This window comes from Podarcis vaucheri, assembly GCF_965113315.1.
Source record: "Podarcis vaucheri genome assembly, chromosome: 13".
NCBI lineage: Eukaryota > Metazoa > Chordata > Lepidosauria > Squamata > Lacertidae > Podarcis > Podarcis vaucheri.
The window spans coordinates 24020554-24089849 of NC_138751.1; the positions used below are offsets into that span (position 1 = coordinate 24020554).

Consider the following 69296-nt stretch of genomic DNA (forward strand, 5'->3'; position numbering starts at 1 on the left):
GAAAGCAACAGCAAAACATAAACATCCTGTGAACAGGACACGCGCAGACTCTGTGACTCACAAAGCCTGCTCCCTTTTAAGGTGGAACGGAAATATCCTAACAGTATTATCACATTATACTATGTGTTGTGCGGTAACTTCTAGGTTAGATTACTGCAACACGTTATACATGGGGCTGCCTCTGAAGATGATTCAGAAACTAGTTCAGAATTCAGTGACTTGGTTGCTCAGAGGGACAAGAGTACATAACGCCAATCCTGGCCTGACTGCACTGGCTGCCAGTTATTTCCCAGGCCCAACTCCAAGTTCTGGTTTTGTCCTATAAAGCCTTAAATGGCTCAGGACCACAATAACTCAAGAAGCAACTCTTCCCCATCTTCCTGTGCCAACTCTGTGAGGTGTCTGGAGGGTGGCAACATGAGAATGGGTCTTTTCTGTGGTGCCTCCCCATTTGTGGAATGCTCCCGCTAAGGAGGCTTGCCTGGTGCCTTCGTTACATATCCTTAGGCACCAGGCAAAAACATTCCTCTTATTCCAGAACTTTAGCTTGTTAAACAATCTATGGCCTTTTAAACAGTGTTTGTGTGTGGTTATTGTTTTTGTAGTTGTTGTTGTTATTGTGGTATGTATTCTTGAAGGGCAGTATAAAAATGTAATAATTTATTTTTTATGTATCTGATGCTCAGCTCACTATTTGGAGGCCTAACATCCTCAAAACAAACCCCCCTTCCTGATTTCTGATCATGCTTCATGTTTCTGTGCAGGTGCTGCCAGTTTCTGTGTGCAATGACAACTGCTATCCTGGCTACAGCAGAAAAAAGAAAGAGGGAGAAAAATTCTGCTGCTATGATTGTGCTCTGTGTCCAAAGGGGATGGTCTCTTGCCAAAACGGTAGGAGGCATAATGTACAGAGATAGCACACAATTACCATATTGTTTGATACTGTTTGTTTGTTTGTTCTGAGAATGATAATATATATATAATCAAGGATATAATGGTGGTTCATATTAGAAACTAATAAATATTTTTTGAAGAACATCCACAGATAATTTTTTAATCCGTTTAAAAGGCAGGCTAAGTAACTTTTAACAGACAGATAAAAAAAACTTACAAAAGTTCCAAAGGATGCAGTTTCACTAGCTTTTAGAACTGATTTCTTTAGATTGTTCTTCTACATTTGGAAATGTTTAAACTTCTCTTCTTCTTTTTCTTAAGACATGGATGCCTGTGACAAATGTCCAGAAGACCAGTATCCCAACAGGGACCAAACCCAGTGTATTCCAAGAGCTATAAGCTACCTTTCTTACAAAGAGTATTTAGGGATCATCTTAGTTATCCTGGCTATTTCTTTCTTTTTTGCCACAACTTTAGTACTTGGAATTTTTATGAAGCACAAGGACACTCCCATAGTGAAAGCAAACAACCGGACCCTCACCTACATCCTCCTCATCTCCCTCCTCCTTTGCTTCCTTTCATCCTTGCTCTTCATTGGACTTCCTGGAAAGGCAACCTGCCTTCTGCGGCAGACAGGTTTCAGCACCATCTTCTCTTTGGCCCTTTCCTCTGTATTGGCGAAGACCGTCACTGTGGTTCTGGCCTTCATGGCAACCAAACCAGGAGCCAGGATGAGAAAATGGGTTGGCAAAAAACCAGCAAGTTGCATTGTAGTTTCCTGTACCTTAATCCAAGCTGGTGTTTGTATTCTGTGGTTAAGTACTTTCCCACCCTTTCCAGATGCAGACATGCACTCATTGGATGGGAAAATCATACTTCAATGTAACGAGAATTCAGCCACCATGTTTTACTGTGTCCTGGGCTACATGGGTTCCTTAGCCACTCTCAGTTTCATTGTGGCTTTTCTAGCCAGGAAGTTACCTGACAGTTTCAATGAAGCCAAGTTCGTCACTTTCAGCATGCTGGTGTTTTTCAGTGTTTGGCTGTCCTTTGTACCAAGTTATATGAGCACCAAAGGAAAATACATGGTAGCTGTGGAGGTTTTCTCCATCCTGTCCTCTAGTGCTGGACTACTGGGTTGCATCTTTTTCCCTAAATGCTATATCATTGTGCTGAGGCCTGAACTAAACAGCAGGGAACAACTAATAAGGAAAACTAAATAAAATATGTGTGTGTCCATCTTTTCTTTGTGCATGCTTCGGCAAACGTAATTAGTCATTCCCACCCCCCACCCCCCCTGTAGCCTTGAAGCAGGCACAACAGTCAATGTGTCACAAATAGCACCCTTCCTGCGCCTATTTTGGCTGGTTCCAGAGAGATTTAAATGAGACCTATAGCTGATTCATTTATTAATGTTTTTCCTCATCCTTATACTGTCGTACCTCGGAAGTCGAACAGAATCCATTCCAGAAGTCCATCCGACTTCCGAAACAATAGAAAACTAAAGTGCAGCTTCTGATTGGCTGCAGGAAGCTCCTGCAGCCAATCGGAAGCCACAGAAGCCCTGTTGGATGTTTCCTTCCAAAAGAATGTTTAAAAACTGGAACACTCAATTCCAGTTTTCAGTCTTTTGGGAGCCGGAACATTCGACTCCCAAGGCGTTCAGGAGCCGACGTATGACTGTGTAGCTCAATTCATTTTAGGAATCAGTTGGAAATTAAAGATATCTCAAATCCTGAGGGCTGTGACAGAGGCCAGACCTACATTCTGTTCCACAAGCTTTCTGATTTCAAACCAACCATGTATCTTGTCATAAAACCATTAACATTTCAAGTTTATCCTAAAGATGTAAATCTTTGGTTTCACAAACATCAGTTACAAACAAAAAAGTCACAGTTATAGTAAAGTCATTTACTATACATGTACTCTACTATTAATTGAAGTCAATTAGCTGGATGAGTTACTTTCAAAATGAAAGTGGATACCTACATGTCCCTGAGGCTGACCCCATGGCCAGCACCCCATGTCCAAAAAGCATAGAGGCAAAGTGCATAGCGCAGCTCCAGTGGCCAGTTCCTTCTCTCTTTCCTCCTGCCGATGTCTTGATGTTGTGCACACAACGTTGCCCCCCCCATCACCCTCACAAGCTGGCCCCACTGTACCCCAGTATACTTTTATTTCTTAGTCTTAATGTAAACTAATGAATGCAAATATATCTACTGGTAGGAGTAGGCAATGCTTTGGTACATAATAAAGGGTTTCTAAATAAGTTCTTGAGTTCTCACATTTTTATATATATATGGAGCAAGAATCACTCTGATGGATCCGTGTAAAATGAGGTCAGTTAGTAGATAATACAACTTTCCTCCACTAGAGTCCAGAGTTCTCACAGTTCAATACTGGACAAAATGGAGATTTAGAATCAACTTGCTAGAGATACACTCCAAAGGGCAGATGGGCTAAACTCATTAACAAACAATATATTGTTGCATTTTTAACTCATTTCAATCTTCTCTCGTTTTCCTGCTGTCTCCTCCTTTCCCTGCACTCCCAAAGACTGCAGAAAAGGGATTGTAGATTGTAGCCCCCACCACTGACAGGGCCCTTTGCCTGCCCATTGAGGCCCTTCCAGCTCCGGTCAGAAGGATTAAGCAGAAGGGCCTTGACCTGAAAATTTAGTAGCCCTGCTGTCAGTCTCAATACTGAGCTATATAAGCTTATTTCTCATGTCATGCATATGGTTTTTACTGCTTAAATAATCTGTAAGAATAATGTTAAATATAAACAGGACAAACAAGAATTGGAAGTGATTCAAGGAGGTGTACTCATCAGCATAAAGATGAACCTCAAATACCTCCAGGCATTTGACTCTGCATTTAAACCCAGTTATGTCAAGTATGAGTTTTGTGGCTGACCTTTAAGTCTCGGTAGAAGCATACTGGACATAGGAGGATACTGGACTTCTAATTATCCCTCAAAAAATAAAATAATAGATTTAAGATGTTAATAGTTTTAAGATCCTGGTGGGGGATGGAGGAGTGGAGAAGCTAGCAGTTTTGCCACACATTATGCAGTTTCAAAGGCAAACAGCACACTGGGGGAATGATAATCATCCCTATCATTATCAGAATCACAAGTTTCCATATTTGGACACAATGGGCATTCAGATCCTGTTAGCAAGATCAACAATCAGCATCTTTAAGAAGCTACAAAACACTCAGGTTGTTCAAAACTGGACCTAAGCATATGCAGGGTTCTATCAGTCTTTTGAATGGTCATCCCCTCCAAAGGACATGTTTCTTCACTGATTTTTAGCCCAAATATTATGAATATCTCTGTTCCTCATCATTTCTCCTTCACCAATTAATTTTCAACTGCCCATTTTCCCCCTGTAACAATTGGATCTCATTAACAAAGTTTTAATTAACACCCTGCATGTTTCCTTACCATAATTTATATTTCATTCATTTGGAGAAATATTTTGTACCACTTTCCATAGAGGTCATTGCTGTATTGTTTTTCATCATCACTGCTTTTTATTTTTTCCAGTACTAAATTATGTCAATTTACTTAACCGAGAGTTGTTGATGTTTCTTTTCTTCGCACACCACATTAAATTTATTCATACTTGTTCCTGAAAGGCATATATGAGGATTCTAAGAGGAAATGTCTAGTTCTCACTTAATTCTAGAGGATAAATTGAGAATATAAAAAGAATATGTTGTTCAGGGGTGCTGATGGACAAGGAGCAATATGAGATATAATATCAGGGCACAGGTACACAGCTTCCCCAAGTTGTCAAGTTGTAAATAAGTATAATGATATAATTTACCATCAGAAAAACAGATAATAGCCACATCTAATGCTGAGGTGAAACATGGGGATTTATATATGGAGGAGGAAATTTGTCAACCGGACCATGCTGTTGTTGGTGATACTGCTGGTGCTGCTGTGTCATACTGTGTGCAAGACACATATTAACTGCAGCATATTTGATGATCCCCAACCTATACCTCATAATTTTTATCAACCAGGAGACCTTCTCATCGGTGGAATTGTTTCTCAAGTCCTTTATCTCTATAATAATCTCTCTTTCACTGAACAACCTGGACAGGTCTTGATTAATGAACCCATGTGAGGCATTATTTCTCTCTCTCTCCCTCTTTCATATTTTCAGGCTAAAGTAACTGACAACACACAACTATGCAACACGGGGCTTACATAATTCTTTATTTTGGGGAGAGGTGAGAAAAAGATGGCATCCCAGCAACATTTGATTAATCTTTATTTTAATCCTCCTTATTTTGTTGCATAGAAACCACTAGTAAATCCCACCTTACAGGGGGGTTCTGTGTATTGCAATAGAGTTTCCGTAGAAAGCTACTTGCTGGATGATGCCCTTGGGGTCTGAGTGGTTTTCTGCTTGACTCCTACACTGCTGAATCCTAACCAGGAAAAGGCAGAAGTGGAGCCTCCTGAGAAGGGAGCTATATATCCAAATGTAGAGTAGAATGTTTGTGAAGAGATTTAGGACATATTGAAGGGAGCCCACTGAGAACTTTTTCAGATTAAGACATTTCCTTTGGAGCAACAAACAATCCTCAATATATTAAGTGTCCGTTTCTCATGCTAACCAAGTGTTGTATGCAATGTTAGTCATCCTCAGAAAGGAGCCATTTAAATCAATGGACACGACTAACTTAGGACCAGTAATTTCAATGGGTATACTCTGAGTAAAGTTTAGCTGCAATAACAATTGAAGCAAGATGCTTATGATGTGCCCCTCCCAGTAGACCCTGCAACAATTTCACTCTGTTATGGTCTTGAAAGAACATAGATGAGTGATAAAGAAGAAGACCACAAATGTGTTTGTTTTTGCATGATGAAACTACTGTAACTCTTTCTGCAGCTCAGTGCCTAAAAACTACCAGCACATCCTGGCCTTAGCATTTGCTGTCAAAGAGATCAATGAAACTCCTACAATTTTATCAAATGTTTCTCTGGGATTCCACATCCTCAATAGCTACTACACTGCAAGAATGACTTATAAGGCCACTCTGAGCCTACTTTCTTCACAACATAGTTTTGCCCCCAACTTCAAGTGTCATAAACAGAATAATCTGAAAGCTGTCATTGGAGGATGTATTTCTGAAATCTCTGCCAATATAGCCATTGTTTCAGGAAGCCTGAAGATTCCACAGGTGGGCTATGTGCATAGGGATGTGAAGATTTCACAACGTTGGCATACCATTTTATTTTATTTTATTATTATATTTTATTACCACATCTCTTGTTGCATTTGGGTTAGCAAATTGATTAAATCAGAGCTCAAATATAATATAATCTGATAAATTCACATCTCAGTGGAAAACAGTACTCTAAAAGTACTTACCAAGAGTTCCACATTAAACAAGTTTCAAGGAGAGTGGCACAGGGATCTGTTGTGGGCCTGATAAGCTTATAAATCTCAGTGATGTAGATGGCAGGGGAAAGGGAACACATCAAATTTTTAGATGATGGAACACTGGGAAGGGTAGCTGATACCTCAGGAGGCAGGAATGAAATTCAAAATTATCTTACTAGATTAAAATTTAGTAGAATTATAATTTCCAAATCACAAGCAGTGTTGGTTTTACTTTATTTCTACTAGTCAGAACATTTGCAATTCTTGGTACAACACTGTAAGAGGGATATGTAGACAAATTGGAACAGATTCAGTAGTGGACTGTGAAAATGATCAGGGAAATGGAACAACATTCTTTGAAAAATGTTGAAGGAATTGGGTATATTTGGCTTGAAGAGAAGAGAGTTAAGGGGAGCCAATATAAAAAGGTTCAGATACTTGAATTGCCAAGCCATAGAAGAGGTAAAAGCTTTTTTTTCTACAAATGCAGAAGATAAATATAGATTTTGATTCAACATGAGGAAAAATATCTAGTAAGACAGTCAACCAATTGACAGGAGGTAGGTGGGTTCCATCTTGCTAGAGGACTGTTGCAGAGATTATTCAGGCAGGTCCTGGGTATGGTTTAATTGTGGAAAGCTCTGCATAATACAGGGATTTTAATGAGCTGTAGGAGCTAGTGCAATTCTATGAATGAATGATAAAGCACTCTTGTAACTTGGAATGTTTTATTTTAGCTCACTTATGGATCATTCTTACCAGTCCAGGATGAAAAACTGCTATTCTCTTTTTTGTACCAGATGGTCCCAAATGAAGCCCAACAAAACATAGGTGTTGTGCAGTTATTTCAGCATTTCAGATGGACATGGATTGGACTCTTTGCTGTGGATGATGACAAAGGGGACAGGTTTTTACAGACTATGGTGCCAATCCTTTCCCAGAATAGCATCTGTTACGCCTTTATAGTAAGAATACCAAAATGGAATTATGTGGATGAGCTAGTAGATTTGCTTATACAGCAGTGGAAAAACTATGAAATGGTCATTCAGAGAAAAGCCAATGTGTTTTTTGTATATGGAGAACCTCCATCCTTTCAAATGTTGAGAACATTGCTGTTTCTAGCACCTTTCTTGTCTTTTCCATCTCTGGGTAAAGTGTGGGTTATTACATCCCACTGGGATTTTGCATCTATTTCTTTTCAAAAGATTTGGGATATACAGTCATTCCATGGCTCCATATCATTGACAGTTCATTCAAATCAGCCATTAGGATTCCAAAGGTTCATTCAGATGGTAAGACCTGCCTGGGCCAAAGGAGATGGCTTTATTCAGGACTTCTGGGAACAGGCATTTGGCTGCTCATTAAAGGAGAACAAAACCTGCACTGGGGAGGAGAAGCTGGACAGCATTTCAGGGGTTTTGTTTGAAATGAAGATGACTGGCCATAGCTACAATGTCTACAATGCTGTCTATGTTGTGGCACATACTTTGCATGCCATAAATAAATTCAGATCCAAGCATAGAAGATTGGAAGGGCAGAAACTGACATTTCAGAATGTGCAACCATGGCAGGTAATTATAATGCAATGTATTTTTAAAAAAGAAAATAAGAGACTAGCTTATGATGCAGAAGTAGAACTCTACAGCTTCCTAAACTAATTCAACTACATTCTGGGAGTTTGGAAATCAATTTGGATAAGTAGTTCCAGCCACATTACAAAATGTTGTCTTAATATAATTATTACTGTTGTTGCTGCTGTACATAATTGGTCACCCACAATGTGCCTTGTGGAGAAATACAAGGAAATTTTATCTTGATATATGAAGTTACCACATATACTGTTCAAAAAGAATAATCCAGTGGTTCGTTAAGACATGGTTTCATGAATCTCATTCAGAGTCTTCTGTCTGTTTGCATTTTCTTCCTATCTAGTTCCATCAGTTTCTTAAAGGTATTTCATTCAATAACAGTGCTGGGGATACTGTAAGCTTCAATAAAAATGGAGAATTGGTTACAGGATTTGATATTACAAACTGGGTAATGTTCCCCAATGGCTCGGTGGTTAGAGTCAAAATTGGAAGGTTGGAACCTCAGGCTCCTCCAGGCAAACAGTTAACCATTAATGATGGCCAAATTGTCTGGCATCAAGTATTTAATCAGGTAGGATATCATTGTGGATCCTTGCCTTAATTATTTGTTAAATCAAAGCAATAAAATGATTAAATCAAAGCAATAACATGAATAACATGAACATCAGCAAAAAAAAATGTTTATACAGTTTCATACATTAAAAAGACTGTAAAAAATGTCTAAATAAAAAAAGAGACTTTCATGTGTACAAACAATTAGTAACAGTTTTGTATGTAAAACTAATGTCAAATTCAATACAAAGAAATATATAGGCTGGGCTAAATATTTCCACTTATAAGGCATGTTGAAAAAAATAACATCTTAAATAGGCAAAAGATATTCCAAAGGGTGGGTGCCAAAAGGGGCATTGTTCCATGGCAGTAATCCTATAGGGGTTCTCCTGAGCTCAGTTTTGTCATGTATTCTATGCTCCTCATGGAAGACCCATCAAATTAATGAGGACTAATAAAATGGAACTTCAACCAGGGAAGATGGAATACAATTTATATGTAGTTTGTCTACCCAGTTAGGAGGGACAGGGTTGCACGCCTCCTAGAAGAGCACATTCATAATTTGGGGGTGTTCTTTGATCCCACCTTTTCACTTCAGGCATAGGTGCACACAGTGGCACAGCCCATCTTTTATTACACTAACTATAACCCTGTTTGGACAGAGATAGCCTTGCAACACTTGTTTATGTTCTGGTAACATCCTACTTGTATCACTGCAATGGATTATTTGCAGGAGGACTATATTTAAAGACAGTGTAGAAACTATAGGTGGCCTAAAATAGAGCAGCCAAGAGTGCTGGTGGGGATTGGCAAATACAGAAATATATAAGTAAAACAAAGAAAACCTTCTGGCAAGCTTTAAAGATTCCTGAAGGTCGCATATCAACTTAGGGAGCAATTGCATATAAAAGAAGCTGGCATAAAGCACACTGGTGTATTTTAAACTGTATTTTAAATATCCCAGATTCAAGTCCTGATTTAAAGCAGGTCTGCTGCTGCTGCTCTGTGCATACCCTCCAACATTTATCCAATGAAAATAGGGACGTCCCATTCCATAATTTTACTGTTTATACCCCACACATCTTACTGGGTTGCCCCAGCCACTCTGAGCAGCTTTCAACATATATAAAATAATAAGAAAACATTAAACATTAAGAAAACTTCCCTATACAGGATTGCCTTTAGACGGCTTGGGGGTCATACCCTCCAACATTTCTCCAATGAAAATAGGGACATTCTTATGAAAAGCAGGACATTCTGGGATCAAATCAGAAACCGGGATGGCTTCTCTAAATCAGGGGTGTCCTGGAAAATAGGGACACTTGGAGGGTCTGCTCTAAGCCCAGCAAAGGGGAAAGAAGACTTTAAAATAGTGTTCTGTGCTGATTGCCAGGTCATATGACTAAAATGAATGAACTTAAGATCCAGCCTAAGTTCTGCCTATCTAGTCTTGCCCCCCACTACACCTCCCAAAATGCTCCTTTGGAGGGACTTACATATGGATTGGCTCTGTCAGCTGCAGCTCACTGAACCTTGGCTGAGAAAGTTACTTGTATATGTGACTGAGCAGGTATTGGGGTCATAACACCACCTGAGCCCAAGATCTGATTCTTCCTATGCTCCACTTCCTGGCAGATCTTGCCTTGGTTTAGGAGAAATTTCACAGCATCTTTCTTGTCAAAACATGCTCTTATTTTCTCATGGCTAGTCTCTCTTTTATGATTTCATGAAGGTGCTGCCTCTTTCTGTGTGCAATGACAACTGCTACCCAGGCTTCAGCAGGAAAAAAAAGGAGGGAGAGAAATTTTGCTGCTATGATTGCGCTCCGTGTCCAGAAGGGATGATCTCTGACAAGAAGGGTAGGGGACATAATGTTGAAGACATAAGATTGATATGCATGAAATGTAATGTTTGTATGCATTGAAGTTTAAAGCCAGTGTAATGATTTCCATTTTGCAAAGAGAATTTTGCAGTAGGCAAGAGCTGTATCTCTAGGCGAATGTGGCAAGAAGAGTCCAGAGTTTTCTTTTTGAGTGTTTAAGGCTAATGGGACTTGCAAGTGGTCTACATTCCAATAACTATTGAAATATGGACTTCTGCAGCTTCAACAAGATGGCAGTGCTATTTTTATTTATTTTATTTAACAAAAATAAGTGTTTTAAGACAGGCCTGAACCAAGGACTGTAATTTATCTAAATAATCCATGTCATGCAAGTATGCTTGGAGCTGCTTTATGTACATTCAAACGAAAGTTCTTCAAAAATCAAACAGAAACAGCTTGCAATATAATAATATTCACCACATTTCATATAATAAAATTACTATCTATGTAGAAAGCACAAACTATTATTTAATGAGAGATTTCCTAGTCTACAGAAAATCACTCAATCACTGCAATCCACCAGCTCAAGTTAAAAAACGTCAAGAATGTGGAAAAGAGACTCTTTCATTGGCTGCTACTACAGATTCCATTTGATGGATGTTTGTCAATATATTGAAATATTTAAATAGTTCTTCCTCTTTTTCAGATATGGATGCTTGTGTGAATTGTCCTGATGATAAGTATGCAAACAAGGTCCAAACTCGGTGTCTCCATAGGGTGCCAAGCTACCTCTCTTACAAAGAAACTTTGGGGTTCATTTTATCGATCTTTGCCATTTCTTTCTCTTTAATCACTACTTTAGTATTTGGAACTTTTGTGAAGCACAAGGACACTCCCATAGTCAAAGCCAACAACCGGACCCTCACCTACACCCTCCTCATCTCCCTCCTGCTTTGCTTCCTCTGCTCCTTCCTCTTCATTGGACAACCTGGAAAGGTCATCTGTCTTCTCCGACAATCAGCCTTTGGCATCATCTTCTCTGTGGCCCTTTCCAGCATTTTGGCCAAAACCATAACAGTGGTTCTAGCATTCATGGCGACGAAACCAGGATCCAGGATGAGAAGATGGGTGGGGAAAGGAATGGCAAATTCTATTGTCCTTTCTTGCTCCTCCTTTCAAACAGGCATTTGTACTCTTTGGTTAAGTACTTCCCCTCCATTCCCAGATAGGGACATGCACTCAATAAATGGCAAAATTGTATGGGAATGTAATGAGGGTTCAGTTACCATGTTTTACTGTGTCTTGGGCTATATGAGCTCACTGGCCATTGTCAGTTTCTTTGTGGCTTTCCTAGCCAGGCGGTTGCCAGATAGTTTCAATGAAGCAAAGTTCATCACCTTCAGCATGTTGGTCTTTTGCAGTGTTTGGTTATCATTTGTTCCGACTTACCTAAGTACCAAAGGAAAATACATGGTGGCTGTGGAGATCTTCTCCATCTTATGCTCCAGTGCTGGCTTACTGGTTTGTATCTTTGCTCCTAAGTGCTACATCATTATGCTGAGGCCAGAGCTGAACAACAAGGAGCAGCTAATAAGAAAAGCAAAATGAAAGAATACGTCCACCTCTTCATTGTGCATATATGGAAATGCTGATGCTACAGATCTTGTGAGAATTTGAGTATGTGTACTTGCTGAGGCAAAAATCTCTGTTCTTGTTGGTAGGCTTGTACCAGGCACAGCCCACTCTTATAGGTTGCCCTTTTTGATTCTGCTGTCATTTTCTGCTTCCCTATCCTGAAGGTGAGAAATGCAAGCCAGAACAGGCTTGCCTCAATCAATCAGTTCCTCTCAAAATGGCACAGGTCCACTGTGTCAGTCCCCTTTCCCTTGGCACTGCTTTTCATTCTGCATGTAGAACCTTTTAATTTAGAAATATTAGAGGGCACCTTTAGCGGCCCCCCAATCCGCTAAGGAACCCACCAACGGGCTCCGAAGTGAGGAGGGGGAAGTGGCGCGGTGCTGTGAGTCAGTCGCTATTTCCGTGGAGCGAAGCCGCACAGCTGTCGCCGGAGAGCGCTGCCTTTTTTCCTGGGACAATTTGGACTCTAAAAATAAGCACCCGTGAGTACTTAGAATTTGAACAATTGGATATTAAACAAAGATTTTATGAGAAGGACAGAATCGGACTATTAAAAAAAAATCTATCGAATTGGGTACGAAGCGGGAAGGGCTAAACAGGAAGTCATCCTTCCGTTCTTTTGTAAACAGAAAAAAGCAAAGGCAATTTATACTAGAGCTCAGAAAATCGTCTTTAAAAGATTGGATTTCAACATTTTAAATTATGAACCTTTTTTTTTTTGGACTGTTTGAAGTGATTTTAAAGGGAAGTAACTCTCCTCCGTCCTGATCTTGGAGCGGGGTGTCAGAACTGACGTGGAAGTTTACTAAGACAATTGCTTTTTGACAGATAGCTAAAAGAAGAGAAACTTTGCGATTCCACTGTTCCCTTTCGCATTTTAAAGGAATATATATGGACAAAGTATCTAAAGCATCAAAAAAAAAAAAAGGAAACTCCGTAGCAAGAATAAACAGAAGTCTTCCCCCTAGGGGGAGCTTGTGAAACTGTAACTAACTGACAGCTGTTACAGAATAATCGTGGGAAAGTATTTGACCTTGTAGAACAATGTATCCAGAAGCCTTGGTGTGTGCTTTCTACAAAACAAATGCTCTACTGGAAGAATTATATGAAAAGGTGAATTGGATGGTCATTTCGACTAGAAATCTTAAACAGGCAGTGGAATGTTTTGACCAGACAGCGGGAAAATATGTGGAGCATACTCAGGATTCAAACAAGGAGTGTGTTTTGACAGAACAGGAGTTTGTGGCATTTAATCAGGAGTGTGTTTTGACAGAACAGACCCAACAGGAGTATGATCTTTTGGATTGGACAAATGAATTTGGAAAAAGCCAGATTTGGAAAGGAAAAGTTTGGTGTGGTTTGGAGATGGGGGGCTGGATTGACCCCCCTATTTTGGGATGTCTGGACTCTTCAAATATGGTAATGGGCCGCGAAATGCTTGGGACTGTCGGGGCTCTCAACTTTGGAGGGCCCTTGAAATATGCTTTTAATTTCCACATGGAGTGCAGCGATGAAAAGGGTCTGATCTGTCGAGAAGAGTTAAAAACATTGTTAAGTTGGAGCTACCACGAGCAAGAGATATTGTTAAGCTGGAGTTACCACGAGCAGGAGATAAGGGAAATTACAACTACAAATATGAAGAAGAGCCACGGAAGGGCCATGGAAGTGACTTGAGGGCCTCGGACATAAGGTTACCGGGCTAGACTGATGGGAATAAGGACTGACAAATCCCGGAACCAGGAGGAAGGGGTGTTGGATAAAGATTGGACTTGTTTATATCTTTCTCTTTTTTTCTTTATCATTATTAGAATGTTTTATAAAGTTGATGAATGATAGAAAAATGTTGGAAGAAATCACCTGGCTTTAGTAAAGATGTTCAAAGAATTATGAAAGAATATTATGATTATAAGAAGAGGGCAAGGTTAAGACTTAAGTTTTAAATTTTTAAGGTTTATTTAATTATAGAAAGATAGGATTAAAATAGTCTAGGGTAATGATAGAATTTTATGAAACATGCGAAGGAAAGGATTTGCTGGGATAATTAACAACTAGGATACAAAGGAAGGGAGGAGGAGGAGGTCTAAGAAAGAAGGTGATGACAGTTAAGGGTCTGAAAATAATGAACTTGTTTTTAAATGTTGTTTTTTCTAAAAGTTTGGGATTTTTGCAATTTTGTCACCTTTTTGTTTTTTTATTTGGAATTTTCTTCTTTCTTTTTTTACATGGTGGGAAGGGGATTCTTTGTATTTTCTTTCGTTGCTATTTTCTCTGTTTTCTCTCTTTGTAATATTTTGAAAATTTTAATAAATATTTTATAAAAAGAAAAAAATAGAAATATTAGAGCAGGAATACTTGCCTATGCAGACAAATCATTGAGCTCAGATTACCTATAGTGACCCCATCTTGATTCTGTGCACAAATTATCTACATATGCCGTTCCAGAGAGATTGAAACAGGACCCACAGCTGATTCGTCTTGTAATGTTTTTCCTCATCCTTATATAGCTCAATTCATGATGGGAATAAATTGGGAATGAAAGGTATCTCAAATCCTGAGGGCAGTGACAGAGGCCAGACCTGCCTTCTGTTACACAGGCTTCCTCTTCTTAAACCAACCATGCATCCAGCCACAAAACCATAAAAATTTAAGTTTATCCTAAATACATAAATCCCTGGTTTCACAAACATCAGTTATAAACAATAAAGTCACAGTCACAGTAAAGTCATTTACTACACATGTGCTGTATTATTAATTGAAGTCAATTAGTTGGATGAGTTACTTTCAAAATGAAAATGTCTCTGAGGCTGACCCCATTTGTGAAACGTATGTGAAACTGATTTGTATTAGTGGAGGCTGGTGGAACGTAGACCTGGTGGGGCACCTAGGAGGTGAACTGAGTGATACCAGGAGGTCAAGTAGGCAGTGCTTAGGAGGCTAAGGCGGCCCCTTGGATGGCATCTGGGTCCCCATCCACCCCCCTTTTGAGTAATTTTGTTACATACCTACATACAAATATATATATATATATATTTGTATGCCACCTTTCCACAGTTCGAACCATGCTCAAGGCGACTTAGAATATGAAAAATGCATAACTACAACACAACAAAAGCGAAAATAAACATGTTAGCATATGTTGCAATTATATCATCTGCAAATCATTTATAATAACAAAGTATTGTGAATTAAACAATGGGACATGATCTGCAGAAAGAGATGCACCTATCATAAAGCTTCAACTTCCCCAGGCTATGACTGAATTTAAATCTGGGCTTTCATCTTATTCCCAATAGTGTGGTAATGTGTATTTATTGTTACTCTGGACAGTGCATTGTTAATCATTGTAAGAGGGTCCATCTGCTTCCCAGGCGTAGCACAGGAAGAAGAACCTCTTTCTTGGTTTTGATGTTGTTGTTGATGATGATGATGATGATACTGACTGTAGTTAGAGGGTCTAGGCCACTCTGGGCTCTGTGACAGCCAAGCTTCATTAGTATACAGCAGTGCCTGTTCTTAGTGAAATCCTGAGAGACTATCTCTAATTCTCTTCTGTATCAAATATGGGTGAGGTGTGGTTGAATTTAACTCTTGCTCTAGAAAGAAGTAGCCTGGGCTTACTCAGCCTTGTGTCACTTTCTATTTTATTTCGCAAAGAAAAATAATAGTTGTATGATTTAAAGGCGGGGTGACTCCTGGCAATTTTGTCATGCATCATACAACTGCAAAGGACAAGTAGGGAAGTGATAATTATCCCAACTATGCCAAAATTACAGTTTTCCATCCTCTTTCACTATGGACATCTGGAGCCCATTAACATGATCAACAATCAGTATGGGGGGCATGGTTATAAAACCTTCATCCGAAATGAATCTAGGAGTAGGCTGAGCTGTGTCACTCTTTCCTTTGAACATTCCCAGTTTATATATTAGGATATGCTTCCACCTCCTGAATCCATCATATTTTTTCATTCCTCAGATCATACTATGAATATCCATTTTACTTGATCCTTTCTGCTTTCCACTTGACATTGCACTTTCCAGTGTCTTACCATGAAAATTAGGACCTCATTAGGGTGGTTCTAATTCACTCACGAACACCCATGTACAATAATAATTTAATAATAATAATAATTTATTATTTATACCCCGCCCATCTGGCTGGGCTTCCCCAGCCACTCTGGGCGGCTTCCAAAAGAATATTAAAATACTATAATACATCAAACATTAAAAGCTTCCCGAAACAGGGCTGCCTTCAGATGTTTTCTAAAAGCCTGGTAGTTGTTGTTCTCTTTGACATCTTCATAGCATTCTTATTGGCCAGTATCTTGTCTATTTTATCATAACTGATTTTAAAATTCTAATTTACATAATTTAAAGATTGATTGAAAATATTTGGGGTGGGGGGTTTCCTTTGCAAACAAACCAAAACCATTGTTACCTATAGCTGAAGAGCTATATACATACGGATTTCAAAAGAGGGGAGTGGGAAGCTTACTGTCCTCACTCACCTTTAAAGAGAGAAGATAAAGGTAATTCACTGTTTAGGGATACTGATGGACAAGGTGTTATTATTAACAATAAGAACAAGTGCACAGTTTTTGTTACACACCAAGCTGAAAACCACAGTAGCTACAGTCTCATCCGCCATTCAAGAAAGGCTGCAGCAAAGTTGGGAATACCCACATATACTGCTATAGTGGGAAGTATGGCAATCTATGTTGGGAAAGGACATTTTGTCATCAGAATCATGCTAGTGGTTGTGTTGCTGCTCGTACTGTTATGTCATTCTGTATGCAAGACACATTCTATTAACTGCAGCATATATGATGATCCTCTCCCTATTCCTCATGAATTTTACCAGCCAGGAGACCTTATCATTGGTGGGATTGTTTCTCAAGTTATCTTTCTCTATGATGACCTCCTTTTCACTGAACAGCCTGCACAAATCTTGATCAATGAACCTATGTAAGTCGTTTCTCTGTTTCTCATTCTGTAATATGTTTAGACATAAGTAGCTGAGAACACATGTTATGAAACACCAGACTTAAGAATCAGCCTTCCTTTTTAGTCTGCTAAAAATTCAGTCGCAGATACATCTAGACATTAACCATATAACTATGAAGATAGCTAAGACAGTCAGACAGATATAGCTAAACATGTCTTCTATATTATACTGATAAGCACAAATGACTAGAATGTTTTCCACCACCAGCACCCTTGAAATGAATGGACCTTTTTGCATTTCTATAGGATATGGAAGATTATGTTCTTGTTTAGTTACGGTAGTTTGACAACCATTTCTGTTCTTTCCACAATTTGTTTCCTTTCGTTATTTCCTTTCATCTGCAAGCTCTCACATGCATTCCCAATCTTCTTCCTTTCTATATTATATTTTATAAGTATTGCCATGTTTAATTTCTCCTGTAATGTTCACTATTACAGTTTCTCAGCCTGTTCCCATCTCACAATGGGACAAGTGCTGAAATTTGAAGTGCACTTCAGAGGTACCCTGAGTCAAACATGATTCCTTTAGTCATGTGGGAATCACAGAAATAGGCAATAACATGTATAATTCAGGGTGTAACTGATTTTACCTTACTGTATATTTCTTCCTTTGTTGGATCTGTGGTTAAAGGGATTCTGAATGGTAGGAATGTATTAATTGAAAAAAATATGAACATCACTGAAGAGAACGCTGGAGAGTGGGGAACCTGTGGCTTTTTGGATGTTGTTGAACACCCATCAACTACAAGCATCCTAGTTACATGTCAGGGATGATGGGAGCAAGATATGACAGACATAGGTCCCACAGACCGATTGTAGGCAGAGGGAGTGACACTAGTAACTAAAAGTAACAGCTGATTTAGCACCAGAATAATCCTAAAACATTCTGACATTTTGCTTTACAATTCATTGGGAAAATACCTATTTTTGATGTCTTACCTTTTTTTCCACTTCACTGTATTAAGCTATCTTAAAAGCATTTAGATGAATTATGACTTAGATGAATTATGAAGAGTTTAAAATCATTTTGCGGTTGTTATTTCTGTTGCTGTTGTATTACTAAACAGCTGCAATGCTTTTTATAGCTCAGTGCCAAAGAACTACCAGCACATCCTGGCCTTAGCATTTGCTGTCAAAGAGATCAATGAGAATCCCAAAATCTTGCCAAATATCTCTCTGGGATTCCACATCCTCAATAGCTACTACACTGCAAGGATGACCTATAAGGCCACCCTCAACCTGTTTTCTGCACAACATAGATTTGTCCCCAATTTCAAAGGTCACAACAACAAGAATCTAATAGCTCTCATTGGAGGAAGTATATCTGAAATCTCTGCTAATGTGGCCATTGTTTCAGCAATTCAAAAGACTCCACAGGTAAGCTATGTGTATGCAGATTTCAGAACTTTTGCATACCATATTGATTTCTGCCTAGCAATTTAAAAAAGTTTCCATGATATTTTGGTTAACAGAGTGGTTAAATATGAGCTAAACAATATTAAGTGGTAAATAACTTGTTTTTAAAAAGGTTAGTCAAAGAGTACTCATCAAAGAGTACTCAAAATGCTCTAAAACTGGATTTCCTGCATTATCTGGGAACACTGGGTGAAATGACCTACAAAAGCCTTTGAATCTCTAGAATTCCAACATAATCCATCTTAGAATCATAGAATCATAGAGTTGGAAGAGACCACAAGGGCCATCGAGTCCAACCCCCTGCCAAGCAGGAAACACCATCAGAGCACTCCTGACATATGGTTGTCAAGCCTCTGCTTAAAGACCTCCAAAGTAGGAGACTCCACCACACTCCTTGGCAGCAAATTCCACTGTCGAACAGCTCTTACTGTCAGGAAGTTCTTCCTAATGTTTAGGTGGAATCTTCTTTCTTGTAGTTTGGATCCATTGCTCCATGTCCGCTTCTCTGGAGCAGCAGAAAACAACCTTTCTCCCTCCTCTATGTGACATCCTTTTATATATTTGAACATGGCTATCATATCACCCCTTAACCTCCTCTTCTCCAGGCTAAACATGCCCAGCTCCCTTAGCCGTTCCTCATAAGGCATCGTTTCCAGGCCTTTGACCATTTTGGTTGCCCTCCTCTGGACACGTTCCAGTTTGTCAGTGTCCTTCTTGAATTGTGGTGCCCAGAACCGGACACAGTACTCCAGGTGAGGTCTGACCAGAGCAGAATACAGTGGCACTATTACTTCCCTTGATCTAGATGCTATACTCCTATTGATGCAGCCCAGAATTGCATTGGCTTTTTTAGCTGCCGCGTCACACTGTTGGCTCATGTCAAGTTTGTGGTCAACCAAGACTCCTAGATCCTTTTCACATGTACTGCTCTCAAGCCAAGTGTCACCCATCTTGTATTTGTGCCTCTCATTTTTTTTGCCCAAGTGCAATACTTTACATTTCTCCCTATTAAAATTCATCTTGTTTGTTTTGGCCCAGTTCTCTAATCTGTCAAGGTCGTTTTGAAGTGTGATCCTGTCCTCTGGGGTGTTAGCCACCCCTCCCAGTTTGGTGTCATCTGCAAATTTGATCAGGATGCCCTTGAGTCCATCATCCAAGTCATTGATAAAGATGTTGAATAAGACTGGGCCCAAGACAGAACCCTATGGCACCCCACTAGTCACTCTTCTAAATGGTTCATTTGATTTTTTAATTATTATTTCAGCTCACTTATGGGTCATTTTTACCACCACAAGGATCCAAAATGCAATTCCCATTTTTGTACCAGATGGTCCCAAATGAAGTCCACCAGCAAATGGGAGTCGTGAAGTTACTTCAGCATTTCAAATGGACATGGATTGGGCTCTTGGCTGTGGATGATGACAGAGGGGATAGGTTTTTGCAGACAGTTGTACCAATGCTTTCCCAGAACGGCATCTGTTATGACTTCATAGTAAGACTACCAAAATGGAATTATGTGGATGAGTTGATAGAGTTGCTTATACAGCAGTGGCAAAGCTATGCAATGGTCATTCAAAGAAAAGCCAATGTGTTTTTTGTATATGGAGAACCTCCATCCTTTCAGGTTGTGAGAACATTGCTGTTTCTAACACCCTTCTTGGCATGGCCACCTCTGGGAAAAGTGTGGGTTATTACATCCCACTGGGATTTTGCATCACTCTCTGTTCAGAAGATCTGGGATATTAGAACCTTCCATGGTTCCATATCATTGACAGTTCATTCAAATCAGCCATTAGGATTCCAAAGGTTCATTCAGATCATAAGACCTGCCTGGGCCAAAGGAGATGGTTTCATCCAGGACTTCTGGGAACAGACATTCAGCTGTTCATTAAGAATGTCTAAGGGGCTGGAGGAAAAGAAGAACAAGTCCTGCACTGGGGAGGAAAAGCTGGACAGCATTTCAGGGGTTTTGTTTGAAATGAAGATGACTGGCCACAGCTACAATGTCTACAATGCTGTCTATGCTGTGGCACATGCTTTACACGCAATATACAAATATAGCTCCAAACACATAAGAATGATAAAAGGAGACAGACTGGCAGTGCAAGATGTACAACCATGGCAGGTAATTTCATCTCAACAATTAAAAAAAGCAAAAAATAATAATAATGGGCTAGTTTATTATTCAGAAGTAAAGATAAATCTTAAGTCAGCCTTTAAAGAATCCATTGGTGGTTTTCTTCTTTTCTTCTTTGTTTTTCAATACAATTTGATACGAAGTGTTTCTTTAGCCACTCACTTGGAGGCAAATGTAGATGAATATCCATTAGAATTGTAAAGTCGCCACCTGCCCCCAACCTCCCAAAATATATTTCAATGGGATGTCCATTGAAATACATCCAAGACTTAGCCGTCTCTTTGTTCATATTCTTTTTTAACCTAGGTCCATCACTTTCTAAGGAGCATCACATTCAATAACAGTGCTGGAGATTCTGTGTGTTTTGATGAAAATGGAGAGCTCATTGTAGGTTTTGATGTTACAAACTGGGTGGTGTTCCCCAATGGCTCAATAACCAGAGTAAAAGTTGGAAGACTAGAACCTCAGGCTCCTCCAGACAAAACGTTAACAATTAATGATGACCAAATTGTTTGGCATCAAAGCTTTAACCAGGTTAGACATAAAAGCCTGCTTTTCATGTGATGAATTGTGCAGGGTAGCAGTTTTTAAATGAATAAATTACAACACCCCCCCTTTCTTGGTAAAGATGAAAAATGTGAATAGCTCAAACTTGTTTATTTCACCTGCATTATCCTACTTCTTGAGTGCGCTCATGATATATTTTTGACCACATGTGTTCATTCCTTTCTTTTCTTCTCTTTAAAGAAGACTTTCTCCCCAACAATGCCACTTGTTTTGTGATCAAATTATGTTAAATAAGGTTGTTGATAAAATAAAATAAAACACCTGGTTGTGTTCCCCTTTTAACGCTATTAAAATGCGTTCAGATCATGAAATCTCTGGCAGCCCAAGCAGATCAGCTTTGCAGAGCTCTTCCATGACTTGATAAAACTCAACTGGATGAGATTGTCCCAGGCTGGAAAATACCTTGGATGGCTAAGAGAGATCTTATTTTTTGCCCCTGCAAAACTTATGTCAGCCAGAGAAACTGAATTTCTTGTCTGTCTTTCATTTCAAGCTGAAAGAGAATTCTGGTTGAGGCAGGTATAAATAAGTGCTTGAAGTTTGGGGAAAATTCATTGGCATCTCTTCTGCCCTCAGTCAATGTCAACAGCCTACTATATGGAGGTTTCAAGAAACACTAATCATCCTTCATACATCCTTCGTACAGGTACTGCCACTTTCAGTCTGCAATGACTACTGCTATCCTGGATACAGCAGGAAAAAGAAGGAGGGGCAAAAATTTTGCTGCTATGATTGTGCTTTATGTCCAGAAGGGATGGTCTCAGGCCAGAAGGGTAGGAGACATAACATATAGTGATATCAAGGAATGTTGATAATGCAACATACTTATCATGCACTCATTTGAAGAATGTGCAACCTTTGCATGTGTATATAGGGTGGCTCCCATATGTTTATCTCTTGAATAATCTAGGGCTCACTGGTTTTAAAAAGCAGCAAGCAACTAAGCAAAAAGAGACAATTCATTAAAGATACAGGAAATATAAAAACTGTCAGCACCATGACAGACCAAATGCGTCTTAAAAATAAAAGGAGAAGATGGGGCGAAGCAGGCCTCCCTCTGCCGCTTAAATATGGCTACTGAGATGGCAATCCTTTGTCCCACCCAATCATATCTCAAACACAATGAGAAACTCTCCAGGAGCTTGTAAAGCATGGAATTACATTTATCTGAGCTTTTTAAAAATAAAATTAACAACAACAACAACAACAACAACCACTTAAAGCTCTTCCTTTTTTCCCCAGACATGGACGCCTGTGTCAATTGCCCAGAAGATCAGTATCACAACAAGGACCAAACTCAATGCATTCCCAAAGTTCTAAGCTACCTGTCTTACAAAGATGAATTGGGGATTGTCTTGGCTATCTTAAACATTTCTTTCTCTTTCATCACAATAACAATACTTCAAACTTTTATGAAACACAAGGACACTCCCATAGTCAAAGCCAACAATTGGACTCTCACTTACACCCTCCTCATCTCCCTCCTCCTCTGTTTCCTCTGCTCTTTGCTCTTCATTGGCAAGCCTGGAAAGGTGGCCTGTTTTCTCCGACAAATCATTTTTGGCATGGTGTTCACTGTGGCCCTTTCTACCATTTTGGCAAAGACTATCACTGTGGTTCTGGCATTTATGGCAACCAAACCAGGATCTAAAACAAGAAAATGGGTGGGGAAAGGACTGACAAATTCGATTGTTCTTTCCTGCACCTTTATTCAAACTAATATATGTACTATTTGGTTAAGTATTTACCCTCCATTCCCAGATGTGGACATGAACTCATTGAAGTGGGAAATCATACTGGAATGTAATGAGGGTTCGGCTACCATGTTTTACTGTGTCCTTAGTTATCTTGGCTTCCTGGCCATTGTCACCTTCATTGTGGCTTTCCTAGCCAGGAAATTGCCTGACAGTTTCAATGAGGCCAAATTTATAACTTTCAGCATGTTGGTGTTTTGTAGTGTGTGGTTATCATTTGTACCAACCTACCTAAGCACCAAAGGAAAATACATGGTGGCTGTGGAGATCTTCTCCATCCTGTCCTCTAGTGCTGGATTACTGGGTTGCATATTTTTCCCTAAATGCTACATAATTGTTTTGAGGCCTGAGTTAAATAGTAGAGAACGTATAATGCAAAGAAAAGTATGAAAAAAATATAACTTCATCTTTTAATGAAGATGCATTTTATTGTTTTATACTGTCACTATGTCCCCTGAATTATGCTCATGCACATCTTGACCTCTTATGCTTGTTATCTTGCTTAGTCCCTAAGAGGGAAAATGACCTTAAGGGTCAGGATAGGTTAGCATGCAACAGCTGCAGCTCCAATGAGAATGGAAAATGTCCATGAGATCTCTCCTCCTTCCTCCATGACTATATGTAAAGTAAATAACATGCTGCCAATATAGTGATGCCATGCTGTTTTCCTCCAGGGTTCATGGGGGCTAGACGGTACAACTCATCTCTGTCATTCCTGGCTGAATAGACATAATGCAGAAAACATTTTGTTCTATTTACAGATATTTGAAGACTTCTACTGGGAAAATAAAGCATTTAAATTGACTTGGAGCTGGCTGGAAATGTGTTTCCTTACTGTATGAAATATCTTTCCCGCCCTCCTGTCCTTTTCTCACACCTGACTAGTTAAGGTCCTCAATATGTGTCTGCATAAAATGATGCTTCCAACAAGTCCAATGGCAGCATAGAAAAACACTATTAGGGGAATGTGTATGCCCATCTAAATAGGCATTCATGTAGCAATCAGAATGGGAAGGGCTCCCCATCTCCCTCCAATATTATATATAAAGTGAAGACTCTGCCAGTATAGTGATTGTGTCTTATTCAATAAGGAATCATGGGAGTTTTCATTCAACTCTGTCTGTTTTTCTAAGGATGGTAAAAGTTGAATTACAATCCTGATGATCCCTGGAAGAATCAGCATTATGCTGACAGCATTTTGGTTCCTTTACAAAGGAAATAGGAGAGGTCTGTTGGCACTATTTGCAATGCATCTTGGGGTATCAAGAAAGAATAGAAGGCAATAGAAGGAATCAGGACCTTCAAGAGTTCAAATAAAATGAGGCTACTATTCATAAGACATACCAATTGGTTTAGGGCATGTTGAAAATGTATTTCATTTGTTTCCTTTGTGCATGTAATGTAGCTTTTCTTCTTTGTACATTTTCTCACATAACTAGCTAAGGCCTGTAAAAGGGATCAGCACCAAATTCTGCTTCCAGCCAGATCAATGGCAATGTTAATGAATGTTGACATGGAAATGTGTAAGTCCATCTAAATGTGCTTCCATACTATCTCCTTTGCGGCTTTGGCCCCCAAAACGCTGCTGGTTATTATTGAAATGGTGCTGTCTTTTCTAAGATCAATTAAAAGAGACTTCACACATGCCATTGATGTTGTTGTTGTTGTTGTTTATACCTTGCCACTCTGGGTGGTTTCCTCATGGGCCATGGGCCCCTGACCCACTCCTGCATAGTCTGCTTGGGGACTCAAAAGGGTTTGTGCTGCTAGAATTGTGATTATCGCTCAGGGAAGGTGTATGTTTCAAAGGTGTAAAATATTTCTAGCAGCTTCCTAATACATGATGCAACTTTTAAGGGCAATGGCACTCTCAGGAAGTGATCAATATCCCTATCATTATCAAAATTACTGGTTTCCAGCCTCTTACACAAAGGACATTAAGAGCCCATTAATATGACAAACAATCACCATCGATTGGGGTGCAGGGGAGTTATGAAATCCTCATATTGTTCAGAGCTGGGCATAAGCATAGTCAGGGCTCTGTATCCTTTTGCATAATCATTTTGCCATAATATGCTAGGCTATGATTCCACCAGCTGATTTTCCCATGTTTTTAGCCTAAATAATATACCATGAGTACTGCCAATTATCATCCTTTGTCCTTGTTCATTTGATCTTCCACTGTAAAGTTTTTGAATATGAAAAATAAACCTCATTAAGTAAGCATTAATTACCTAAGTCTTACCGCACATATTCCTTTACTGTAATATAGCTTATATTCCATTGGACAAAATGTTTTCCGGTTCTCTTGATAAATGACATTATCTTCCCTCTTCAAACTCAAATATATATAGTTTGTACAAGGATTTTAAACAGAAAAATCTTACTGTCCTCACTCCTCCTTAAAGTGAGGCAATACTATTTATGGACACTGGTGGACAAGGACCCATTATTAGCTACAAGACCAGGATACTGGCATTCAGATTTCCTACAAGGCCAAACTGTGAATCAGTGTAGCAAAGAACTGTCCACCATTTAAGGAAGGCTGGAGTAAAACTGGTAATAGCTACATATGATGTTGTAGTTGGAAACATGGGGAACTTCTACATGTGTAGGAAAGGTTTTCTCAACAGGATCATGCTGGTAGTTGTGTTGCTGCTTGTACTGCTGTGTCATACTGTATGCAAGACAAATTCAATTAATTGCAGCATATATGATGATCCTCTCCCTATTGTTCATGAATTTTACCAGCCAGGAGACCTTCTCATTGGGGAGATTGTTTCTCAAGCCTTCTTCCTCTATAATAATCTCTCTTTCATGGAACAGCCTACCCAGGTTGCAATTAATGAACCCATGTAAGTCATTATTTCTTTTCTCTCACTCTTTCTTGTTCTGTAAAATGCTCAGTCCAGTAAAACTGGGGGGAAACCCAGTCAATATGCAGCACTGTGCTTCAGTTGTTTTTAGTTTCTGGCATGAGAAAAGTGACATTCAGGAATATTTGAGCTTGGCTTTTAAAAATATTTAGTTTAATTTTCATTGATTTGTTTTGGGGGGGAAATGATTTAGAAAAATATTTTATTTTTCCTTGAGTTTTCACCCCTGCAGTTTGCCCACTCTATTTCCATATTACACACAGACAACATCAGGGATGGTGCTGAAACTTACAACATACTGGAAAGGGTCTCACAACTAAATATTATACCATAAGAAGGTTATGTGTATGAGTCACACGTTTGCAAACACTATCTGGTCCCCCTTGTCCATGATTTTATGTGCAAATGTGCACTAATAACACAGCATGTGGATGTGTGTGTGTGTGTGCTGCAATCATATGAGTTTCTTTAACTTTAACCAATTATAGTAATAAATGCATCAAAATACAGGTGCCCAAATGTGTTCATGAAATGCTTGCATAGTATTGTATATATCTCATTTGACTGAATCTTGGTACAGAGTTCCCAGTGATAGGAATGTATTGATTGAAACAACATGAATGTTACTAGGGAAAATATAGTATTTTGGGGGCAGTGGCATTGAAAGATATTCCCCACAATGTTCTTGAATGGTAGATTTATTTTGATAGTAGGAAACAAAATTAAGTTTTGGTAGGTGAAAAACAACTTAAGCTTCCTATGAATAGGAACTAATTAATATGTGACTTGATCTGTAGGCTAGTCAGTCTTTTTGTAATTGTTTTCAGACTTGGGAAAATATGTTCCAATCAACCACTGTGGGGATTCTGAATATTGAGGGTATAAACTTATTTCAACATTTTTTTTCTGTATTACTTTTTGTTTTCTTTTAATTTGCTTTGACGTGATATAGTGTGAAGACTAATTCAGTAACTTCTATTCCATTCTATTATATTCTATGGTTTTAACCAAATATTGATCTTAAAAGTGGGCAGGTGAGGTGAATGATAATGATGAGTACAAATGCATTATTGCTGCTCCTGTTTGGTCGTCTTCTTCTTCTTCTTCTTCTTCTTCTTCTTCTTCTTCTTCTTCTTCTTCTTCTTCTTCTTTAAACAGCAGTAACTCTTTTTACAGTTCAGTGCCAAAGAACTACCAGCACATCTTGGCCTTAGCATTTGCTGTCAAGGAGATCAATGAGAATCCCAAAATCTTGCCAAATATCTCTCTGGGATTCCGCATCCTCAATAGCTACTACACTGCAAAGATGACATATAAGGCTACCCTGAGCCTGCATTCCACCCAGCATAGGTTTGTTCCCAACTTCAGGGGTCATAAGCAGAACAATCTGATAGCTCTCATTGGAGGGTGCATCTCTGAAATCTCTGCCAACATTGCCATCATTTCAGCAATTTGCAAGACTCCACAGGTAAGTCATGTGCATGTGAGTATGGAGATTTTGCAATGGTGGCACACAGTTTAGATTTCAGCAAAGTATTTGGTGACATTCCTTTTTTTTTGCAAGTAAATTTTTATTCAGAATTTGTAAAAGAAAAAAAAAAGGACAAACAAATACAAAAATAGACATTTTAACATAAATTATTCATCCTATTTTCATGCTATACAAAAAGTAAGCATACAATCATACAAAAAAAATAATATAAGCATTAGGCTCTACTTAGCCTTTGACTTCCCTCCACCCTTTTGGTAAGTATCAAATAAATCCCGGATTGCGTAATTAGTTTATTAAAGTTTATACTTATTAGCTGATAAAGTTTTTCTAATACCGCCAGTTCCTCCTATATATCCGTTCCAATATATTTCCAAAATTTACTCCAATTTTTTTGAAATTTCTGGTCGTCTTGGTCTCGTATTCTGCCTGTTAATCTATCTAGCTCGGCATAGTTAATCATTTTGACCTGCCAGTCACTTACGTTAGGTATATTTTCTGTTTTCCAGTTTTGTGCCAGCATAATTCTTGCGGCTGTGGTGGCATAGAGAAAAATTTTTTTATCTTCATTTTTTATTTCCTTACCCATAATTCCCAGCAAAAAGGCCTCAGGTCTTTTGGGAAAAGTATATTTAAAAACTTTTTTAAGTTCATTATAAATTGCTTCCCAAAAAACCTTCACCTTGTTGCATTGCCACCACATATGGTAGAGGTCTCCCTCCACTTCACCACATTTCCAGCATGTCTTATTTTCTGATCTATAGATTTTAGCTAATTTTGCCGGCGTGAGATACCTAATGATATCTTGGCTAGCAAACTGGTTATATAAAGACTAGATGCCAATGCCATCATGTGGATTCAGAAGTCATTGGGAAATTATAGTGGGTGTTCATCAGTGGCTCCTCATCAACCTGGAATGTGATTTACAATAGGTGTCACAGGAATCTGTCCCTGGTCCTGTATAGTTTAATAATATCCCCCCTCAAAAAATAATAATTCTGTGATTGTCATACATAAATAATACACTGTGGGAATAAAATAATCCAGCTATCATGATTTTTCAACTTTTACTTAATTTATACTTCCCTATATTTTCCTGAAAACATATATCCCAACCTTCAACAAATGAGTTGTGGCTTTAAACAAAGATTTTATAATAGCCAAATTTTTTATCCCTGATCAAAATGACAGTAAACACATAGATTTTTTTGATGTGTAATGTACTCCGCCGATTCAAGCACTGACCTAGTTCATATATCACACTAAGCCAAAGTTAAGTAATAGTTTGTTAAATAAGCCACAAGTCATCGCACAGACAGTCTAACAACCCTTAGCTTGTTTCATGCAAGTTCGGCTTACTTTTCTTCCCACCTACTTTGTACTCCCTGCCTGTGGCATTCACACAGGGGCCCCCGGTCATTCCACGGACTATTGACCCTGCACCACCACAGCTTATCTCTTCCATTGTCACCAACCAGGTTTCCCCAGTAATATATTCAGACTCAGTCAGGTTGTAACGTATTAACAAAGATTTCAGTTTATTGTGAAGGCAAATGAGTTTTAAACACTGTAATCTGATTCACTCTCTCTGTCTCCCCTCTGTCTTTAACTCACTCTGACTCCTATGCCTCCCACCCACAAGGAACCAACCGAACTAACTGCCCAAAACCCCTGTGATGAGCCTTAAACACAGTTAGGCTCCGCCCCTGGGCTTTCTTATTAGTCAGCCTATTAACCCTTTCTTTCTCTCCCCCAGTACGACATCTCCATAATGAGTGGGCAAACGCCACACTGCCTAATATCTCAAGTGCTTTTGTACCACCCTACTACTGTTTTTGCTTCATTGTGTCCACGTGTGGCTTCCCATTGATTGGCTGAAAGAGGAAGGGTATAAAAATCTATAGGGACATGGGTGTTGCTGTGGTCTAAACCACTGAACCTCTTGGGCTTGCTGATCAGAAGGTAGGCGGTTCGAATCCCCGTGACGGAGTGAGCTCCCGTTACTCTGTCCCAGCTCCTGCCAACCTAGCAGTTGAAAGTGCAGCAGTGCAAGTAGATAAATAGGTACCACTGTGGCAGAAATGTAAATGGTGTTTCCATGCGCTCTGGTTTCTGTCTCAGTGTTCCATTGCACCAAAAGTGGTTTAGTCATGCTGGCCACATGACCTGGAAAGCTGTCTGTGAACAAACACCAGCTCCTTCGGCCTGAAAGCAAGATGAGTGCTGCAACCCCATAGTCACCTTTGGCTGGACTTAACTGTCCAGGGGTCCTTTACCTTTACCTTTATCTTTATAGAAATCTTCTGGGTCTGTGGGAATTGCAAATGGTCTGCAAAAAAGAAAAGAAATTTGGAGGTGAAGGACTCATGTCCTTTCAAGATCCCATGAACCAAAGCTTGAAACCTGTATCCTAAGATGAAGCGTGGGACTGTTTTAGGGGGAGGGGGAATGTACTAAGAGTCATTGTGCTGCTGGTTCTTCTAACATCACCCAACGTTGTGTGTCTGCACCATTTTGTAGTTCTGTCACTTTTAATGCTTTTTTAAATGTAGCAGCCATTGTGCCATAGCCCCATCTTATGCTATGCCACACTGCCACAGCAGTCATTCGGTGACTAAATTTGCCCAATTAAAGTGGAGTCCATTGCACTACCACAACAGATATTTTCAGTTAGTAAAGTGATGGGAAAGTCATTGAAAAGTATGGGATGAACATATAAATCATTTACATGGATGACATGTAAACCATCCCCTAAGCAAATCAGGATGAGATTGGAATGAATGCTCATTCTTGTATAACTTGCCTGCTAACAAATCAGAACAAATGGTCAATAAATAATGGACATAGTTAACTACTGTGTAGCCTTGTTCAAGTAAGTCAGGATAAATGCTTAATAGAAACAACAGTCATTTCATTGTCTTCAGATTATTGGTTATTTCTTCTTCTAAGTGTGCTATTTTATGTAATGGCGTCTTGTTTAAAATGAATTAAATACATCATAATAATAAAATAAGATGGGATTTTATTTATCATGATGTATGTTGTACTTGGTTTGTTTTTATTATTATTTTTATTATGTATTTTGTGATTTTTATCTTGTATTTTTCTATTGTGAACTGCCCTGGGATCTACAGATGAAGGGCTGTATACAAATTTAATAAATAAAAATTTAATAATAATAATTGTAATTCATGGTTACAGGACACACACACACCACCTATCCAGTGTTTCTAAGATTTTGCATTTTCCTCTAAATTCTCTGAAAAATGCTTATACATTTTATTTCATCTTACTTATGGGTCATTCTTGCCACTACAAGTTTCCAAAATGCTGTTCCCATTTTTGTATCAGATGGTCCCAAATGAATCCCACCAACACATTGGAGTGGTGCTATTACTTCAACATTTTGGATGGACATGGGTTGGCGTTGCTGCTGTGGATGATGACAAAGGGGACCAGTTTTTACAGACAATGGTGCCAATTCTTTCCCAAAATGACATCTGTTATGCCTTCATAGTAAGACTGCCAAAATGGAGCTATGTGGAAGAGTTGATAAACTTGATTTTAGAGCAATGGAAAACTTATGTAACTGTCATTGAGAAAAAAGCCAATGTAATCTTTGTATATGGAGAACCACCATCCTTCCAGGTTCTGAGGATATTGCTGTTTCTAGCACCCTTCTTGGCATGGCCACCTCTGGGAAAAGTATGGATTATTACATCCCACTGGGATTTTGCATCTCTCTCTGTTCAGAAGATCTGGGATATTCAAACCTTCCATGGTTCCATATCATTCACAGTTCATTCAAAACAGCCTTTAGGATTCCAAAAGTTCATTCAGATCATAAGACCTGCCTGGGCCAAAGGAGATGGTTTCATCCAGGACTTCTGGGAACAGGCATTCAGCTGTTCATTAAAAATGTCTAAGGGGCAGGAGGAAAAGGAGAATGAAACCTGCACTGGGGAAGAAAAGCTGGACAGCATTTCAGGGATTTTGTTTGAAATGAAGATGACTGGCCACAGCTACAATGTCTACAATGCTGTCTATGCTGTGGCACATGCTTTACATGCAATATACAAATTCAGTTCTAAACATATAAGAATGTCTGAAGGAGAAGAACAAGGATTTCAGAATATGCAACCATGGCTGGTAATTACTGCTCAACACATTTTAACATTTTCTCCTTTATGTAAAATTATAGACACCGCATATGGTGACTATACACTGTGAAACACAAAATAATTTCAAGATTTAGATTACCCTCTGTTCATATTCCCTTTCAATCTAGGTTCATTGCTTTCTAAGGAGTATCTTCTTCAACAACAGTGTTGGAGATACTGTGCACTTTAATGACAATGGAGAATTAGTTGCTGGTTTTGATATTACAAACTGGGTGATTTTCCCCAATGGTTCATTGGCTAGAATTAAAGTTGGAAAACTGGATCCTCAGGCTCCTCCAGGCAACAAGTTAAGCATTCATGATGACCAAATTGTCTGGCACCAGAGCTTTAACCAGGTGAGACATAGCTGCATATGTTTGACTATGTAAGTTTATTTTTAGCAACCCATCTTTCTCAATGATTTTCAGCTGCTGAATGATAGTGATTAGCATTTTAAAAACTTTTTTTAAAAAAAATCATAATTCCTTCATAGTTTTTCAAACTACAGCTTTACAAAGTCAAACTTGTCTACTATAATGCCACAGAACATCTTTTTATTTTGTGAAAATGTAGGAGGCGTCAACCAGAATTTATTTATTTATTTATTTTTTAAATAAAATTTTTATTGGTTTTACAAGAGTTTTTATAACAAACAAACATAAAAGAAAAACAGACAAACAAACAAATATAATTTCAAAATGTCCTTTCATAAACTTCTTTCCTCGGACTTCCCCATACCTCCCCTTTCTGCATCCTCATGTCCAAGTTTTATAGCAACATATAAATATTTTTTCCCATCCTAATTCATCATAGTCCTTTCTTAATCTAATCTTATATTACTGCAACCCTTTCTCTCTGTAGAATCTCGACATTCTAAACTTCATCAAGTTTATAATAGTTCTTAAGATAAATCTTAAATTTCTTCCAGTCTTCTTCCGCAGTCTCCTTTCCCTGGTCACGAATTCTGCTCATCATTTCCGCCAATGTCATATAGTCAATCACTTTCATCTGCCATTCTTCCAAGGTGGGTAAATCTTGTGTCTTCCAATACTTTGCGATCAGTATTCTTGCTGCTGTTGTTGCATACATGAAAAAAGTTCTATCCTTTTTTGGCACCAGTTGGCCGACAATGCCCAAGAGAAAGGCCTCTGGTTTCTTAAGGAAGGTATATTTAAATACCTTTTTCATTTCATTATATATCATCTCCCAGAAAACCTTAATCTTCGGGCATGTCCACCAAAGATGATAAAAAGTACCCTCAGTTTCCTTACATTTCCAACATTTGTTATCAGGCAAATGGTAAATTTTTGCTAGCTTAACTGGGGTCATGTACCACCTATAGACCATTTTCATCACATTTTCCTTTAAAACACTACATGCCGTAAATTTAATACCAGTGTTCCACAACCTTTCCCAGTCAGCAGACATAATATTATGACCAATGTCCTGTGCCCACTTAATCATAACTGATTTAACTGTTTCGTCTTGTGTATTCCATTTCAACAGCAAGTTATACATTCTTGACAAATTCTTAATATTGGGTTCTAACAATTCTGTCTCAAGTTTTGATTTTTCCACCTGGAAGCCAATTTTCCTGTCTTGTTTAAAAACCTCCATTATTTGATAGTAGTGGAGCCAATCTTGTACTTTGGGTTTTAATTTTTCATGGCTCTTTAATTTCAGTTTCTCTCCATCCTGTTCTAAGATCTCACAATACTTTGGCCATCCGACCTCCATATTAACTTTCTTGTGGGCCTTAGCCTCTAAGGGTGACAACCATCTAGGGGTTTTGTTTTCCAACAGATCTTTGTATCTCATCCAAACATTAAACAACGCTTTCCTTACAATATGATTTTTAAAGGCACTATGCACTTTGATTTTGTCATACCATAGATATGCATGCCAGCCAAATGCATTATTGAAACCTTCTAAGTCCAAGATATCTGTATTCTCGAGGAGCATCCACTCTTTCAGCCAGCAGAATGCTGCTGCTTCATAATACAATTTTAAGTCCGGCAGGGCAAATCCCCCTCTTTCTTTTGCATCTGTTAAAATTTTATATTTTATTCTGGGCTTTTTGCCCTGCCAGACAAATTTCGCAATATCTTTCTGCCACCTCTTGAAACAGTCCATCTTGTCAATAATCTGCAAAGTTTGAAATAAAAATAACATTCTAGGCAATACATTCATCTTAATCACTGCAATTCGGCCTAACATTGACAATCTCAAATTTGACCATATTTCTAAATCTTTTTTAATTTCTGACCAACATTTTTCATAATTGTCCTTATACAGATTCAAGTTTTTAGATGTTAAATTAACCCCTAGATATTTCACCTTCTTAACCACCGTCAGACCTGTCTCTTCTTGAAACTTATTCTTTTCCATATCTGTTAGGTTTTTCCCTAAGACTTTAGTTTTTTGTTTATTCAATTTAAATCCAGCTACCTGTCCAAATTGTTGGATTATTTCCAACACTCTTTTTGTACTAGTGTTTGGCTCCTGCAAGGTCAAAACCAGGTCATCTGCGAACGCTCTTAACTTATAATGTTTGGTTCCGACCTTTACACCTTTAACCTGCTGGTCGTCTCTAATCATGTTCAGCAACACCTCCAGGACCGAAATAAAAAGCAATGGGGAAATTGGGCACCCCTGTCGTGTTCCTTTTTCTATCTTAAGTTCCTCAGTTATTACATTGTTTACAATCAACTTAGCTTTTTGTTCGGAATATATTGCACCCATACCATTCTCAAATCCTTGTCCTACCCCCATCCCATGAAGATTCTTTTTCATAAAACTCCATGAAATATTGTCAAAGGCTTTCTCCGCATCCACAAATATCAAAACTGCTTTAGTATTTATGTTCACCTCTAACTTTTCCAAAATGTCTATTATATTCCTAACATTGTCTGAGAGGTGTCTTTTTGGGAGAAAGCCTGCTTGGTCTCTGTGAATCTTCTCCATCAGTACTCTTTTAAATCTTTTTGCTAAAATGTCTGCAAAAATTTTATAATCCACATTCAGTAACGAAATTGGGCGGTAGTTCTTCAGTTGAGTCTTTTCAGTCTCTGTCTTTGGTATGAGTGAGATATATGCTTCTTTCCACGATTCGGGTGCCTTTTTTCCCTCTAAGATCTCGTTACAAACTTCCTTTAACGGTTGTATCAGCCATTCCTTTAAAGATTTATAATATCTGGAAGTCAGTCCGTCTGGCCCTGGAGATTTGCCCAATTGCATGTCCTGAATGGCACCCTCTATCTCTTGTTCTGTTATTCTCTGGTTTAGATCCACCTTGCTATGATGAGAGATTTTTTGTAATCCATATTTATTAAGGAATTTATCTATGTCCTCTTCATTTTGTAATCCTTGGGAATAAAGTTTTTTAAAGTAACTCACAAAACAATTTCTTATCTCGTTGGGTTTAAATATATTTTTTCCATCCACTTCTAGACTTGTGACTGTATTTAATTTCTGTCTTTTCTTAAGTTGCCATGCCAGAAGTTTACCACATTTGTCTGCCGACTCAAATGTCTTTTGTTTCATTTGCTTTATTTTCCATTCTATCTCTTGGTTCATCAATTCCATATATTGTGTTTGATACAACTTAATCTCCCTCAAAATCTCCTGGGACTTTGGTTTTGATCTTAATTTTTTCTCTCCTTCTTTTATCTTTTCCAAAATTTTTTCCTTTTTCTCATTCTGTTTCCTCTTCTTTATTGAATTTTGTTGAATCAAAAATCCTCGCATCACAGCTTTACTTGCGTCCCAGATCACTCTTTTTTCCACCTCGCCCTTTAGATTGATTTCAAAATAGTCCTTTAGAGTTTTTTGGGCCTTCATGTGGATCTCTCTATCTCGAAATAGGGTGTCATTCATTCTCCATCTAAACTGACCAGTTGTTGTAAATTTCATTTCCATCTTCACGGCGTTATGGTCGGAACAGGTTTTTGGGCAGATTTCTACCTTCTTAATCTTCGGAGCCATTCCACTAGTAACCCATATTTGGTCGATTCTGGTCCAGGTCATCTTTGCATGGGAGAAAAAGGTTCCCTCTCTTTCAAGAGGGTTCCTTGTTCTCCAAATGTCTATTAAGTCCATATTTTCAGTCATTTCGAAGAAAGTCTTCGGGAGTCTCCCTTCTTTAGTAAGTGTCAGTCTTTGTGTCTTGTCCATGTTTGTAGAAACTACACCATTCATATCTCCCATGATTATCATATTGTATTCCAAATAATCCGTCAAAGTTTCATGGAGTTTTTTGAAGAATTCTGCTTTACCTTCATTTGGTGCATAGATCCCAATTATCAAAAATTTTTCTCCTTGTACCTGAATCTCCACCGCTAAATATCTTCCTTGTTCATCTTTGAACATCATTTTTGGAGCCCACTTCTCTTTTACATAAATCACAACTCCTCTTTTTTTCACTTTGTCCGACGAAATAAATTCTTGTCCCAATTTTTTATTCATAAGCAGTCTCCCAACCAGAATTTATTTTGAACCGCCAATTTGAGTGCAAATGATCCCCAAGCCTGTAAAACAAAAGGATGTAAAACTAAGAACATTCCCTCTTATGTAGCTTACAGTTCACTTTAAGGTAAAAAGTTCATGCAAAGGTTATGCAGACCCAGGCTAGAAACATGTGAGGAATGAACTGTGAGTGAACTAAGCCCACCTGACCAGTTGAACAGGCGAGAATCTTGGCAAAGGATCTAAAAAGGAGTGATGGAAGCCATGCGAGAAACTGGCATTGTATACTTGTAGCATGTGCATCTCGTGTCATAAATCATATCAGAACGGTTGTTTTAATTGTTCCTACATCATAGACGGCTCATTTTTGACCAAATGGGGCTTTCCACATCATATATGGCTTGTCTTTTGACCAATAAGAAATTCCCATGTCTTCTCTGTGAGGGAGGAGGGAGAGTGACTACAGGCTATATAAGCCTGGACTGAGCTGCATATTTTGCCTCAGTCCGCCTGGACTGGGGACCATAACTTAAGTTATGAAATAAATGTGATTTTCCTTGAACTCTATTTGTCTGTTGTTTATCAGAATATCCCTGCTTACTTAAAAATGTTTCAGCTGTTGTTGTTTGGAAGAAAAGAATATCTAATCTCTTAGAGCCAGGCTTATATTTACAGTCTGTGACCCCATGTGGGGCTGAATGGGTGGCAGAAGGAAATTTACTGGCGAATTTATTTTCAGTGGATTCCTCCTGCATCCTATTAACTATCTAACCTGCATATTTCCATGTAGGTGCTGCCTGTTTCTGTGTGCAACGATCACTGCTATCCTGGCAACAGCCGAAAAAAGAGGGAAGGAGAGTTATTCTGCTGCTATGATTGCGCTCCATGCTCGGAAGGGATGATCTCTGACCAGAAGGGTAGGTGTCATAAAGAACAAAGATATTGCCAAATTTCTAGAAAGTAACATTGGAGATTGTTGGATGTTTCTTTGGATTATTTGTAGCTCTTGAACATATACTGTGTTTAAACTACAGTTTTTAAGTTAGTAAACCACAAAGCAGTTTCAATGTACAACTTAAGAGTGGGAGTAAAATTTTATAAAAGACATAAAAGATCCTTAAAAAGTGCCAAGAGGCAGCAAGGCAGGCCTCCCTTGGAAGGGATTTTCACACCCGTCAAAAAAGATCATTCGCATGGATCTAACCCAATCATATCTGAAAAGTCAAAATCCTCTCTGGCAGAATGTAAGGCATGGATCAATTCATGTGGAATTATGTAGTCATTTTGATAATATGTCCCTACAGTGTTAAAGACGTTGAAATTCATCACCCAGTTTTTTGAATTTGGCCCTGGAAATGGCCAAAGACAGTGAAGCTGTCTTAAGAGGACAGACATATTCTCCCAATAACAATTTCTGGCCAAGGCACTAGCTTCTATATTTTTAAATGTGTGTAAGGCAGCCCCAACGAGAGTATATTGCAAGAATACCATCTCAATATAACCAGGACATGTATCCATCATTATGGTCATATTCATGAGAGAAAGGGGGGGGTGGTTGAAGCAACAGGTACTCCATCCAAAACATGGGCAAGCACACAACACACATGACTCTGGCAGTCAACAGGAGCAAAATTAATTAAAAGCTATACATACGATTTAGCAAAATTTAACCAAGGATGGTTTGTGCAATCTGTGTAGGCTGTGGGCACACCTGCTTTTCATTGGTTCTCCTTCTCGGCTGAATCGAGAACTGTGTAACTGTGTATATGCCTCACATTCCTCTCTAAGCTGAGGTTAGACCAAGTTGTGTCAAGGAGCTATTTTCTCCTTGCTGCAGCCTTCCCAGCCCATGGCCTCATGGGATATATGACTCTTGTTTGTTTGTTTGTTTGTTTGTTTTAAAATAACAGCAAAATTGCATTTCTTCCAAATACATTTGCTTTCGTTAGTTCTTTTTATAGCTCATCATGCTTAATAAGTCATTTCCTTCATCTCTGAGCCATATTGGGTTCTCAACCACTGTTTCCTCTGGTTGGTGTTTCCTTAAGACAGTTGGTGGGCCTCAAGAATCTAGAAAAATGAAGAAGTTTCTATTAGCCTGAGTTATATCCATCAAGCCTTTAAAAAGATGGCTGGAGATAAAAAGTATTTTTTTTTTTTTTTGGTCAATCAATGAAATTTTATTATTATTTTCATATTGAGATATTTGTAGAATAAACTTGGAAGAAATCCTTCCAACTTTTCTTCTTCTTTTCTCTTTATTTCTTCTCCTTTGTTGTTTTCTTCTCTTTTATTCCTCTTTTCATATATATGTGCTTATTAGAAATATATACGTATGTACGTATTTGCAATATTTAGCAGTATTTTGAAACCATTACAGTGGTACGTCGGGTTACATATGCTTCAGGTTACATACGCTTCATGTTACAGACTCTACTAACCCAGAAATATTGCTTCAGGTTAAGAACTTATAAAAAGTATTTTTTTTAAAAAAAAAATACTTTTTAAAAATGTATTTTGCATCCAAAAGACCCAGTCTCTGATTTTTTTTGTTAAGTCTAAAACTGTAGATTCTCATTCTTACATATGCCCACAATAATTTTCCAGTCACTTGGATTCAGACTGTGATAGTGACACATACATTAAGGACTGAGAAAGAATGGCATTTGTGAAAGGCTGCTTTATGAAGATATGCCTTAAAATGATATAGTAAACAGGAAATTCCTAGTGCATGGGGGGACGGGGACTCTTAGCTATGTACAGTGCCACTTCACTATAATCCACATGACAATTGTGGAACCAAGATTAAACAAAATGATGCATATTTTGAAATTTTGGAACTCTTAGAGTTCATCAAATATTTACAAAGTGGGATGAAAAGGTCTTTTCACTATGTGCAAAAGTTATTTTTTTTATAAATGTTGGTCAAAATCTTGACATACTTAAAACATTGCTTCCTTTTCCCCCAGACATGGACACCTGTGTCAATTGCCCTGAAGATCAGTATCCCAACAAGGACCAAACTGAGTGCATTCCAAGGGTCCCAAACTATCTCACTTACAAAGAATCTTTAGGGATCATCTTAGCTATCTTGATTATTTCTTTCTCTTTGATCACAATTTTAATTCTGGGGACTTTTAGGAAGCACAACGAGACTCCCATTGTCAAAGCCAACAATCAGACCCTCACTTACACTCTCCTCATCTCCCTCCTCCTTTGCTTCCTTTGTTCTTTGCTTTTCATTGGACAGCCTGGAATGGTGACCTGCCTTCTCCGACAGACAATTTTTGGCATTGTGTTTTCTGTGGCCCTTTCCAGCGTTTTAGCAAAAACCATCACTGTAGTTCTTGCATTCATGGCAACCAAACCAGGATCCAGGATGAGAAAATGGATTGGGAAAGGACTAGCAAATTCAATTGTCCTTTCCTGCTCCTCTATTCAAGTTGGGATTTGCACAGTTTGGCTATGTGTTTCTCCTCCATTCCCAGATGTGGACATGCAGTCATTGGATGGGGAAATTATCCTGGAATGTAATGAGGGTTCGGCTACCATGTTTTACTGTGTCTTGGACTATATGGGCTTCCTGGCCATTGTCAGCTTCATTGTTGCTTTCCTGGCTAGGAAGTTACCTGACAGTTTTAACGAAGCCAAATTCATCACTTTCAGCATGTTGGTGTTTTGCACTGTTTGGTTATCCTTTGTTCCAACTTACCTGAGCACAAAAGGAAAATACATGGTGGCTGTGGAGATCTTCTCCATCCTGTCTTCTAGTGCTGGATTACTGGGTTGCATCTTTTCCCCAAAATGCTATATCATTGTGCTGAGGCCTGAACTGAACAACAGGGACCAGCTAATAAGAGGGAGAAAATGAAAGACTATGTTCATCTGTATATTTTAAGACCGTATTTCTGAGATATTCAGGGAAGGCCCTTGGGAACTTGCTCCTAGAGAGGTTAGACCGGCTCCCACCTTGTTGTCCTGCCACGGGGAAGTGAAGACTCACTTGTTCCAACAGGCTTTTGAAAACTGAATGCTTGTAACGAAAGGGCGGGTGCCGTGCTGCTTTTATTATAACTGTTTTACGTTTTCAATCATTTCTATATATATAGTTTTAATTCTACCAATGTTTAATTGTTTTTTAACCAAGCGATTAACACCAGATTAAATATCCAAATGGAGCTGCAGGCACTCAAAACGACAATTGAACATATCACAGATTATTCAGATAGAGATAAAGGGGGGTGTAACTATGCAGGATTCCAGAAATAGAGGAAGGAGAGATTATTGCTTTTATTTTAAGTTGTTTTGACAGTTTGAAGATACACCTGCCCCCATTGTTCTCCCTGAAATTGAACAGGTGCACAGCGTGGGTAGGCCTTAGAGAAAGAAAGGCAGTTGCACCAAGAGACATTTTGAATGCTGCCAAACCAAAACTTTGATCCCTTTGATTTTAAATGCCTTACACAACTTTCAAGAACTTAAAATACAACTTCCAGATATGGACATGCACTCACTGAATGAGGAAATTATATTAGAATGTAATGAGGGTTCGCATACCATGTTTTACTATGTCTTGGAAGTTACCAGACAGGGGACCATGCAACAACTGTGGCTCCTTTAAGAAAGGAAAAGAATATAAGAATATAATTTATTTATATCCCGCCCTCCCCAGCCGAAGCCGGGCTCAGAACGGCTAACAACATTAAAATGATACAACATTCTAAAATCATTTCATTATAAAATCAATTCAAATCAGATTAATGGCATCCATTGGGCTAGAGTTCTGTGAGGATTGCCAAAGGAGGGGGTGAGGCTGTGCCCTGGCCAAAGGCCTGGTGGAACAGCTCTGTGTTGCAGGCCCTGCGGAAAGATGTCAAGTCCCACAGGGCCCTAGTCTCTTGTGACAGAGCATTCCACCAGATCGGAGCCACAGCCGAAAAAGCCCAGACTCTTTATACTGTAATGGTGTCTTTTTCCCTCCAGGGATCATGGGTGTTGTGGGACAGGGGAAAGAGAATGGATGGACCTGGTATGCTGTTTTGTGTATAAAAAATATGTGCATATTTGCTTGGGCAGGGACAAGCCATCTCTGTGCTGCCGTGTCCATCCTGTGTCCACAAAGCCTAGGAGAATTGGCAGGCTGCTTTGCTCTAAGTCTACACCTTCTTAATAAAGCACTAGAAATGGCCATTCTGCTGTTTTTGAAATACTTCTTTAGTATCTCTGCATCCAACCACTCCTACATGCCCTCAGTTGGGCCTAGGGTTCAGAATGTATGTTCTCCTTCAACATACAACAAAACCTCTGTCAATTATGAGCTGAGCAGTGTTTGTTGTTTAGTTGTTTAGTCTTTTCCGACTCTTCGTGACCCCATGGACCAGAGTATGCCAGGCACTCCTGTCCTCCACTGTCTCCCGCGGTTTGGTCAAACTCATGCTGGTAGCTTCGAGAACACTGTCCAACCATCTCGTCCTCTATCGTCCCCTTCTTCTTGTGCCCTCAATCTTTCCCAACATCAGGGTCTTTTCCAGGGAGTCTTCTCTTCTCATGAGGTGGCCAAAGTATTGGAGCCTCAGCTTCACGATCTGTCCTTCCAGTGAGCACTCAGGGCTGATTTCCTTAAGAATAGATAGGTTCAGTGGTGTAGCGTGGGGGGTGCCAGGGGTGCCAGCCGCACCGGGCGCAACACTGGGGGGGGGCGCGAGTCCAGAGGGAAGGGACAAGCAATCGAGGCTTGGTTGGGGTGGGGGGTCGTCGTCTCCGCCACTGCTTCTGTTTTCCGCTGCGCTGAGGCGAGCTGGGCGCGGCCAGGCATGCAAGCGCAGCACCTGGCCAAGCGCTGCAGCTTGGGGAGCCGGCGCCTTAGCGCCTTGCCGTCGGCCGCGCAGCCGTTGCCCAAGCTCGACAACTCGTGGAGGGCGCCTCTCTCTCTCTCTCTCTCTGCCTGGAGGGGAGGGGCTTTCCCTGCTCTTTGTTCCGTTTGAGCAAACACAGCAAGGAAACAGAGCAGGGTGGGCAGTAAGACCCTGAGGCAGAATGCAGGAAAGCAGCCACTTCCTCTTTTCAGGTTTCCCTTCTCCGGTACCTACCCACCCACGTTTATTGCGAGAGAAATCTAGCTGACTGCAGGGAAGGGGTTGGGTGCATGTAATGTGTGACAAAGGCATCAGGTGTACGTCTTGGGTGGAAAGGGTATAAGGGTGGGGAGGTAGAGTGCATTTAAAAAAACCAAAACATTGTGGATTTAAACAAGGAAAATGTAGCATAATCTACTGTTTGTAAGGGCCCTTTGGGATTGGTTTTACCCATCTCAGACAGTTAGCTCATAGTGTAAATAAAGATGGCTGTTGTATACATTTTTTAAATAAAAGCATCAACAACAATCCTTTTGCACGGTTTGTTGTGCTGTGTTGCAGAACTTTTTGCAGTTGCAGGATTAGGGATGGTGTTCTGTGCTACAGTGGCGTAGCGTGGGGGGTGCAGGCTGGGCCGGCCACACCGGGCGCAACATCTGGGGGGCCGCGCTCCACGGGTTAGGGGGCGCAAAATCCACGGGTTAGGGGGCGCAAATTACTTGCCTTGCCCCGGGTGCTGACAACCCACGCTACGCCACTGGATAGGTTTGATCTTCTTGCAGTTCATGGGACTCTCATGCGTCTCCCAGCACCATAATTCAAAAGCATCAATTCTTCGGCGATCAGCCTTCTTTATGGTCCAGCTCTCACTTCCATACATCACTACTGGGAAAACCAGTAGTTTAGAGGTTTAACGTTATGGACCTTTGTCGGCAAGGTGATGTCTCTGCTTTTTAAGATGCTGTCTAGGTTTCTCATTGCTTTTCTCCCAAGAAGCAGGCGTCTTTTAATTTCGTGACTGCTGTCACCATCTGCGGTGATCATGGAGCCCAAGAAAGTAAAATCTCTCACTGTCTCCACTTCTTCCCCTTCTATTTGCCAGGAGGTGATGGGCCCAGTGGCCACGATCTTCGTTTTTTTGATGTTGTGCTTCAGACCATATTTTGCACTCTCCTCTTTCACCCTCATTAAAAGGTTCTTTAATTCCTCTTCACTTTCTGCCATCAAGGTTGTGTCATCTGCATATCTGAGGTTGTTGATATTTTTTCCAGCAATCTTAATTCCAGCTTGGGATTCATCCAGCCCAGCCTTTCGCATGATGAATTCTGCATATAAGGTAAATAAGTAGGGAGACAATATATAGCCTTGTCGTACTTTTTTGATGAGCAGTGACCTATGGCCAATCTATATGTTACGTTAGCTACATATCTGTGTCCCAACTGCTTCTCTGTTGGAGCCAGGTTGGAACTAGAAGGAATTACCACACATACACACTGAGTAGACAGCAATGTTATTAGTTGTTGTAGAACCAGTTAAACAGTTACTCAACTTGTGCTCCTTGTTTATCCCAAAGTTGGTATCTCACCTTGTTATTTCTTCTTGTTTCACCTTGCTATTTCTTCTTTGATTGAAAATCCCTCCTGAAAAAGCAGCTTTTCTCTGAAATATCTGCATAATTTCATTGTACTCATATATACACAAAGCAGTATTTATTATTACTATTATTCTATTGTTATACATTAATTTCACTCCCAATAGTCCTTTCTCTGCTATTTCCTTGCCCTTGCCTCCACTTTTTGCTCTCTCTGTTTCCTCCTCGCATGACTACAGAGAGTAGAGTAACTGGAGAAGACAGTATGCCAGGACTTAAGAACATTTGTGGGCCCAGCTCCAGTAGAGCCATGGGAAGGGGGCAGGCATGCAAGAAGACTCAAGTGTCCAGTATTGGGATTAAATCAGGCAATGACTTATATTGATTAAAATTATATTGATAAAAAGTTGTACAACAGGAGAAAAACTTACTAAAAAGAAACCTGACAGCAAATTTAAATGTAGCCACAGGCAATGTTATCTTGCAGTCACATGGCAAATTTCCACCAACAATTATTATCCTTCTAAGAAGAAAATAATTGTTCTATAATTTGGGGAAAACTCCTAGCAGTTCCACATGATGCAGCTGCAGAGACCAACAACACACTGGGGAAGATATAATCATAATTACCATTTTTCATCTTCTCATACAATTGACATCCAGAGTCCATTAGCAAGATGAACAATCAGCATCTGAGGACAGCTATAAATCACACATTTTGTTAAGAACACAATCTAGGCATAGGTAAGATGGCGCCATTTTTTTCCTATGATAATTTGCTCTTTATATGTTGCCCTTGTGTCCATCACCTTTTCCTGTAATGATTTTAAGCCCCTTCTCCGCTCCCAAAAAACCCTACTTTATATGTATCCCAGTTCTCATTCTTACTGCTCTATTCATCTTCTACTTCTCAATTTATTATTGTCAAAAACAGGCCCACATTGTTTAGTTATTGATTTACGCATTCATTCCTGCCTTTCCCTAATGTACCTTACATTCTTTTGGACAAGCTGATTGAAAATCCTCAAGGTTACACTTCTTTTCTTACATTTTAAGACAAGATAATAGATACCTGTAGATGAAAAGGAGCACATAGCTATTTTTTAAGAAAAGGAAAAGGCATACTTCTTAAGATTTCCCTTCAAGAATACAGGGAGGAGATAACAAGAATTTCTTGTTGAAGGTCACAGATTGATAAGGAGCTACTTTTAAATATAAGATTGGCACCCAAATTCCCTAGAAGACCACTTGGTAACCAAGTGTAGCAGCAGAATAAAGCACAATTCAAAGAAGCCTGAACCAAAACTGGTAATATCCTCATATGTGCTGTAGATGGAAATGTACGTTTGGAGGGGACTTTTTGTCAACAAAATCATATTGGTGGTAACATTGCTGCTTCTAATGCTATGTCATACTGTATGCAAGACTCATTCTATTAATTGCTCCATATATAACGATCCTCATCCTATCCCTCATGAATTTTACCAGTCAGGAGATTTTGCCATTGGTGGGATTGTTTCTCAAGTCTACTTCCTTTATAACAACCTCTCCTTCTTGGAACAGCCAGCACAGGCCTTGATTGAGGAATCCATGTAAGATTTCCTTCCTTCCTGTCTTCGTTCCTTCTCTCTCCTTCCCTTCCCTTCCCTCCCCTCCCCAACCTTCCCACACACACCTCCATCTCTCTCTCATTCAACAATAGTTCAGATCTCAGTATCTGAGTGCATATCATTAAGACATTATTTCTTCTCCTTCATGATGCAACTCATCGAGACTACCTTACACTGGGACAATCTAGGCTTTGTGTTTGGATATTAAAGCACCATGGATTGTGGCCATCAATCAAATCTGATTCCTAAATGAGAGTATGCGTATGATAAATAGGTTTTCAGGAATAGTCTTGTCCCCACTTGTTCTTAATATTTTAAAAACTGCACAGGGAAAATCATGGGAGTTTATGTTTTCTGAAAAGTAATTTCTTAATTGTCTCTCAGGCACTTTGCACTACCCTGACATAACTGAAGTATGGTTTTCAAATGCAAGTTAGTTTATGGAGGTTTGATAGTCTCCTCTTTGCAAATAGCAGATGCATTTAAGTTACACTAATGTGTCCCTGCCTTTCAGGAATTAAAGGATCCGTTATTTGTTGCTTGCACCTAACTGACTTGATTGTATAATATATTTCTTCATTGATTGAAATGGTTGTTATAGAGGGTTTCAGGCATGTTCAAGGCTCAATGGGCGGACAAGGGAGAAGCACACATTCAATTCCCACTCCCAATGTCCTTCCATACATCATGCCTTCCCAGTCCCCCTGTTGATTAATGTGACATGGTGCATGATTGTGAGAGGGGTTCTATTCACATTCAAGCAAACATGAATAAAATCCTCCCTCATTACACCATAAAGTTTTGCTGACCCCAAAACATTCAAATGTTTCATATAGCTTACTTTCTGCTAACTTCATTCTATTAACTCCTTGGCCTTTTGAACTTCTGTAGTATTGAGTTACATCTCAATATCAGAAGTTTGCTGTTGAATGGTGATGAAGTTTGCTGTTGAATGGTGATGAAATAATCCAATGTATTTCTGTGGCTGATTGGCTATTGTTTTATTAAACAGGTTGTACCTCTTTTTACAGTTCGCTGCCTAAGAACTACCAGCACATTCTGGCTTTAGCATTTGCTGTCAAAGAGATCAATGAGAATCCCAGCATCTTATCAAACATCTCTCTGGGGTTCTATATCCTCAATAGCTACTTCAGTGCAAGAATGACCTATAAAGCCACCCTAAGCCTGCTTTCCAAACAACAACGGTTTGTCCCCAACTTCTATTGTGATGATGACCAGAACAAGCTGATAGCTTTCATTGGTGGATCTATCTCTGAAATCTCTGTCAATATGGCCATTATTTCAGCAATGCACAAGACTCCACAGGTAAGCTCTTGGCCTAGAGATACCACAAAAGTGTTGCACCATCTTGATCAGGGATGCTGGAGGATTCCACTCCAAGCACACATGGAAATGGAAATTCACATGTTCATTCACAGTCAGGAAAGGAAACCAGGCAAGCACATATTATCTGTATTCACCGTTCTTGTTTTCTTTTAAAATTATTTTTATTCGTTTGCCAAATTATTACAAATCAAACCAAATTTAATTTAATACAATTTCTTAAAATCCGGTTTCCTGCTCCTGTTCCAAACATATGATCATCATCATTCCCTTGCATAGCTGCATAATTTTTTTATATAGAGTCCAGTTGACATCCTTCACTTGCCATTAAACCATTTGTCCAGCTGGCCATGTTTTTCACCATACAAACAGCACCTCCGTTACATCTTATACATAAATAATCCATTTCACATGTGTAGTCCTTCATAGACATTGTTGTTCCAGACCTGGTATGCTGGGAGAGTTAATTACTATCTTTCTTTGTTCACTTATTTGAATGGCACAAAGTCAAATTCCATTCCTTCCTCTTTTAACAGACTAGCGTATGAGCTGCAGCCATAAATAACTCACAGAGTGCATATCCAAACTCCACCATTAAAATTCCGCTCTGGAGTTCTTCCTCTGAACACAGCTAAAAGCAAGATTTTTTTCTCAGATTCAGCCTCTTTGCCACATCTGTTCAGCAGCAGTTCATTCCCCCCTACTGCATTCCTGAAGCAACACTCCAACTCCAGTCCATGAATAATTTTAAATAAAGTCCATTTAGCCTCAGTCAAGGGGGGGTATAGTAAAACCTTGTTAAATTCCTTGTTGAGCATAAATCAAAAGCCTCCCCCCTCTTTTCCAAAATAACAAACAGAATAACATAGCAGTGGCTACACACATCTCTTTCATTATGCAGGAGAAGACAAGAAAAAAGGAGACCATTTGCAAACCATAAGAAAGCACAAAGCACCTTGTCCTCCCCCTTCCTTTTCCTGTTGCTGTAGGGATTCACAAGCTTCAAAGAAAAGAATCAGATACCTTGAAAGAGTGTCTGCATATGTCAGTCCAGTTCAGATGTAGAACTAATTATCAAAGGGTACTTCCTGGAATTCTTCAAGCAGAGGAATGAAAAGCTGTAAATCATGGGTGGTCAAATGCTTGATTCTCTGCATCATGCCAGATTTTGCACTTGATTGCCTACAGGACCATTTCCAGCTCTGGGATACTTTTTTGTTATGTGAAAAAATCTTATATGTTTTATTTCAGCTCACTTATGGGTCATTTCTGGCAGTACAACATGGCAAAATGCTATTTCCATTTTTGTACCAGATGGTTCCCAATGAAGCCTACCAATACATGGGAGCTGTGCGGTTACTTCAGCATTTCAGATGGACATGGGTTGGGCTCTTGGCTGTGGCAGATGACAAAGGGGACCAGTTTTTACAGACCATGGTGCCAATGCTCTCCCAGAATGGCATATGTTATGCCTTCATACTAAGAATACCAAAATGTAATTATGTGGATGAATTGATAGAATTGCTCATACAACAGCGGAAAAACTATGAGATTGTTGCAGACAGAAAAGTCAGTGTATTCTTTGTATATGGAGAACCTCCATCCTTTCAGGTTTTGAGAATGTTGCTATTTCTAGCACCTTTCTTGTCACTGCCACCTCTGGGCAAAGTGTGGATTGTTACATCCCACTGGGATTTTGAATCACTATCCGTTCAAAAGATCTGGGATATACAAGCCTTTCATGGTTCCATATCCTTCAGCGTTCATTCAAATCAGCCATTGGGATTTCAAAAGTTCATTAAGGGAGTAAGACCTTCCTGGGCCAAAGGAGATGGTTTTATCCAGGACTTCTGGGAACAAGCATTCAGCTGCTCATTAAAGTCTAATGAAGAGGAGGAAAGGGAAAATAAAATCTGTACTGGAAAGGAGAAAATGGAGAATATTCCTGGAGTTCTGTTTGAAATGGACATGACTGGCCACAGCTACAATGTCTACAATGCTGTCTATGCTGTGGCACATGCTTTGCATGCCATGTACATGCACAGCTTCAAATACAGAACAATGGAAGAGGGAAGGAAATTAGCTGTTCAGAATATACAACCCTGGCAGGTACTGACAATTAAATACAATGGCTACAGAACAGATTAGCTTATGATCCAGAAATAAAGGCAATTCTATCTCTGCATGAAACAATTCCAGTAGTAGGGGACTGTTTGGGGATGAGGGTATTCATTTTGATAAGTAATGTTACTAATGACCTTTTTCCCATAATGGGCCAAGCATTTGTAGCCTAATAGAGAGGAACGACAGTAAGCAATAGAAAATGAACTCATACACAGAAGAAGGCCCAGACAGACCGTTAATAATGCTAAACATTGGAATATTTGGGAGGCCTAGAATCACAGACTCATTATTTATCCCTTTGTCAATATACTCTTCCAAATTAGGTCCATCACTTACTAAGTAGGGTCATATTCAATAATAGTGCTAGAGAAATTGTGCATTTTGATGGAAATGGAGAAATGGTGGCCAGTTTTGATGTTACCAATTGGATGATGTTTCCCAATGGCTCAGTGATGAGAGTAAAAGTTGGAAGGCTAGAACCTCAAGCTCCTCCAGGCAAAGAGTTAACAATTCATGATGACCAAATTGTCTGGCACCAAAGCTTTAATCAGGTGAGACTCATCTTTTGAAAACATATTATTGCAGTCAAGCTTTAATTCTAAAATCTCACAGAATCTCTTTATTTCATGAACAAGGCCTCATCTCAAACATGATTCATCATCTTGATTGATATTTCATGAGGTCAGCAATGCATTTCTGATGAACTGAAGTATTGTTATTATTAATCAAACCATTCAATTAAATGTATGGGAGCTGAACAAATTAGATAAGGAATTAGTTTTTCATTTACTTCCATGTGAAGTCCACAACAATGCACAAGTCCCATCATTCTTGACCACTGATAGCAGTTATAGTTATGTCTAGAGGGCAACATTTTGGCTACCTCTGACTTATAAACAAACTGTAATCTCCCTCAGTCATCCAGCACTTGAGACTAACTACCTTTTGTAGATCCATGGCTTGATGCAGATGCAATTGAATGAGAGAGATACAGGAACTGCAGTTTTCCCCCTTTCACTGATCTTTTTAATTCTGGCTGGTGTAAAGACTGACAATTTTGGTGCATGGGGACAATGTGCTTGGAGATCAATATCGGGTCATTATTTTTGTTTGCCAAAGCAGCTCTGTCTCATACAGCCCATTGTGTAGAATGGATGAATGGTCTTGCTAAAAAATCCTTCATGTTTCTATACAGGCGCTACCAGTTTCTATATGCAATGACAACTGCTATCCTGGCTATAGCAGGAAGAAGAAGGAGGGAGAGAGATTTTGCTGCTATGATTGTGCTCGGTGTCCGGAAGGAAAGATCTCACACCAGAAGGGTAGGAGGAGTAATGTCAGCTTTCTTCCAGAGCTGACAGAGGCTGGGAATGAGAACAGACAAAGAGAGATAAGGACACTGGAATGTGAGCTGGAATGTGAGAGGGAGGAGGGACAGCCTAACAGCATGGCTTCAGAGAAGAGAGAGCAGGCAGCAGATAGCAATGGTAACCTGATCCCTGAGCATAGTGAGCAAGGAAAGGGGAGCCAGAGCAGAGATACACAAAATAGCAGTATGAGCTCAGAAAAAGAGGGAGGGAGGCCAGGAATAGCCAGCCCAAAAACTCGAAGGCGCGAAAAGGTCAGTGAGAGGAGGGGGAAAGAGCGGAAGCGAAAGGGCTTTTTCCCCTATTGGAGGAAGAGGAAGGGGCGGAGTTTAGACTCGGCAGCTGCAAACTTGGAGTCAGACACGGAGTGAAGGAGCTCCGGGGTGATTTATGTGTTTGAGCAATAAACCTGAGATAATTACTAACGGAGTCTCGCTTCTGTGGGAGAGCCAAGCCATTACAAGTAATCAATAAATTTTATAAAATACACAGGGAACAGAACATAAAACAACATAACCTAGAGTCACAACCCTCCAAGCAGATCTTAATGCATTCATCAATTCAATTGGCAGATTGAGATAGATAGATAGAGATAGAGATAGAGAGAGAGAGAGAGAGAGAGAGAGAGATATAGATGACACCAATGATATTGCTGCAATAAGTTAAAGCATCTTTGAGGAGCAGCCACCGTATTGAGGAAAAGAGACACAACTGAAGTAAGTCCAAAAGACAGAAGGCTCATGAAAGTACACTAAGCATACAGATGGAACAATGTACTTGAAGGGAAGAAAAAGCAAATGCAGGAACTCCAGTGAAATATATAAGACTTATGCTGGCAAGAGGGGGAAATTCAGAGCCCAAAAACCTCAACACTGACGTCACATCCCAAGAAGGCATTGCCAGCCTTCACACACTCAGCAAGTTTAGGCCCTGCAACAAAAAGGGATACAAGATGGTTTTTTCAGTGTAGCACCAGCAAGCAGTTCCCTAACAGGTCTAAGCTGTCTATATGTTGTTGTTGTTGTTTAGTCATTTAGTCGTGTCCAGCTCTTCATGACCCCATGGACCTGAGCACTCCAGGCACTCCTGTCTTCCACTGCCTCCCGCAGTTTGGTCAAACTCATGCTGGTAGCTTCGATAACACTGTCCAACCATCTCATCTTCTGTTGTCCCCTTCTCTTTGTGCCCTCAATCTTTCCCAACATCAGGGTCTTTTCCAGGGAGTCTTCTCTTCTCATGAGGTGGCCAAAGTATTGGAGCCTCAGCTTCAGGAGCTGTCCTTCCAGTGAGCACTCAGGGTGGATTTCCTTCAGAATGGATAGGTTTGATCTTCTTGCAGTCCATGGGACTCTCAAGAGTCTCCTCCAACACCATAATTCAAAAGCATCAATTCTTTGGCGACCAGGCTTCTTTATGGTCCAGTTCTCACTTCCATTCATCACTACTGGGATAACCATAGCTTTAACTATACAGATCTTTGTCCAGCTCTCACTTCCATACATCACTACTGGGAAAACCATGGCTTTAACTATACAGACCATTGTCGGCAAGGGGATGTGTCTGCTTTTTAAGATGCAGTCAAGATTTGTCACTTTTCTCCCAAGAAGCAGGCGTCTTTTAATTTCGTGACTGCTGTCACCATCTACAGTGATCATGGAGCCCAAGAAAGTAAAAAGTAAAAAAGCTGTCTACATAGCAAACACAATAAAAATGGCAGTAAAAATCACACTAACAACAAAAAAATAAACAAATTAGAAGTATATGTTGCAAGCTAAATGAAAAAATTAAAATGCACACTTTGATTTGCTTCCTCCACTCTTACCTTGCCTTTCTTTACCTTTGTATATCCATCACTATTGTACTTATCCTTAAAAGCTCTTTGCCTCTCATACAAACACTTGCTCTCTTGCCTATGCTCTCATGGAGCCATCCCATGGCTTTTGCCTCTTATACCTGCCAGACATCACTATGTTCTGCAAAGTGGACATGTAGCCAGAAAACAGCAAGAACTGTTGTCCATGCAGTTTAGATCACATGAGATTAGAAAGGCATTTGAGAAAGAATGGCATTTGTTAAAGGCTGCATTCTGAAGATATGGCTTAAAATGATATAGTAATCAGGAAATACCTGGTCATGGGGGGAGGAGACTCTTAGCTATGTAAAGTGCCACTTCACCACAGTTCCCATCATCTTTGTGGAACCAAGATTAAACAAAATGATGCATACTTTGCAATTAATGGACTCCCTTAGAGTTAAGGGAATTACAAAATGTGAAAAAAAGGAATTTCACTCTGTGGGAAACTTAATTCCTTTTGATAAATGTTTGATAAATCTTGAAATACTTATAGCATTGCTTCCTTTTCCCCCCAGACATGGACACCTGTGTCAACTGCCCTGAAGATCAGTATCCCAACAAGGACCAAACTGAGTGCATTCCAAGGGTCCCAAACTATCTCACTTACAAAGAATCTTTAGGGATCATCTTAGCTATCTTGATTATTTCTTTCTCTTTGATCACAATTTTAATTCTGGGGACTTTTAGGAAGCACAACGAGACTCCCATTGTCAAAGCCAACAATCAGACCCTCACTTACACTCTCCTCATCTCCCTCCTCCTTTGCTTCCTTTGTTCTTTGCTTTTCATTGGACAGCCTGGAATGGTGACCTGCCTTCTTCGACAGACAATTTTTGGCATTGTGTTTTCTGTGGCCCTTTCCAGTGTTTTAGCAAAAACCATCACTGTAGTTCTGGCATTCATGGCAACCAAACCAGGATCCAGGATGAGAAAATGGATTGGGAAAGGACTAGCAAATTCAATTGTCCTTTCCTGCTCCTCTATTCAAGTTGGGATTTGCACAGTTTGGCTATGTGTTTCTCCTCCATTCCCAGATGTGGACATGCAGTCATTGGATGGGGAAATTATCCTGGAATGTAATGAGGGTTCGGCTACCATGTTTTACTGTGTCTTGGGCTATATGGGCTTCCTGGCCATTGTCAGCTTCATTGTTGCTTTCCTGGCTAGGAAGTTACCTGACAGTTTCAACGAAGCCAAATTCATCACTTTCAGCATGTTGGTGTTTTGCACTGTTTGGTTATCCTTTTTTCCAACTTACCTGAGCACCAAAGGAAAATACATGGTGGCTGTGGAGATCTTCTCCATCCTGTCCTCTAGTGCTGGATTACTGGGTTGTATCTTTTTCCCAAAATGCTATATCATTGTGCTGAGGCCTGAACTGAACAACAGGGACCAGCTAATAAGAGGGAGAAAATGAAAGACTATGTTCATCTGTATATTTTAAGACCGTATTCCCTCATGTGAAGCTTCCCAGTTTCTGACATATTCAGGGAAGGCCCTTGGGAACTTGCTCCTAGAGAGGTTAGACTGGCTCCCACCTTGTTGTCCTGCCACGGGGAAGTGAAGACTCACTTGTTCCAACAGGCTTTTGAAAACTGAATGCTTGTAACGAAAGGGCGGGTGCCGTGCTGCTTTTATTATAACTGTTTTACGTTTTCAATCATTTCTATATATATATAGTTTTAATTCTACCAATGTGTAATTGTTTTTTAACAAAGCTATTAACACCAACTTAAATATCCAAATGGAGCTGCAAGCACTCAAAACGACAATTGAACATATCACAGATTAATCAGATAGAGATAAAAAGGGGGGTGTAAATTATGCAGGATTCCGGAAATAGAGGGAGGAGAGATTATTGCTTTTATTTTAAGTTGTTTTGACAGTTTGAAGATAGACCTGCCCCATTGTTCCCCCTGACATTGAACAGGTGCACAGAGTGGGCAGGCCTTAGAGAAAGAAAGGCAGTTGCACCAAGAGACATTTTGAATGCTGCCAAACCAAAACTTTGATCCCTTTGATTTTAAATGCCTTACACAACTTTCAAGAACTTAAAATACAACTCCATTTCCAGATATGGACTTTCACTCATTGAATGAGGAAATTATATTAGAATGTAATGAGGGTTCGCATACCATGTTTTACTATGTCTTGGAAGTTAGCAGACAGGGGACCATGCAACAACTGTGGCTCCTTTAAGAAAGGAAAAGGCCACCAGATTTCCCTCCTTCTTCCATGTTGGTGTGTAAGCGGAAAAGGATTCTGCAATTATACTGAAATGGTGTCTTTTCCCCTCCAGGGATCTTGGTGGTTGTGGGACAGGGGAAAGAGAATGGGCCTGGTATGCTGCTTTGTGTATAAAGAATATGTGCATATTTGCTTGGGCAGAGACAAGCCCTCTCCTTGCTGTGGTCTCCGTCCCATGTCTGCAAAGCCTAGGAGATTGGCAGGCTGCTTTGCTCTAAGTCTACACATTCTAAATAAAGCACTAGAAATGGCCATTCTGTTGTTTTTGACATCCTTCTTTAGTATCTCTGCATCCAACCACTCCTACGTGCCCTCACTTGTGCCTATGGTTCAGAATGGATATTCTCCCTCAACATACCACAAAACATGTTGTAATTAAGAGCTGAGCAGTGACATAAGGCCAGTCTATATGTTACGTTAGCTACATACTGTATTTGTGTCCTATCTGCTTCTCTGTTGGAAACCAGGTTGGAACTAGAAGGAATTGCACACATACACACTGAGTAGACAGCAATGATATTAGTTGTTGTACAACCAGTTAAACAGTTACTCAACTTGAGCTCCTCCTTTATCCCAAAGTTGGTGTCTCACCTTGTTTTTTCTTCTTGTTTCACCTTGCTATTTCTTCTTTGATTGAAAATCCGTCCTGAAAAAGACCTTTTCTCTGAAACATCTGCATAATTTCACTGTCCTCATATATACACAAAGCAGTATTTATTATTATTAATCCATTGTTATAGATTAATTTCACTCCCAATAGCCCTTTCTCTGCTGTTTCCTTGCGCTTGCCTCCACTTTTTGTTCACTCTGTTTCCGCCTCGCATGACTACAGAGAATAGAGTAACTGGAAAAGTTAATATAGCAGGACTGAAGAACATTTGTGGGCCCAGTTCCATTGGAGCCATGGGGAGGGGGCAGGCATGCAAGAAGACTCAAGTGTCCAGTATTGGGATCAAATCAGGCCATGACTTGTATTGATTACAGATGTAAGCTGGTTTTGGCATAGGCATTGAGTGTGAATTGTAAAATCGACCAACCCAGTTGATGGATAGTAGGGGTTGATCACTGGCAGGGGTCACTGTATAATGTGCATGAAGTGCTTCCCTGGTGCTGGGGGCCCCTTACGAGCCGCCTGCAGGGCCCTATTTGGGCAAATTGCTCCAATTGCCTTAAGGCCTACCCTGATGAGACTGTGCAGGGTTTGGACTGACAAGCCCTGCACCTTCTAGGTCCATGGTGTCACTTTTCAGAGTACAGACTCCAGGACTCCAGAGCCAGGAGGCCCAGAGTCAGCAACCAACTGCACAGCCTTCCCCAGCTCAAGGGTCAGGTCAATAGTGGTACGTGCTGCAATTTAATCAGAGGGAGACTGTGAGTGGGGGGCTGGCTGGGGCAGATAGACCAGGCAAGAGAGCTCTCCCAAGTCCCTTCCATTCCTTCCCTTATCCTGGGCTTGAACAGAGCAAGGCAAGCACATGTAACTGGTACTGGCCTCACCCCTCCCAGGCAGGGAAGTCTATTTCACACTTCACAGAATCCTGTATGCATTTCCTGGCACCTAGCAGGATGCAAGAGGAAGAAACAACCCCTCCTGTCATGCTGAGGCTAGGGCAAGGAGCCGCCCTCTCCACCATGGCCACTGCATGCCACAGCTGCCACCCTGCCACAATTCCATGGGGAACAGGGATTTTCAGTCCATGGGCCATATTCACTTATGAGCAACCTTCCAGGGGCACAGTAGTGTGCATGGCTAGAGTAGAGCATGGCTTGAACATTTGATGTAAGTCTTATCCAGGGATGAGGAAGAAATTCAATTTAGTTTGTATTTAAATATCAACCTACTTAATTCACATTTACAGAAACAATGTGTGGCCAAAACACAGGCATTCTTAAAAATGTGCATGTTTCTGAATTTTTCAATGCAGTTCTGCAGCCAGATAATGTGTGCAATGATGCATAGACTAAAGTGTACTAGACGGACTAAAGTGTACATAGAAATGCATAAATTATTGAAAATATTTTTTTTTAAAAAAATGCATTATATTAAGGAACACTGCATTGCAGAAATGTGTATATTGAGTAAAATTGCATAAAGATTTGTACACCATGAGAAATGCATACTAAAAAAACCAAAAACCTGGCAGCATATTTAGATATAGTCCCAGGCAAATGTAACTTGCGGTCACCCAGCAAATTTCCACCAACTAGTTATTATCCTTCTAAGAAGAAAATAATTGTTCTATAATTTGGGGAAAACTCCTAGCAGTTCCACATGATGCAGCTGCAGAGACCAACAACACACTGGGGAAGATATAATCATAACTGCTGTTTTTCATCTTCTCATTCAATTGACATCCAGAGTCCATTAGCAAGATGAACAATCAGCATCTGAGGACAGCTATAAATCACACATTTTGTTAAGAACACAATCTTGGCATAGGTAAGATGGTGCCAATTTTCTTTCTATGATCATTTGTTCTATATTTGTTTCCCTTGCATCCATCAACTTTTCCTGTCATGATTTTAAGTCCCTTCCACCCACTAAAAAAAAAAAACTACTGTATATCTATCCCAGTTCTCATTCTTATTGCTCTATTCATCTTCAACTTCTCAATTCCTTACTGTAAAAAAGCCCCGCGTTTATTAGTTATTGATTTACACATTCATTGTGGTTCGAGGACCCGACCCCCGCAAAGTAAAATGAAGACACAGGGACACGTGATATAAGGTTAATGGGCTAGAAAAGGCCACAACTTTATTGATTACAGCAATGAAAAGGTATTGGCTTAGGCATTGGATCGCAAAACAAGTGGGTTTATTCACCAGGGGTTCATCACCTGTTGATGCTAATCCAACTATAGGCTCACCCCTGATGTCACCGCGGGTCGTGCCATGGCCTCCCGCCAAGCAGGCTTCGGACGGAATACACGACCGCCAGATTCCTTTACCGGAATACCCCTATAAATTGAAGGCATAGGCGATGGCCACACCTAGCACTTCGACACACCACAACACATTATTCCAATGCCTAACCTACCCACCAATACCACCAGAAAGTTGTGACGATTGCTACGAGGTAGGCGAAAAAACCAAAAAGCCTAATGCCAAATGGAAAAACTCCTACCAGGCCCCCCGGGCAACCGGGGCGACCAACCTAAGGTCCATAGCAAGGCCAAAGACCTAAGCCCTAACTCAAAGGGAGTGGAGGGTGGGTGACTCGCACAGGACGACGAAGAGAAATGAGGCCGGGGAGAGGCTGGCACTGCAGCATAAAGGCTGCTGGACACGCCCCCCCATGGCACCTGGTTGGGCGGCCACCGGGGGGGGCATGAGTGCCAGTGGGGCAATGCAGTCGTCTAAAAGAAGTTTTTAAATGACATCAGGGGGTATTGGTCCTCAAAGATTTTGCTAGCAAAGGGGGAGGGAGGACAATGTCAGCTCTGGAGGGACAAAATTCCAGAGTAGGGAGGGGGGGTAGCGAAGGGGGATGGGGGGAGTTGGATTAATAATAAGCTGCTGGAAAAGCCCTCACAGGAATTCACAGCAATACAGCAGTTTTAAAATGCACCAGCAAATCAAACAGAAATAGTAAGCACTCATAGAACCCACACCAGCAGCTCTCAGATGAAATTAGGAACAATTAGGAGGTATTTGGAGAAAAGTAAAGAGGGAATTAAAGTAAAGGTAAGGTAAAAGCAAAGGAGGAATTACAGGCTTCCCTTTCTCAGAAGTCCTCTTCCAAGTTAGCTCCACGTGGGCAGGAACACTGAAGAGAGAGTGTCCTCCTGACTCGCACAGGACGACGAAGAGAAATGAGGCCGGGGAGAGGCTGGCACTGCAGCATAAAGGCTGCTGGACACGCCCCCCCCCATGGCACCTGGTTGGGCGGCCACCGGGGGGGGCGTGAGTGCCAGCCAGGTGAGCTGGAGGCAGGGGGCAACGCCCCCTGCTAGGAGCGGTGTTCGGGCTCCCGCCCACAACCACTCCCCTCTCTTTCAGGGAGGAGAGTCTTTCCTGCACACTGCCATACCCTAATGTACCTTACATTCTTTTGGACAAGCTGATTGAAAATCCTCAAGGTTACACTTCTTTTCTTACATTTTAAGACAATATAATAGATACCTGTAGGTGAAAAGAAGCACATGGCTATTTTTTAAGCAAAGGAAAAGGCATACTTCTTAATATTTTCCTTCAGGAATACAGAGAGGAGATAACAAGAATATGCTGTTGAAAGTCACAGATTGACAAGGAGCTACTTTTAAATATAAGACTGGCACCCAAATTCCCAAGAAGACCACGTGGTAACCAAGTGTAGCAGCAGAATCAACTACGATTCTAAGAAGGCTGTAGCAAAACTGGTAATATCCTCATATGTGCTGTAGATGGAAACATACATTTGGAGGGGACTTTTTGTCAACAAAATCATATTGGTGGTAGCTTTGCTGCTTGCAATGCTATGTCATACAGTATGCAAGACTCATTCTATTAATTGTTCCATATTTAATGATCCTCATCCTATCCCTCATGAATTTTACCAGTCAGGAGATTTTACCATTGGTGGGATTGTTTCTCAAGTCTACTTCCTTTATAACAACCTCTCCTTCTTGGAACAGCCAGCACAGGCCTTGATTGAGGAATCCATGTAAGATTTCCTTCCTTCCTTCCTTCCTTCTCTCTCCCTTCCCTCCCTTCCCACACAAACTTCCATTTCTCGCTCATTCAACAATAGTTCGGTTCTCAATATCAGAGTGCACATCATTAAGATATTATTTCTTCTCCTTCATGCTGTAACACATTGAGACTATACACTGGGACAATCTAGGCTTTGTGTCTGGATATTAAAGCACCATGGATTGGGGCCATCAATCGAATCTGACTCCTAAATGAGAAGATGCCTATGATAAATGGTAGATGCATTTAATTTACATTAATATGTCCCTGCCTTTCAGGAATTCAGGTTTTTAGGCATGTTCAATGCTCAATGGGTGGACAAGGGATGGGCACACATTCAAGTCCCACTCACAATGTCCTTGCATACATTCCCTCTGTTGATTAATATGGCATGGTACATGATTGTGAGAGGGGTTCTATTCACATTCTAGCAAACATGAATAAAATCGTCCTTTATTACATTGCATTACATTACTGTTGTAGTGTTTCATTGACAAAACATTATTTTTGTAAAGAAAGTGAATCTAACAATGCAAGGAACAGTATACTAAGGCCTTAAATGACCCCAAAACATTCTGATAATTTAAATATTTATCAGAAAACTATATGTTTCGTATAGGTTACTGTCCGGAGTCCAGGTTCCCAGCTTGATAGCGCAGTAAGCATAGGTAATTAAAAAGCAGGATTTATTGCAAAAACAAACAGATAGCTCCGGACGGCTCTAACATAGCCGATGGTATTATCACTCAAGATGACCCTTCTGAAGACTCCTTCCAGTTTCTACAGAATATATTGAACTGTTACCCCTTGCGTCTCTTGTTTTGCTTCCTATCCAGCAGCCCTCCCATTCACCAACTCTTCAGACTTACTGGATTAGCTCCAGCCTCTTCCTGTTCTGACAGACTATCTCTGTGCCTGTTTGTGACTGATTGAGCTTCCTGAGAATTTGGCTGTGTTCCAGCCCGCTCTCAGTCATTTCCTCGGCAACTGGCATTCCAATGCCTGGAGGAGGCAACCCTGTCTGCTTTGTTCTTTGCTCAACCTGCGTCAATTCTAACCTTTCTGTTCTGCAGCAGGCTGTGAAGTTCCACTAGGAGCTGGCTCATTCCTGACACATAGCTTTATTCTATTATCTCCTTGGATTTTACAACTTCTGTATTATTGAGTTACATCTCAATATCAGAAGTTTGCTGTTGCATAATGATGAAGTGTTCAAATGTATTTCTGTGGCTGATTGGCTATTGTTTTATTAAACAGGCTGTACCTCTTCTTACAGTTCGCTGCCTAAGAACTACCAGCACATTCTGGCTTTAGCATTTGCTGTCAAAGAGATCAATGAGAATCCTAGCATCTTATCAAACATCTCTCTGGGGTTCTATATCCTCAATAGCTACTTCAGTGCAAGAAAGACCTATAAAGCCACCCTGAGCCTGCTTTCCAAACAACAATGGTTTGTCCCCAACTTCTGTTGTGATGATGACCAGAACAAGCTGATTGCTTTCATTGGTGGATCTATCTCTGAAATCTCTGTCAATATGGCCATTATTTCAGCAATGCACAAGACTCCACAGGTAAGCTCTTGGTCTAGAGATACCACAAAAGTGATGCACCATCTTGATCAGGGATGCTGGAGGATTCCACTCCAAGCACACATGGAAATGGAAATTCACATGTTCATTCGTTTTTAGGAAAGGAAATCAGGCAAGCACATATTATCTGTATTCACAGTTCTTGTTTTCTTTTTTCTTTTTTAATTATTTTTATTCATTTTCCAAATTATTACAAATCAAACCAAATTTAATTTAATATTTTTTTAAAAAAAATCCGGTTTCCTGTTCCTGTTCCAAACATATGATCATCATCATTCCCGCGCACAGCTGCATAATTTTTTATTTAGAGTCCAGTTGACATCCTTCACTTGCCATTAAACCATTCGTCTAGCTGGCCACGTTTTACACCATACAAACAGCACCTCCGTTACATCTTATTAATAAATAATCCATTTCACATGTGTAGTCCTTCATATACATTGTTGTTCCGGACCTGGTGTGCTGGGAGAGTTAATTACTATCTTCCATTGTTCAGTTATTTGCAGTGTTAATCTGGATAATACAAGTTCACATTCCATTCCTTCCTTGGTTAAGAGACTAACGTATGAGCTAGTCTCTGCCATTAAAATTCCACTCTGGAGTTCTTCCTCTGAACACAGTTAAAAACAAGATTTTTTTCTCAAATTCAGCCTCTTTACCACATCTGTTCAGCAGTTCATTCTCCCCCGCCCCCACATTCCTGCGACAGCACTCCTACTCCAGTCCATGAATAATTTTAAATAAAGTCCATTTAGCCTCAGTCAAGGGGGGGTATAGTAAAACCTTGTTAAATTCTTTGTTGAGCATAAATCAAAAGCCTTCCCCCTCTTTTCCAAAATAACAAACAGAATAACATAGCAGTGGCTACACACATCTCTTTCATTATGCAGGAGAAGACAAGAAAAAAGGAGGCCATTTGCAAACCATAAGAAAGCACAAAGCACCTTGTCCTCCCCCTTCCTTTTCCTGTTGCTGTAGGGATTCACAAGCTTCAAAGAAAAAAATCAGATACCTTGAAAGAGTGTCTGCATATGTCAGTCCAGTTCAGATGTAGAACTAATTATCAAAGGGTACTTCCTGGAATTCTTCAAGCAGAGGAATGAAAAGCTGTAAATCATGGGTGGTCAAATGCTTGATTCTCTGCATCATGCCAGATTTTGCACCTGATTGCCTACAGGACCATTTCCAGCTCTGGGATACTTTTTTGTTATGTGAAAAAATCTTATATGTTTTATTTCAGCTCACTTATGGGTCATTTCTGGCAGTACAACATGGCAAAATGCTATTTCCATTTTTGTACCAGATGGTTCCCAATGAAGCCTACCAATACATGGGAGCTGTGCGGTTACTTCAGCATTTCAGATGGACATGGGTTGGGCTCTTGGCTGTGGCAGATGACAAAGGGGACCAGTTTTTACAGACCATGGTGCCAATGCTCTCCCAGAATGGCATATGTTATGCCTTCATAGTAAGAATACCAAAATGTAATTATGTGGATAAATTGATAGAATTGCTTATACAGCAGCGGAAAAACTATGAGATTCTCATGGAGAGAAAGGTCAGTGTATTCTTTGTATATGGAGAACCTCCATCCTTTCAGGTTATGAGAATGTTGCTATTTCTGGCACCTTTCTTGTCACTGCCACCTCTGGGCAAAGTGTGGATTGTTACATCCCACTGGGATTTTGAATCACTATCCGTTCAAAAGATCTGGGATATACAAGCCTTTCATGGTTCCATATCCTTCAGCGTTCATTCAAATCAGCCATTGGGATTTCAAAAGTTCATTAAGGGAGTAAGACCTTCCTGGGCCAAAGGAGATGGTTTTATCCAGGACTTCTGGGAACAAGCATTCAGCTGCTCATTAAAGTCTAATGAAGAGGAGGAAAGGGAAAATAAAATCTGTACTGGAAAGGAAAAAATGGAGAATATTCCTGGAGTTCTGTTTGAAATGGACATGACTGGCCACCGCTACAATGTCTACAATGCTGTCTATGCTGTGGCACATGCTTTGCATGCCATGTACATGCACAGCTTCAAATACAGAACAATGGAAGAAGGAAGGAAATTAGCTGTTCAGAATATACAACCCTGGCAGGTAATGACAATTAAATACAATGGCTACAGAACAGATTAGCTTAAGATCCAGAAATAAAGGCACTTCTATCTCTGCATGAAACAATTCCAGCAGTAGGGGACTCTTTGGGTATGAGGGTATTCATTTTGATAAGTAGTGTTACTAATGACCTTTTCCCCATAATGGGCCAAGCATTTGTTGCCTAATAGAGTGGAACGACAGTAAGCAATAGAAAGTGAACTCATACATAGAAGAAGACCCAGACAGACTTTTAAGAATGCTAGACACTGGAATATTTGGGAGGCCTAGAATCATTATTTATCCCTTTGTCAATATACTCTTCCAAATTAGGTCCATCACTTTCTAAGTAGGGTCATATTCAATAATAGTGCTAGAGAAATTGTGCACTTTGATGGAAATGGAGAAATGGTGGCCAGTTTTGATGTTACCAATTGGATGATGTTTCCCAATGGCTCAGTGATGAGAGTAAAAGTTGGAAGGCTAGAACCTCAAGCTCCTCCAGGCAAAGAGTTAACAATTCATGATGACCAAATTGTCTGGCACCAAAGCTTTAATCAGGTGAGACTCATCTTTTGAAAACATATTATTACAGTCAAGCTTTAATTCTTCTAAAATCTCACATAATCTCTTTATTTCATGAACAAGGCCTCATCTCAAAGAGGGTTCATCATCTTGATTGATATTTCACGAGGGCAGCAACACCTTTCTGATAAACTAAACCATTGTTCTTATTATTCAAACCCATCAGTTAATTAAACGTAAGGAATTAGTTTTTCATTTACCTCCATATGAAGTCCTCTACAATGCACAAGTCCCATCATTTCTGACCACTGATTGGAGTTATAGTTATGTCTAGAGGGCAGCATTTTGGCTACCTCTGACTTATAAGCAAACTGTAATCTCCCTCAATCATCCAGCACTTGAGACTAACTACCTTTTGTAGGTCCATGGCTTGATGCAGATGCAATTGAATGAGAGAGATACAGGAACTGCAGTTTTCCACCTTTCACTGATCTTTTTAATTCTGACTGGTGTAAAGACTGACAATTTTGGTGCATGGGGGCAATGTGCTTGGAGACCAATATCAGGTCATGTTATTTCTGTTTGCCATACACCCCATTGTGTAGAATGGATGACTGGTCTTGCTAAAAATCCTTCATGTTTCTTTACAGGATCTGCCAGTTTCTATATGCAATGACAACTGCTATCCTGGCTATAGCAGGAAAAAGAAGGAGGGAGAGAGATTTTGCTGCTATGATTGTGCTCGGTGTCCGGAAGGAAAAATCTCTCACCAAAAGGGTAGGAGGAGTAATCAAATTTTTTAATAAAATACAGAGTGAACAGAACATAAAACAACATAACCTAGAGTCACAATCCTCCAAGCAGATCTTAATGCACTCATCAATTCAAATAGGAGCTTTCGTGTGTGTGTGTGTGTGTGTGTGTGTGTGTGTGTGTGTGTGTCCCTAAGAAATGTAAGACTTTAAAAATTATCAGTCAGTTTTTGAAATGGGTCTGCAAATGAACTAGAAGCTTCAAGAGGAGAGAAATATGTTCCTAATATTTACTTCTGAATAAGATATGAGCTGCCACATTTTGGAACAAGTGGAATTTCAAAATCTTCAAAGGAAACCCCAGGTGGACTGCATTGCAGTAATGCATCCTCAAGGTAATGAACACATGTATTGTCATAGCCTGTTAAACCTTCTTTAGGAATGGGCACAGTTGGTGTACCAGCCCAAACTGAACAAACATAACACACCCAAGGCTACAATGTCCACCTGGATGTGAAAGAGCAAAACTATTACAAAATTATAAGTAAGATTTAGCAAGCTAAGCATGTGGTGATTGGTGCAATTTGCATAGACAGTGGGAACAACCAACTTGCATGGGTTTTCCTTTTTCATGTATAATATTCAGAACTGTGTGTATGACTTGATGCCATCATTGACACAGAAAGGGGATAACATTTTTTTAGTTATTATACCAAACTAATTTTGATTTGTTTATTCACTCATAGCATCCCTCACAGAAGACTTTCACCTAAAGCCTTCACTTTTGTGGCTTCCTCAATAATGGGAAGTAGGTAGATGGTGATTTAGCAGTAAATCACTAAATTATTTTTAAGTACGTTAGTGGGAATTTTTTACTCAGTTATTTAAAAATGGCAATAGAAAGGCTTTTATTCTGAATTAGACTGTTAGGATTTCTAGAATCTCTTTATTAAGAAGCAGATTTGCATTTGAATATAAAGCTGACCTTTCTCCCCCCCCCCTTTCTCTCTCCCACCCGCAAAAAGCAGACCACTTTGCAAAATTTTCTCCAAACATTCTGCACCATGTGGTGGCCTCAATTTCCCCCACTCAGTGCTCTGGAATGATTCGAGTGGTATAGACAAAATAATGCACAGGTTGCCAACGCAGTTGATGGCCACTTACTGCAGCCGCCAAAAAAACCACATATTTTTGGGCTGGTTATACAGGAAGGAAGGAAGATGCTCTAATGGGGATTACTGCTAATGGGGATTTGAAGCCCAACACTGAGGGACAGGCATACAATTTCTTCTTCTGCTAGACAAATTTGGTGCAATCTTCTTCTCACTTCCCCATTACTCTGCTTGGTCATCCCAAGTATATGCAGTGTATCCCATCAACTCACCAGTAAGGTGAGACAGCAAATTTTCTTTCATCTGTGAGACATAATATTATTGCACATGTGTTCCACTGAGATAAATGTCACTTAAGTAAATACATGATTAAATGTTCATATCCATTGTAAATGAATCAATGTATTCCATTCTTTGCATTCATTCCACAAGCAGAATCAAGTCAGTGTGCTTCAGAAGCATCATGGATGGTCCACCATCCAGGAACTGACCAGACCCAAACTATTACAATTTCAGAAGGCTAGCTGTGCAATGTGCCTTCATGCCATGCTCTGGGATTAAAGGGCTCTCCAAACTCAAATACAATAGTAATAATAATAATTAGGCAGGTGAATAGTGCTTTTTGGATGTTTAAAGAGCTCCACATACACTATCCCAATAACATCACTAACAATCTTGTAAATTATACATGAGAATTAAGACTAACAAAGAACAGCATTTCCAAGAGTCACCTTCTATGTTCATGACTTGAGAAGAGGTCTGCATCATACAAAAATTGTGTCACAGAAAACATTTAGTCATTACCAGATCTGCATGATCACCAAGCACTCTCACTTTCTCTTTGAAATTATGGGAATCCTTTCTCCTAGTGTTGGTCAAAGAAATGCAACATTTAAAAATTAGGGAGGTGTTGGTTAACATTTTAAAATACTTAAACAATTCCTCCTTTTTTTCAGACATGGATGCCTGTGTCAGTTGTCCAGAAGACCAATACCCCAACAACAGCCAAATTGAATGCATTCCCAAGATTCTAGTCCACCTTTCTTATAAAGAAACATTAGGGAGCATTTTAACTATCACGGCTATTTCTTTCTCCTTGATCACAAGTTTAGTACTTGGAATTTTTATGAAGCACAAAGACACTCCCATAGTCAAAGCCAACAATGAGACCCTTACCTGTATCCTCCTCATCTCTCTCCTCCTTTGCTTCCTATGCTCCTTACTCTTCATCGGACAACCTGGAAAGATCATCTGCCTTTTTCGACAAATTACTTTTGGCATCATCTTTTCTGTGGCTCTTTCATCTGTGTTGGCAAAAACCATCACTGTGGTTCTGGCATTCATGGCAACCAAACCAGGATCTAGAATGAGGAAATGGGTGGGGAAAGGACTCGCAAATTCTATTGTCCTTTCCTGCTCCTTTATTCAAGCAGCCATTTGTGCTCTTTGGTTATTTACATCTCCTCCATTCCCTGATAGAGACATGCACACAGTGCATGGAAAGATAATACTAGAATGTAATGAAGGTTCAGCAATCATGTTCTACTGTGTCTTGGGCTACATAGGCTTCCTGGCCGTTGTCAGTTTGGTTGTGGCTTTCCTAGCCCGGAGGTTGCCAGACAGTTTCAATGAGGCCAAATTTATCACTTTCAGCATGTTGGTGTTTTGCAGTGTTTGGATAACCTTTCTTCCAACCTACTTGAGCACTAAAGGAAAATACATGGTGGCTGTGGAAATCTTCTCCATCCTGTCCTCCAGTGCTGGATTGCTTGGTTGCATATTTTTTCCTAAATGCTACATCATTGTACTGAGGCCAGAGCTGAACAACAGGGAGATACTAATAAGAAGAAAATAATAATATGAGAATGCTTATACAACTGGATAGCTCAGTTGGTTAGAGCATGGTGCTTATGATACCAAGGTTGCAAGTTCATTCCCCATATGGAAAGCTACGTGTTCCTGCAATGCATGTGGCTGAACTAGGTGATCCTCACAGTCCCTTCCAACTCTACCATGCTATGATTCTATTACCTGGTTTTATCTGTGTTACCTGAAAATAGTGAGGGAAGGGGTGTTATGAGAATTTATGCATGAGTGCTTGCCTAGGCAAATGTTGCTGCTCAAATTCTCAAGGGGTCCTTGTATCTTGATCCTTCTCACACACACACTTGGCTTCAGCTCATCTTTGACTATTAGTAAGGCAAAAACAGTGTTCAGCATAGTGTCAATATTGTCTTTTTTCCACTCAGCATCATGGGATTTGTAGGACTTCCGGGGAGGCGCCTCCGGCAATGGCTGGATTCCTCTGACCAGGAGAAATCAGCTCCATGGAAATCTGGGTGTGGCCGCCATGGCGAAGGCGGAGACCCGTTAAAAATCACAGGTGGGAGAAGCCTGTGAGCGTGGGATTTGGCGGGCACCTTTTGCGCCTCCCCCACTCGCGGGGAAACCCGGTTTCGGGGATCCGGAGCGACGTGGGGTGAGCGGTGCTTCGAATCATCTGCTTCTTCCACGGAGCGAAGCCGCATAGCTGTTGTCAGAGAGCGCTGACTTTTTCCTGTGGACAATTTGATTCTAAAGTAGCTACCCGTGAGTAGAGCTTAATCGGGAAAATTGGATTTTTAAAACGTCTAATTGGGCATCGAAACGGGGAAGGTTCAATACAGGAAGTCCGCCTTCCCCTTTTGTAAATAGACTGAAGCAATTGAGGCTGCAAGCTGAAAGCCTTTTGTAAAAGACTAAATTTCCATAAGTAAAGAATATAATCCCCCCCCTTGGAGGCAGGAGAAGGGGGGGAGTTGTGGACTGAGTTTGCCTGCGGAAGAGACCAAGAGAGGTAAAATACCGCCGCTCGGACCCTGGGAACGGGCTGCTAGTAGGTCCAACGTTTGGTGGGACGTTTATTGACAGTGTTTGGATCGTTCATTGACAGCTAGCATAAGAGAAGACACATTGTTTCTACTGTCTCCAGCAGTGAAAGTAACTGAAAATTGAAATTAGTTTTGGGTCGTTTGAACTGTGCCTATAAGAGGATATTATGTATCAATACAAATAGAAACTGTTTCCCTCTAGTGGAAGTTCTTGAAACTGGCGGCTATATAAGATCTGGGATGGGAAATTTCCAGCTGTAAGATAAAAACCGTGAGACTGTGAGACTGACCTTGAATCTATTGAGTGTTATGGCAGATGGGAAAGACGGAATGTCGCCAGAAGAGGCCTTAGCGGTTGTATTAGTGAAAATAAATGACTCGCTGGAACAGCTTCACAAAAAAACGGGTGTGATAAATATGAAAGTGGATGCTGCAAATATTAAAATTGACTTAATGGTAGAAAGTTTAAATAACCTGGAACAAAAGGTGAATACCAATACAGAAACCACCCAGAAATTGATACAGGAATCTACCCTGATACGGCAAACTGCGGATGAAGTTAAGGAGGAAACCCTTGCTGCTGAAGTTAAAGTAATTCAACTGGAGAGAGAGAGAGTCCCATCCATACAAGGACAACTTGATGAATACAAGCTGACACTTGTTATGACTGAACTTAAAGAGAAACAGATGAAATTGATGATCAGAGCCCTACCTGAGGAAAAGGAAAGCTTGATAGAGTTTCAGGAGGAGATAGGACTAACATTGGTTGAGAAAGAGAGGTATTTGGGGGTTAGTGTGACCACCAGAAATGTGAATCTATTCAAGGGCAACTGTGAAGGATGTTGGCTTGAAGAGAAGGGGGATTTGGAAATAGGGTTAAATTGGAAGTTGTTATCGTTGGGCCAAGTTGCTGTGGTGGGGATGAGGGTTGCTGTGATGTCGGGGATGTTGCTTTTGTTTCAAACATTGCAAGCTTTGGATGGGAGGGATTGTCTCAGGAGGTGGCAGAGGGACGTCTCTAGATTTGGTTGGCAGGGCAGGAAGCCTCGAGTAAAATTTAAGATACTAGTGGATGCTAAAGAAGGAGGTGGACTTGCCCTGCCAGACCCCTAAATTTTGTTGTGAATCATCTGCTTTTTGCTGGCTGAGAGAATCGGCAGAATCCGAGACCAGGGAGAAGAGCTGGTGGAAGAAAACTGGAAGTTTAAAGACTATTTATAGAAATATTGCAAAATTAATGAATGTTAGAACAAAGTTGGAATGAAGTTATATGGCTTTAGCAGAAATGTTATAAGGAATTAAGTATAAATAGATCAATAGAGCATTAAAGGGAACAAAATAAGGTTAGAATGTGTTAAGATAATTATAGGATAGAAAACAGAGGAATAATAATAATAATAATAATTTATTATTTATACCCCGCCCATCTGGCTGGGTCTCCCCAGCCACTCTGGGCGGCTTCCACAGAAACCAAAAAACACTAAAATATCATACATTAAAAGCTTCCCTGAATAGGGCCGCCTTAAGATGTTTTCTGAATGTCAGGTAGTTTTCCATCACCTTGACATCCGATGGGAGGGCATTCCACAGGGCGGGCGCCACCACCGAAAAGGCCCTCTGCCTGGTTCCCTGTAGCTTCGCTTCTCGCAATGAGGGAACCGCCAGAAGGCCCTCGGCGCTGGACCTCAGTGTCCGGGCAGAACGATGGGGGTGGAGACGCTCCTTCAGGTATACTGGGCCGAAGCCGTTTAGGGCTTTAAAGGTCAACACCAACACTTTGAATTGTGCTCGGAAACGTACTGGGAGCCAATGTAGGTCTTTCAAGACCGGTGTTATGTGGTCTCGGCGGCCGCCCCCAGTCACCAGTCTAGCTGCCGCATTCTGGATTAGTTGTAGTTTCCGAGTCACCTTCAAAGGTAGCCCC

General features: G+C 40.1%; 4 protein-coding genes across 4 annotated transcripts; all 4 read left to right on the forward strand.

The window, feature by feature from the left end:
* Positions 1-5887: 5887 nt before the first annotated feature.
* LOC309516462 (vomeronasal type-2 receptor 26-like) lies at positions 5888-11869 on the forward strand (the record flags this gene model as incomplete). The annotated part of the gene is made up of 5 exons (XM_082195229.1): positions 5888-6095; positions 7036-7869; positions 8231-8458; positions 10172-10298; positions 10968-11869. Exons 1-5 carry the CDS (start codon positions 5934-5936, stop codon positions 11867-11869), a joined length of 2253 nt encoding a protein of 750 aa, XP_082051355.1. The 5' UTR covers positions 5888-5933.
* Positions 11870-16603: 4734 nt separating this feature from the next.
* On the forward strand, positions 16604-23166 carry LOC309516536 (vomeronasal type-2 receptor 26-like; the record flags this gene model as incomplete). Its single annotated transcript, XM_082195297.1, has 6 exons — positions 16604-16863; positions 18162-18279; positions 19583-20443; positions 20762-20989; positions 21669-21795; positions 22265-23166. 6 exons carry the CDS (start codon positions 16604-16606, stop codon positions 23164-23166), a joined length of 2496 nt encoding a protein of 831 aa, XP_082051423.1.
* A 7326-nt stretch (positions 23167-30492) lies between these two features.
* On the forward strand, positions 30493-39636 carry LOC309516537 (vomeronasal type-2 receptor 26-like; the record flags this gene model as incomplete). Its single annotated transcript, XM_082195298.1, has 4 exons — positions 30493-30846; positions 31430-31657; positions 36556-36682; positions 38735-39636. 4 exons carry the CDS (start codon positions 30493-30495, stop codon positions 39634-39636), a joined length of 1611 nt encoding a protein of 536 aa, XP_082051424.1.
* A 7264-nt stretch (positions 39637-46900) lies between these two features.
* LOC309516538 (vomeronasal type-2 receptor 26-like) lies at positions 46901-52928 on the forward strand (the record flags this gene model as incomplete). Its single annotated transcript, XM_082195299.1, has 4 exons — positions 46901-48274; positions 48613-48840; positions 49485-49611; positions 52027-52928. The coding sequence occupies exons 1-4, from the start codon at positions 47276-47278 to the stop codon at positions 52926-52928; spliced, it is 2256 nt and encodes a 751-aa protein (XP_082051425.1). The 5' UTR covers positions 46901-47275.
* Positions 52929-69296: the final 16368 nt, after the last annotated feature.